At 45.1% G+C, this 71,504-nt stretch overlaps 1 protein-coding gene and 1 non-coding gene across 2 annotated transcripts; both read left to right on the top strand.

Moving 5' to 3' along the window:
- Positions 1–4,696: 4,696 nt before the first annotated feature.
- Positions 4,697–4,799, top strand: LOC129545850 (U6 spliceosomal RNA). The gene has a single exon (XR_008683779.1). It is a non-coding gene; the product is annotated as a U6 spliceosomal RNA (small nuclear RNA).
- Positions 4,800–31,813: 27,014 nt separating this feature from the next.
- On the top strand, positions 31,814–58,078 carry HAPSTR1 (HUWE1 associated protein modifying stress responses). Its single transcript, XM_055409471.2, has 4 exons — positions 31,814–32,470; positions 33,158–33,238; positions 43,602–43,877; positions 55,671–58,078. The coding sequence occupies exons 1-4, from the start codon at positions 32,245–32,247 to the stop codon at positions 55,913–55,915; spliced, it is 828 nt and encodes a 275-aa protein (XP_055265446.1). The 5' UTR covers positions 31,814–32,244; the 3' UTR covers positions 55,916–58,078.
- Positions 58,079–71,504: the final 13,426 nt, after the last annotated feature.

The raw sequence follows: 71,504 nt of genomic DNA, 5'->3' as shown, positions 1-71,504 counted from the left end.
TCATCTCTCCTTGCTGTTCTTTGGAACTCTGCATTCAGATGGGTACATCTTTCCCTTTCTCCTTTGCCTTTTGCTTCTCATCTTTCTCAGCTATTTGTAAGGCCTCCGTAAACAACCAGCTTGTGTTTTTGTGTTTCTTTTTCTTGAGGATTGTCTTGATCACTGCCTCCTGTGCAATGTCATGAACCTCTGTCCATAGAGCTTCAGGCACTCGGTCTTTCAGATATAATCCCTTGAATCTGTTTGTCACTTCCACTGTATAATCATAAGGGATTTGATTTAGGTCACATCTGAATGGCCTAGTGGTTTTCCCTACTTTCTTTAAGTCTGAATTTGGCAATAAGGAGTTCATGATCTGAGCTACAGTCAGTTCCTGGTCTTGTTTTTGCTGACTGTATAGAGCTTCTCCATCTTCGGTGGCAAAGAATATAATCAATCTGATTTCCATGTGTATTGTCCATGTGTAGAGTCTTCTCTTGTGTTGTTGGAAGAAGGTGTTTGCTATGACCAGTGCGTTCTCTTGGCAAAACTCTTGTTAGCCTTTGCCCTGCTTCATTCTGTACTCCAAGGCCAAATTTGCCTGTTACTTCAGGTATCTCTTGACTTCCTACTTTTGCATTCCAGATACTTTAAAACATCTAATTAAAAACTAAGAAAACCTGGAGTATATGTTGATATGATACAGTTTTTTATATATTGGCTTAGATAAAATACAAATGCTAATTTCACCTCTTTTTTTTTCCTTCACTTTTAAAAAATATGGGTGGGGGGACTTCTTCCCTGGCGGTCCAGTGGCTAAGACTTCTTGCTCTCAAATGCAGAGGGCCCAGGTTCGATCCTGGCCAAGGAACTAGATCCCACATGTTGCAATTAAGAGTTTGCACGCCACAACTAAGACCCATCGCAGCCAAATAAATAAATTATTTTTTAAAAAAAGGAAGGAAGAATTGATGGGAGACTGGTGTTTCCGGAGTCCCTACCTCCCCGCCCCCACTGCCAGCCCGCCAGTTCCTCCAAGGAACTGATTCAGCAGAGGAAGTAAGGCTTGTTTCAGAGCTTCCTTGGGAATAATTTGTAGCTCTGGAAGGGCATCACAGAGTAATGTCCTACCACCATTGATGGGGGTGGTGATGATGACAAAAAATCCTTGGTGTGTTTCGCTGAGAGGCCTGCGGGCAGCCGCAGAGAGCGGACCTACTTCCTGTGGAGACCGACTCCCTCTCCCCAGACAGGCTGACCCGAGGAGGGCGGCGGTGCCCACAGTTCCTTGGCGTGGCCATACTGTAAAGTGCATTTATCAAAGCCAAACAAGGAGCTGGGGTGGTGAACAGCGCCTGTGTATGAAGCGGAGTCTCAAAGTCAGGCGGGGGGTTGGGGATGGGAGTGTGGTGTGCAGGTCAAGGGGCATTCACGGGCACCCCAAGAGCCGATGGGTTGCCATGAAGGAGCATCCAAGGAGGGGTCAGATACGCATTTGCTTGGAGTGGTGTATAATTTATTATAGAAAAAAATTAAACTCAGAGACTAAAGGACTGCATATGAAGTATTACATAGAAGTAAAGAGCCAAGAAATTCAATAAATGAATATTACACATTCGAGAAACAAAGGACAGATAAGGAGACAAATATTTATAGCAATAATTGGGGAATCATTTTTCTTATCTGAAAAAGACCCCTTTATTTCTATAAGCCAAACTCAATAGTCGAGGCATCTATGAAACATTTCTTACTGAATTATTTTAATTTCAGGATTAATAAATCCTGGGGACCTCCCTGGTGGTCGAGTGTCTAAGGGTCCACGCTGCTGACGAGGGTTCGATCCCGGATCTGGGAACTAGATTCCATATGCTGCAATTAAACATCCCTCTTGCCACAACAAGGACCCGGTGCAGTCATATAAATAAATAAAATAATAAATAAATAAATCCTACAAGTGCCAATAATAAGGAAAGAGGAATACAGGAAAACAAAGCAACAGCTCACTTATTAGAGGAGGCTGTCTGCAGTATGGAAAGCAGACAGCAGGGGGCGAGAGAGAGACGCCCGAGGCCCTGTCTGGGCAGTAAACCGGCAAGCCCGGGGGACCCCTGGACAAATGCCTGCTCTAGATGCTTCCATAGATAGAAAGACAGCACAAGATGTGGCTGTGGCTGTCTGGGACATTACAGCCACGTCCCGCCGGCCAGGAGACACAAGTTTACTGTTCCACCGTGGCTGTACGGAGGTGAGTGAGTTTTAGCAGCAGCTCCTTGTGAAGCTGCTTGTGAACGTCCTTCAGTCTTGTCCGACTCTTCTCCAGGCCAGAATACGGGAGTGGATAGCTGTTCCCTTCTCCAGGGGATCTTCCCAACCCGGGGACTGAACCCATGTCTCCCACATTGCAGGCGGATTCTTTACTAGTTGAGCCGTCAGGGCAGCTCCTTATTACAGCATGAATAAATAAAGAGCCCAACTGCAAGGCACACTCTCTCTCAGCATGTACCTTAACCCCCAAGGCCAGTTAGCTGAATGTCCTACCGGGCCACAGGCCTTTGCCATCCGAATACCACATCTAGAGGTTTTCCCTGTGCATTTGTAAGATCATTACTATTCACTCCTGTCAATTTGTCTTTCTGAGCTTCAGTTTCTTCATCTGTAAAACAGGATCCTTAAGATTCTCCATCAGAGTGTGGTGAAGAGGATTAACTGAGATAATGCAAGTGACATGCTTAGCAGAGGGTGCTCAGTGGGATGTTCATAATCACTGTTGTTGTTCATGATCACTGCTGTTCAGTCACCGAGTGTCCGACTCTTTGTGACCCCATGGACTGCAGCACACCAGGCTCCCCGTCCTTTATTATCTCCTGGAGTTTGCTCAGATGCTTGTGCATTGAGTCGGTGATGATTTGTAACTGTCTTTCCTCTGCTGCCCCCTTCTCCTCCTGCCCTCAATCTTTCCCAGCATCAGGGTGATTTCCCTTGAATCAGTTCTTTGCATCAGGTGGCCAAAGTAGTGGAGCTTCAGTTTCAGCATCAGTCCTTCCAATGAATATTCAGGACTGATCTCCTTTAGGATTGACTGGTTGGATCTCCTTGCAGTCCAAGGGACTCTCAAGAGTCTTCTCCAACACCAAAATTTGAAAGCATCAATTCTCGGCACTCAGCCTTCTTTATGGCCCAACTTTCATATTTGTACATGACTACTGAAAAACCATAGCTTTGACTATATACTAAAAAAATAAAGATGCATTCAATAGCCTTTAGATAAACCATACCACAACTCATCTACAATCAGTCAAACCCAACAGCAATTCATTCTTTCACAAACCATGTGTCAGGACAAAACTCCCTTCAACTTACAGTAAGATCCTACTCAAGTCTTGTGGGCAGAGTTTGGGGCATTACATCTGTATTTTCTTGTAATGTCATTATTATGCTATTATGGTGGCTCTGATAGTAATGAGGGCAGGAGGAGAAGGGGATGACAGAGGATGAGATGGTTGGATGGCATCACCGACTCAATGGACATGGGTTTGGGTGGACTCTGGGAGTTGATGATGGACCAGGGAGGCCTGGTGTGCTGCAGTTCATGGGGTCACAAAGAGTTGGACATGACTGAGCGACTGAACTGACTGACTGATGGTAAAGAATCTGCCTGCAGTGCAGGAGACCTGGGTTCCATCCGTGGGTCGGGAAGATCCCCTGGATAAGGGAATAGCAACCCACTCCAGTATTTTTGTCTGGAGAATTCCATAGACAGAGGAGCCTGGAGGCCTACAGTCCATGCAGTTGCAAAAAGTCAGACACGACTGAGCAACTAACACTTTTCACATTCCACCACAAAGCTGACCCTCCTACAAGACTGTGAATTCCCTGAGGACAATGTCTATGTCTTAGTCATTTTTGCGTTGACCATAAACCTAAACACTTACTACCAGGGTTGGAGGGGCGCGCTGTGCCCCTGTCCACAGTGCTGAAGTTGCACAGACTGGGTATTCCTCGTGATGCTTCCTTTCCAGCCCATTCACGCTGCCCTCTGTAGAGATGCCCTCTGGAGTTGCTCTGACGTCAGCCCTCATCTGATCGCCCAGATACATTAGCTGAATACGGCAGGTAGTAAAAGGGGTCCTATCACATGAACTCACTGCTGAAAAACACACCCTGTACATGCATGCATTCATTTTTGTAGAGCATATATTGTAGTGGTGGCATTCGGTCGCTCAGTTGTGACCCGGTGGACTGCAGCATGTCAGGTTTCCCCGTCCTTCACTATCTCCCCAAGTTTGCTCAAATTCATGTCCATCGAATCAGTGATGCCATCCAACCATCTCATCCTCTGCCATCCCCTTCTCCTCCTGCCTTTAATCTTTCCTGGCATTAGGGTCCTTTCCAATGAGTCAGTTCTTTGTATCAGGTCGCCAAAGTATTGAAGCTTCAGTTTCAGCATCAGTCCTTCCAATGAATATTCAGGACTTATTTACTTTAGGATTGACTGGTTTGATCTCCTTGCAGCTGTCAAGGGACTTCTCAGTATGTAGAAGGATATATACCAAACTGTTAATTGTCTTTATCACCTTACAGTGGGACTGGTCACTACAAGGGGATTGTTCTTTTTTGACTTATACTCTTTCATATTTTTGTTTGTTTTAACAATAACCCATACTTTATTTCTGTCAAATACATCTGAAAATAATGTTTAACCAAAAAACACGGTTAGGTGCTTGCTTCAGCACATATACTAAGATTAGAACTATGCAGAGAAGAGTAACATGGCTCCAGCACAAGTTATCATGAAAATTCATGAAGTATTCCATATTTTTCAGACTTACAGTTATGGAAAATGAAATTATGGTTATCAAAGGGAAACATGGAGAGGGATAAATCAGGAGCATGGGATGAACATACACATGCTACCACATGTAAGATAGATAACCGACAAGAACCTACTGTATAGCACAAGGAGATCTATCAATATTCTGTGATAACCTGTATGAGAAAGAATGTGGAAAAAGAATGTGCGTGCTAAGTCACTTCAGTCGTGTCCGACTCTTGGTGACCCCATGGACTGTAGCCCACCAGTCTCCTCTGTCCATGGGATTCTCCAGGCAAGGATACTGCAGTGGGTTGCCATGCCCTCCTCCAGGGGATCTTCCTGACCCAGGGATCAAACCCTCCTTTCCCATATCTCCTGCATCGGCAGGCAGATTCTTCACCAGGGAGCCACCCAAGACACCCCTAGCTGATGTGTTCTGCCAGGCATCTGCAAACCCAATAGATGGTTGCTTCATGGCACTGAGTTTGGGGGGTACTTTGTGTCACTGTCATAGCAACTGGAGCAGCTGGTAAGAGAGGGAGTCAGTCTGACCTTGGGAGTCCCACGCCTTCTCCCCTCTCCCTCCCCTGTCACTATCTGGCGACCCGCCCGCGTTATCAGCAGCCAGCAGCCTCCTCTCTCCCAGCCTGGGGACCTCTGGCTAATCTCAAGAGCAGTCCATTTTATTTGGAAAATAAAAACTAGGATTCAAAGACAATTGTTCACTGAATGCGTGAAAGCCTCTCTCGGTAACAGCTGTGGTTCTTTCCATAAAGGAGAGCCCCTAGCCCCCAGCCCATGCAAGAAAACCGCAGAGACAAACGTAAAGTAATGAGTCCGTCTGTTCACTCCTGCCACCCAGGCTTTTGCTCAGATCACAAAAGCTCTTCCTCCTTCGCTTTTTCTTTCTTTCTTTTTTATTTTTTTAATAAAGTCTCCAAGAATCTGAGGGCCACGCATTGTCTTTTCTGTGCCTACCTGCTTCCCTCCAAAACAGGGAGGCTTATGCTTTCCACATCATTTAGCATTAGAAAAAAAAAGATGTACTTAACTCCTTCTAGGCAGGTCTAGCAGCATATCTATGAGCCTTCAGGCTGGAGAGCCAAATTTGGCTGAATATATTTCTGTGTTTTCTTCCTTCTGGGCATGGGGATCAATTAAAACTCACTACAAGGCTTTCCTGGTGGCTCAGAGGTTAAAGCGTAGTATGCCTGCAGTGTGGGAGACCTGGGTTCAACCCCTGGGTCAGGAAGATCCCCTGGAGGAGGTCATGGCAACCCACTCCAGTATCCTTGCCTGGAGAATCCCATGGACAGAGGAGACTGTCGGGCTACAATCCACAGGGTCGCAAAGAATTGGACACAACTGAGTGACTTCGCTTTCACTTTCACAAGGGGACAAATGAAGAAACTCAAAAGCAAAAACCCAACAATCTCAACCTAAGTTGTTAAAAAATAAATAATCATTAAAATAATAATATTATATAATAATAGTGGGCTTTCCTGGTGGCTCCTATGGTAAAGAAGCTGCTTGCAATGCAGGAGACATGGGTTTGATCCCTGGGTTTGGAAGATCCCTCCCTGGAGAAAGGAATGGCAACTCACTCCAGTATTATTGCTGGGAGAATCCCATGGACAGAGGAGCCTTGTGGGCTACAGTCCGTGGGTGGCAAAGAGTCAGACACGACTAAGTGACTTTAACTGCTACTAAGAAAAAGAAGAAGAAATTCATTCCCTTCCATCATGGGGAATTTCAGGCATGGTTTGACTTTGGATGAGGCTGGATCCAGAGACTCAGGTAATAATATCATCCAGACTCAGAACCTCTGCCATCCTTTGTTTTGCCTTATCTGTGGCCACTTCAGTTTACGGCTTGTCTTGGGATTCCATGGCAACTTCACATGCCCAGTATTGCTGAACCAAATGCAGAGGGAGACAGAGTTTCTCTGCCCAAAAGCTGGAAAAGAAGTCAAGGAAGGTTGGAGCCTTGTTTTCTCTGGCTGGCCCTTCTGGGGTCATGCGCTCTGCCATGAACCAATCACCATGACCCGAGGATGGACCTGTCAGTTCCCCTTGAGTCAAAGGCTGTGAATTTGCCCGTGCAGGAGTTTGGGGACCACAGAGACCGTTACCACAGGGAAAAGAGAGGATTTGGATGGCCAGGACATAAACGGCCACCGTAGGGCAGAGTTAGAGTGTGCTGAGAAAGCAGCGTGAAATATCCACAGCGCTATCAACATTCTCAAGGCATTCACAGGAGGTAATACAGAAATGGCCATTATACACCTTTGAGAAGATGCTGAAAACAAGGTCCTACTATATAGCACAGGGAACTATATCCAAGCCTCTGGGATAAACCATATGGAAAAGTATATATATATATATGTTGAAAGTGTGCCAAGTCACTTCAGTCGTGTCTGACTGTTTGCGACCCTGTGGACTGTAGCCCATCAGGCTTCTCTATTCATGGGATTCTCCAGGCAAGAAACTGGAGTGGGTTGCCATTCCCTCCTCCAGGGGATTTTCCCAACCCAGGGATCCAACCTATATCTCTTCTACCTCCTGCACTGGGAGGCGGGTCCTTTACCAGTAGCGCCACCTGGGAAGCCCACATATATATCAAAAAAGAATGTATATATGTTTATAACTGAGTCACTTCGCTGTACAGCAGAAATTAGCACAACATTGTAAGTCAACTATATTTTGATCAAAAAAAAGGAAAGAAAGGACTTTCCTCGTGGCTCAGTGGATAAGAGTCCACCTGCCAAGGCAGGGGACGTGGATTCGAACCCTGGTCCAGGAAGACTCCACATGCCTCGGAACAACTAAGCCCATATGCCACAACCACTGAGTCCTTTCCCTGGAGCCCTTCAACTGCAACTACTGGAGCCTGAGCGCCCTAGAGCCCGTGCTCTGCAACAAGAGAAGTCACCGCAATGAGAAGCCCATGCACCGCAACTAGAGAGTAGCCCCCGCTCGCCACAACTAGAAAAAGCCCTCTCGCAGAAGGAAAACCCAGCGCAGCCATAAATAAATAAATAATTTTTTTCCCAAAGTCCTGTTTCATCCTCTTGCCCACACTTGGAAACAGATAATGTTATTATCTCACTTTCCAGATAAGAAAATAGAACTGAGTGGTCAAGTAAGGAACCCCAGGTCACACAGTTAATAAAAGGCAGATCAGGGCCTTCAAGCCCATCTCTCTCTGAGGTCGAGGCTTTTTTTTCTCTTTTAAACATTAGACTAAAGGAGTGTTTTAGGTAAGTCAGGTATGGATGGGGTTGCAGCTGCTGTCCCATTCAAGAAAACCTCAGAGCAGGAATGTCTTCAAGGTCTCACCGCTGCCAGAATTTAGAGCTTGCCAAAGGTGTGTGGTGGGCTTCCCAGGTGGCGCTAGTGGTAAAGGACCTGCCCACCAATACAGGAGACACAAAAGACACGGGTTCGATCCTTGAGTCCAGAAGATCCCCTGGAGGAGGAAATGGCAACCCACTCCAGTATTCTTGCCTGAAGAATCCCATGGACAGGGGAGCCTGGCAGAATACAGTCCATAGGATCACAAAGAGTCGGACAAGGCTGAAGCAACTTAGCACGCACGCACAGCTGTATGGGGACTGCTGGTCTGGGCCCACGCCTGTGACTTCACCTGGGTCAGACAGTCCCGGCCAGGAAGGCAGAGGCAGGATGAGAATGGAGGTCCAAACTGTGTGGAGCCCCTGGCCTCCTCCCCTCAAAGAGCTCAGGGAGGCCAAGAACTGGAGGTGTGAGCAAGTCAGCACAGAGCAAAGCGGAAACGGTGACTCAGCCCTGGTCAGGATTCCCGGCTCCTTGGCCTGAGGGATGAGTCATCACCTTGACGCCTTCAGTTTTCACACTTCTAACTCACCCCAGCCTTGCCTAGGACGCCGACAAAGGAAAGCTCCAGGCCCCCGGACTGTGCCCCCAGACGACCTTGAGTTCAAATTCAGTCTTTGGTACTTACCAGTCAAGGGACTTTGAAAGGACTTCCCTGGTGGTCCAGTGGTTAAGAATCCATCTGCCAACGCAGGGGACACGGTTTCAATCCCTGGTCGGGGAACTAAGGTTCCACATTGTTGTTCAGTCACCAAGTCGTGTCACACTCTTCGCGACCCCATGGACTGCAGCACGCCGGGTTTCCCTGTCCCTCACCAACTCCCGGAGTTTGCTCAAGTTCATGTCCACACACCTTGGGGCAACTAAGTCTGAGAGCCACAACTACCGAAGCCCGGAAGCCCTAGGGCCCCTGCTCCACAAGAGAAGCCGGCACGCCGCAACTAGGGGAAGCCTGTGCTTAGACACGAGGGCCCAGGGCAGTCAAAAGAAAAGCAAAAGAAAACAAAATTCAGGCTCTGCTATTCGTCAGTTAAGGGGCGCTCGCTCAGTCGTGTCCGACTCTTTGCCACCCTATGGACTGTATTTCGCCAGGCTCCTCTGTCCATGGGATTCTCCAGACGCGAATACTGGAGTCGGTTGCCATTTCCTCCTCCAGGGGAGTCTCCTGACCCAGGGATCAAACTCTTTATCAGTTTAAGTGCATCCTTACGTTTTACACTCTAGACTCATCGAGTGCCCCATCCCAGCCCTGAGAACTGATTCCAGGAAGCGCTAAGAGGACAGAAAGTGAGGCGAGGGACGGAGAAGAATGAGTGCAGGGTGCGTTAGTGGGCAGGGTCCCATGCTGGACCATGGGGACTCTTTCCCTGGTGTTCCCCTGAGAGACTGTGGGGTGGGCAACCAAGCCCGTTTGCCACAACCACTGAGCCACCGGAGTGAGAAGCCTGCGCACTGCAATGAAGAGTGGCCCCTGGTCGCTGCAGCAAGAGAAAGCCTTCGTGCAGCAACTAACATCCAGAGCAGTCAAAAAATAAACACATAAATCTTAAAAAAGTGTGCCTCCTGCTGCTATCTGTGGCAGAACTCTATTAGCTTTCCTCATAGCACTTGACAGTTTTTGATTACTTTATTTGTTGCTCCACTGATCTATCATCTGTCTCGACCACTAGACTCTCAGCTGCATGAGGACAGGGGTTCCTCTTTCTTGTTCACTACTGCACTCTTCGTTCCTACTTCAGGGCTTGGCTCAGAATAGGAGCTTAATAAATATTAAGTACCCCTGGAGCATAGCTGAGTAATTAAATAAATGAACCCACCATACAAAACATACTGATGTCATATTTCTACAGTCCCAACGTATACAAATTACACTGTTTCCAAATATTAATTAACAAAGCCTTTGGAATTTCCCTGAGGGGTTGGCCGAGGGTGCTTCCAAGTGGATGATCCAAGACGCAAATAGAGTGAAATGATTTCTTCTGGGTCACTGATGACTCAATGTCTGGGAATAGAAACATACTCCAAAACCTTTGCTCTAATTAGTCAAAGTAATTATTAGGCACGATAATGAGGCCCGAGTGTCACCAGCCAGGCTGTTTTGTAACCTCTTGAATGTAAGACCTGCACTGATTTTGCTCTAACGAGAGGATCCATTGTGGTTTGCCACCCCCAAACTAGTTTTGCTTTTTCTGGGTGATCAAAATGTTTCTCTCAAAATACAGTCTTTTCAATAATAGATGCTTTGACTCACTCACTGTCACATTCTGGGGTCGTCCCTCAAATTATTTCCCTCTGATACCGTTTTTGTTTTTCTGGGTTTCTTTTTACTTTTGGTGTTGGGGTTTTGACATTTTTTTCTTATGAATTTTCAATAGTTTTAATGTATTTGTGGCTGCGCTGGATCTTCGTTGCTAAGGGCTTTCTCTAGTTGTGGGGTGAGAGCTCATTTTGGTGGCTTCTCTTGTTGCAGAGCAGGTGCTGTAGAGTGAGCCCTCAGCAGTTGTGGCTCTCGGGCTTAGTTGCCCCAAGGCATGTGGAATCTTCCCAGACTAGGGCTTGAACCTCTCTCCCCTGCAACGGAAGGCAGATTCTTAACTGCTGGATCACCAGGGAAGTCCTAAAAATTTTTTTTAAATTAAAATGTAGTTTATTTGTCATGTTTCGGGTGTACAGCAACGTGATTCAATTAAACACATATATTTTTTTCAGATTATTCTTCACTGTAAGTTATTACAAGATATTGAACATAGTGCCATTTTGGGAAGGTTCTTTTTAGAGGTCAGTTCTGATCTCCTTACAAACTCTTCTGGCTCATTTATTGATTTAATCAGTATTTATGGCGCCCCCTACCAGGAGCTTCCCAGGTGGCGCTAGTGGTAAAGGAACGGCCTGCCAATGTAGGAGACAAGAGACACAGGTTCCATCCCTGGCTGGGAAAGATCCCCTGGAGGAGGGCATAGCAACTCACTCCAATATTCTAGCCTGGAGAATCCCATGGACAGAGGAGTCTAGTGGGCTACAGTTCATGGGGTCGCAAAGAGTCGGACACGACCAAGACGCCTTAGCACTACCAGGAACAGGGCTCTGTGACCACATCTGGGATGATTGGGAAAGGAAACTCAGTTCCCACCCCAAAAGAAAAGCCTTCGTATTTCCGTCAGTGTGAGGAGGGACTGCAGCATTTAACTTATTCCTTTATCTTCCTTGTGACCTGTTCTCATCGCCAGAGGTCTTATTCTCTGTGAAGTACAGCCTTGGCATTGCTCAATTAACCCTCAAAACAGACTTCTGAGGAAAGTACTATCAGTGGGACTATTTTTTATCATCCCTATTTTACAGATGAGGAAACTGAGGCATAGGGCTTCAGTAACTGGTCCCAGATCACAGTTCTGGAGGGTAAGTGGCGGTTGCCAGATCTGAACCCAGGGAGCTGATATCAGAACCTGTGCTCTCAACGCACCACCAGACTCAGTGTACTAGAATTTTCGATTGTCCAGAAAAACTTTCAAGTTCTCTGACATTGCATGTTCTGCATATTCACTCAATAAACATTTGCCAGTGACTCTCTGTTGGCAAGGTCCGACGGAGGCGATGAGCAGGGTGTCGAGATGAACCGGGGCAAGTTCTTGCCCAAGAAGCAGGGTGGTCTGGGGGAAGGATCAGGATTTTGGAGCAAGATCCTGGACTCAAATCCCGGCTTGGTCAGCAATTAAGGTTGCCAGATTTAGCAAATAAAAATATAGGTCACCCAGTTAAATTTCAGATAAACAGTGAATAAATTTTTTAGTGTCACTATGTTACATGCCAGGTTTTGTTATATTTTATTTGGCAACTTTACGGGTGATTGCTGTGTGACCATGGGTACATGACTCAACCTCTCTGATCTCAGATTGCCTGTGTTCGAAATGAAAATACTGATCCCTATTTCACACAGTGGCTTGGAGGAGTAAAAGTACATGTTTATATAAAGTACGCAGAATACTTCAGCTTCTCATAACTGGTCCATTTTCACAGACAGCCCACTCCAAACTGCTCCACGCAGTAGCTGGGGTCAAAGGACTTTTAAAATCGTCTCAGGCCAAGGCCTATTGAAGACCCTTTGAGGTTCCCATGGTGCCTAGACTAAAGCCCACAGGCATCTGGATGTTTCTAAAGTCTGTAGATAGTGTTCAGAGCAAAGACCCTTCTCAGGAACCCACCCTAGAGATTAACCCCATCCATATTGTTTTTCTTGAAACTCATCTTCTCTTCCCAAAGTCTAGTGCCCAGGACAGTAAGCTCTCGACGTGAAGGAGGAGGGAAAATGCCTTGGATTTAGGGTATGAGATGCTGCAGTAATCCAGTGCAATCCCGCCAGATATATTTTGAATCCAAATGCCTCTCTCCAGCCTCTTCCCTCGTTTCCATAAAGGCGCCCCTAGTCTAAGCACCATCACCTCTTCCCTGAACAATCTAAATAAATTTCTTTATAAATTTTAATTTAATTAAAAAATTTTTTTTTGGCTGTGCCACACAGCATATGGGATCTTAGTTCCCAGACCAGGGATTGAACCCATGCCCTCTGCAGTGGAAGCTGCTGCTGCTGCTAAGTTGCTTCAGTCATGTCCGACTCCTAGCGACCCCATGGACTGCAGCCCACCAGGCTCCTCCATCCATGGGATTTTCCAGGCAAGAGTACTGGAGTGGGGTGCCATTGCCTCCTCCATGCAGTGGAAGCACCCAGTCTTAACTGCTGGACTGCCAGGGAAGTCTTTTCTCTTTTTCATTTTTAATTAATTGATTTTTTTGTCTTAAAATTTTTTACATTTTGGAGTACAGTTGATTAACAGTGTTGTGTTAGATTCAAGTGTTTCAATAAACTTCTTACTGGTCTCCCTACTTCCACACTAAAAAGTCACAAGAGCAAAATTTTTACTACAAAATGTTTTTTTAAATAGGCAAAAGTAGAGGAAAAAAAATGAACACAATTTCAACAACAATCGGCTCATCAGCTCATGACCAATCTAGTTTTATCCACTCCCCAGACCTCTGGGATTTTTAATTTCTCCTCCCCATGATTTTTTTTTTTTTAAATTTCAGCCTCAAGGAGAGGAAAATGTGAGTTTTCATTAGTTCCCTTGCAAATGGATTGCTTATTATGGCATCAACTTTATTCCAAAATTTCTTCAGGGATTTGCTTTTGAATCCAAAGTTTTGATACTCAACACCAAAGTTCAGAGATCTTTTTTTAAAAAAAGTCTCTCTTCTGCAAATCTTGCAAATCAAAATACTTGGCTTTCAAAATTATTGTCTCCACCATGAATTTCAAAAGCCTGCTTAGGAACTCATAAAAGCCAAGAATTTGGCTCTTTGGAGCTTTCTTTTTTAAAAAATTGGTTTGGGTCAAGCTTCTCCTCCGAGGAATGTATCCAGGATGATTCAGGACTCAGCCTCAATACTTGGTTTTGTGGAGAGTCACAGGATTGCTTTTAAAAAAGGAACAGACATAGCTTTGCTGTCTGTGCAGAAAATGTTACCCGGGGCTATTTTTATTGTCGTTAAAATAATGATTTCAGTGAATTTAAATGATTTCTCAGAATACTCACGGATGTGAGGCCCATTACCCTGTTTTTCCAAATAGTTAAGCTTTTCAAGTACCGTGTCTCCTACTAAAAACTTTCACAAGACCCTAAATTCCAAGCTTGGGGTGGTCATTTTCTTTTTAATACATCAATATCCTGGGTGTTTCTACAAGACAAGCTTGCTTCTCAGGACTGCACCAGTGCCCCCTCGAAAACCAGTGTTCCGGATATCGTCTAGTATCCCTTGTCTTTTGAAAATTCTGTTTAGCTTTGTGTCATCTGATTTCCTTGGTCATAAGCACTGGCATTAATATTGAAGTTAAGTCATATGTTTACACACACACACACACACACACAGAGTCAGAGTTTTCTTTTTAGGCAAATCTACCGAAGTCTCCCAATATTTTTCAAGCCCCAAACTGCCCAGAATCAGATCTTACCCTGAAAGGATAATTCAGGCCGGGACATGATACAGACAAACCAAAGGGGACGGAAGAAGGGTTAGTGGTGAAAACCACTGACTGGGAATAGAATCCTGGGTGTTTATCCTGAGCTCAGCCAACAGCTTCCCTGGTGACCTGATGTGTCAGTGCTAGGTTCAGTTACCAAGTGGGCAGTTTTCCTAAAGACAAAATCAGAATGCACTGAGTCCTTAAAGCCAGAGGCAAGAACACTTGTGTTTTCTTAAAGTGGACCAAATTATCACCATTGGGTATGCCTTGATCGTTTTTTTCTTAATAAATTTTTTTAAACTTCTTATTTTATATTGGGGTATAGCCCATTAATGATGTTGTATAGTTTCAGGTGAACAGTGAAGGGATTCAGCCATATATAGACATGTATCCATTCTCTCCTCTCATCTAGTCCGTCGCATAACACTGAGCAGAGTCTCACGTGCTTTGTTGGTTATGCATTTTAAACACAGCAGTGTGTACATGTCCATTCCCAAACTCCCCAACTTTTACTTTTGCAACTCTTAGATTTACAGCAAAGTTGCAAAGATAGTATAGATTCCCCATCTGCCCCCCACCCACTTCCCCCCATGGTTTTCCTGCATTATAAACATCTCACAATGTTCCCATATATACGTGACAATGAATAAACCAACAGTGACACATTTTTCGCTAGCGGCTGTACTGTGTTCAGATTTCCTTCAGTTCAGTTCAGTTCAGTCGCTCAGTCTTGTCTGACTCTTTGCGACCCCGTGAACCACAGCACGCCAGGCCTCCCTGTCCATCATCAACTCCCAGAGTTCACTCAAACTCATGTCCATCGAGTCGGTGATGCCATCCAGCCATCTCATTCTCTGTCGTCCCCTTCTCCTCCCACCCCCAATCCCTCCTAGCATCAGAATCTTTTCCAGTGAGTCAACTCGTCGCATGAGGTGGCCAAAGGATTGGAGTTTCAGGTTTAGCATCAGTTCTTACCAAATGCACTTTTCCGGGCCCAGAATCCCGTCCAGGACACCACATGACCACCTGGACTCACCATGACTCCCCGCACACCTCTTGGGTGTGACAGTTTCTCAGATTTCCTTGTTTTTTTTTTTTTCCAATAGAGTTGCAATTCACATACTACAATATCCATTCTTTCAAAGTGTACACTTCAGTTTTAACATATTCAAAAACTGTGCAGTCATCCCTACTAATTCCTGAATGTTTTCTTCACCTCTGGAAGAAACCACACACTCAGGGGACTTCCCTGATGGCCCAGTGGTTAAGACTCTGCATTTCCACCACAGAGGTTGCAGGTTAAATCCCTGGTCATGGAACTAAGATCCTACAAGCTGCACTGCATGGCCAAAATAATAATAATAATAATAACAATGAGTAAATGAGGCTGTATTGTGAAAAAAAATTGTGAAGAAAAAAAGGTACTATATTTAAAAAAGAAACCACACACCCACGTAGCACTCACTCCCCACAACCGCAACCCCCAGCTCCTAGCAACTGCTAATCTACTTTCTGTCTTTATGGTTTTGCCTGTTCCTGGAAGTTTTGTATAAATGGAATCATAAAACAGGTGGCCTTTTGTGTCTGACTTTTTTCACTAAGTGCAGTGTCTCCAAGGTTTAACCATGTTGTAGCAGGCCATCAGCCCTTTGTTCCTTCTTCATGACTGAATACTATTCCACTGAGTGGATATAGCTTATTTTGTTTATCCATTTATCAGTGATGGACATACTCACCTATGGCTACTATGACTTACCTTAATCATTTTAAGGAGTACTGCTTAGGTATTTTGTAGAATGTCCATGTGTTCCTCATGAGGATGCTACAGTTATGAGGAGGAAAATCATGAAGGAAAAGTACCTTCTCAAGGCCCACATTGAAGATATATGCTACCAGTAGGATTTTTCACTCATTAAAAACATTTTTTTTTTAAATTTTTTGTTGCCCAGCTCAGCCTGTGGGGTGGTAGTTTCCTGACCAGGAATCAAACCCATGTCCCCTGCAGTGGAATCCCAGAGTCTTAACCACTAGACTGCCAGGGAAGTCCCTATAATTTTTCACTCCTGATGTAAACCTGCTCATCTGGTGATGGTGACTGTCAGATTTCCACACTGTCAAGTGCTCTAATTTTAATAGACTGTTGCATTGATTTCCTCTTCATTCTGGCTGTGTGATTGTAATTCTAACATTAATTTTTGCTGCATAGATCTATTCAAAGAAAGGCTAGTTTTAATTTATTTGATTTAAATTCGTGCTTTAAAGACAGACGTTTTATTTTTCAGATTGAAGACATTGAATTACATTAAAACATTACACTGAAAAAATATAGATCACATTGAAGTGATTTGCAGCGATTTTCAAGCAAATATTTAATATCTAGTGTTGCAGGGGATGTAGAGAAGTAGACATTTCATAGGCTGTCCAGAGTAAAAGCAGAAATGTGGAAGAAATTTGGCACTTCATACCCGAAGAATTAAAACGTGCCTCCTGAATACATCAGTTCTATGTTTAGAAATTTACATGAAGAAAGTAAATATATATGCAAAGATTTGACCAGCATAAACAAAAAATAAACTAAACTCAACTCAGTATGGTATTATTTAGAGGAACCAAAAATTGAAAACAACCTAAGTGCCCCAGATAGGAAAGTGAAAGTCGCTCTTTGTGACCCCATGGACTATATAGTCCAGGGAATTCCCCAGGCCAGAATACTGGAGTGGGTAGCCTTTCCCTTCTCCAGGAGATCTTTCCAACCCAGAGATAAAACCCAGGTCTCTTGCATTGCAGGCGGGTTCTTTACCAGCTGAGCCACCAGGGAAGCCCAAGAACACTGGAGTGGGTAGCCTATCCCTTCTCCAGAGGATCTTCCTGACCCAGGAATCGAACTGGGGTCTCCTGAATTGCAGGCAGATTCTGGAAATTAGTTTTAAAACCAATGATGTAATGCCACAATCCAACACCAACCAAACATTTAAAAGGATATAGGGACTTCTCTGGTGGTCCAGTGGTTAAAACTGTAAGCTTTCACTGCAAGAGACATGGGTTCAGTCCCTGGTCAGGAAACTAAGATCCCACACACTGAATAGTGTGGCTAAAATAAATAAATACATATATGCTTAAAAATTTTAAAAAGGATGTAACAGTGTGAGAAGTTAATTACAATTTATGTTGAATGGATGAAAATAGGAAAATTCTAATTTTGTAAAACCAATGTATATATGTCTATGCATAGAAAAAATAATGAAAAGATATATATGAAGATGTTACATTTATTTTTTGAGTTGTGGGCCAAGAGTATGATTTCTTTCCATTTATTTGTATTTTTATATCTCCCTACAATGAATATGTTTCATTTTTTTATAATAGAAATTAGTTTAATTTTAAAAGTTATTTTTTATTTACTCCATTAAACGATGTAATTTCTGTGTATTTAGTCTTTAAAGCACGGCTTCCTTCATAGCTCAGTGGTAAAGAATCTGCCTGCAATGCAGGAGACACAGAAGACGTGGGTTCAATCCCTGGGTCGGGAAGACCCCCTGGAGAAGGAAATATCAACCTGCTCCAGTATTCTTGCGTGAGAAATCCTATGGACAGAAGGAACCTGGCAGGCTAGACTCTATGGGGTCGGAAAGAGTCAGACAAGACTGAGCAACTAAGCACGAGCACGAGAGAGCCATTCAAGTGAACTTTAGGAAGACATCCGATACATAATCGTATCATCACACCAGACCAATCCCAGGCTACTGCTTATTTTCTGTATCAGCCACGGTCCCTGCACCAGACAAGTGACCTCTCAAATTGGATAATTTGAGGAGAGAGCAGCACAGGGGATCGGGTACTCTGGGGCCAAGGACAGCTAAGCTCTCTCTCCTGTGCTGGAAAAGGCGAGCAGAGGGAGTGGTTACCAGCAGTCAGACTGGGTAGCCCTAGGGAGAAAGCTTGGGTCCAGGCAGGCCTGCAATCACAGGCTGCTGCAACCCCCCAGGTAAGGAACTGGGAGACTAAGTGCCGGGGCTCGTGTCCCGCCCTCTGCTCTCTTCTTGGGTTCCCATTGGCTAAACTGTTGGAGAGGCGCGGCACGCATCAATGTGTGCACAAGTCCTCAACTTGTCAAACTTCCAGGGGCTGGGAGCTGAGAGAAGCGGCAGAGTGGACCTGGAGGGGTGGCCAGAGGACAGCTACATGAGTTTGGATGAGTTGTTTAGCCTCTACAGAATGACACGAAAATATCTGGTCTTCATCGCTGCTTCCAAGCACAGAGCTTCTAAAACCCTTGGAATTTCCTGAGTGAAGGGGTGGAGGGGGCGGTCTTCTGCTATTCACAAGAAAGTGTTAGTTGCTCAGTCGCGTCCAGCTTTTTGTGACCCTATGCACTGGATAGCCCTTCAGGCTCCTCTGTCCATGAGATTTTCCAAGCAAGAATACTGGAGTGGGTTGTCATCCCCTCCTCCAGGGCATCTTCTCCACCCAGGGATTGAACCTGCCTCTCCTGTATTGCAGGCGGATTCTTTACCTTCTGAGCCAGGGAATTCACAAGAAGCCCCTTTCAGTCACACCTGAGTTTAAGAGCAGCATAAAGCGTTGCTTTAGTGTGGGCCCCCCTGGACAACCTCGGTATAGGGCTGGTCACCAGAAGATCACGTGACAGGAGGGTTAGCTCTCAGCTTCAACCAATGACCTCTAAAAAGGGGTGGGGGGAGGGGACTGAAGACTTCAGCTCTATCAAAAGTCTTGAATGGTACCCTCTTTCCCTCCCTCTGCTGAAAGAAACCAGCTGCCAGGATGCGAGCCACCCCACGGATTGGAGGGGGTAAGGTAATTAACATAATTATCACCCAAACTGCTTCCTTTCCCAAAGGGGATTACAGTGGGATACTCTTTGTAGTTCCCCCCTTCGTATCCCTCCCCACCCTCCCCCACATTCCCAGCAACCTTTGATCTGTTTTCTATGACTATAGATTAGCTTGCTTTTTTTTATAACTTTATGTCAAGGAAATGAATCATAAAACACACACTCTTTGTGTCTGGTTTCTTTCACTCAAAGCAATTATTCTGAGATTCATCTGCGTCATATTTTACAACAACAGTCCACCCTTATCGCAGTGGACCACTGGGCCCACGGTATGCATGTATCCCAGTCCGTGTATCTTTCACCTGTTGATGGACATTCAGGTTGCCTCCAATTTTTGTCTGTTACACATAGACCTGGTATGAACTTTCGTGTATAAATGTGCACGTAGGCTTTCTTTTCTGATAAATATGTGGGAGTACAGTGGCTGAGTCTTAATTCTAAGCATATGCTGAATTTTAGAGGAAACTCTAGAATTGTTTTTTAAAGGGATTGCACCGGTTTACATCCCCGTGCATGACAAGTCGCTTCAGTCATGTCAGACTCTTTGCGACCCCATGGACTGTAGCCCTCCCGGCTCCTCTGTCCATGGGATGTCCCAGGCAAGAATACTGGACTAGGTCGCCAGGCTCTCCTCGGTTTACAGCCCCGTGAGCACTCTAACAGGATGGTTAACAACCAGCACACAGGAATACACTCAACGCCAAAGGTCCCTATCATTGTGATAACGCTGCCACCAGCCCCCTTTACAAATGCCCCCTGGGATGGGGCAGCAGTGTCACCACTGAAACTCACTGGACCAGAGGCTCTTTGGTTCCAGGGGAAAGCAAGGATCTGTCACCATTTAGGAGCCAAGAAAGGGAAGTCGTGAACCCCCATACTTCTGAGCTGCACTCATGGTAGCTGAGGTCCAAGATGATAACAAGAGGGAGAGGTAATTGCCAGCAGCACATCTTGGCTTGGCCTCGCCTTCTGTGGTTCTTCAGTATCTGAAAAAGACCGAGATGCTCTTTGTTTAAAGAACTGAGGTTGACACGCAGTGGAGAAGCCCAAGTGGTGATTAGAGCCTAAAGTCAGCTGACCCATTTGTTTTCTATTCTTAAATTTTGTCTTTGGCCCTTGAGCCTCTCAGAGCCTCCCTGGGGTAAAAATAAATGGTGTTTGGTAATCCTGAGCTGAAAGGTGGTATTTAAGTCAAAAGCACACCAAAACTCAGCTAATTTGCCCTAATCGCCTGCATCAGCCACAGATCAGCCAGAGGGGAAAAACATCAGATGATGCAACCACAAACACTATTTTCATTTCTGAAACCTTCACCTCCAGGCCAATACCACACTGGAGAGGGCCTCAGAATCCCCTGAAGGCTCATTAAGACATAGATTGGCCTGGTCCAACCCCTTGTAGGTCTGATTTCTTATGTCTGAAGAGGTGCCTGAGAGTTTTCATTTCTGACAAGTTCCCAGGTAGTAATGCTGCTGCTGCAGGGGTCACGTTCTGAGATCTACCTCTGGACTGAAACCCTTTTTTTGTCGATGGGAAGTCCAGCCATAGCAGTGATTTTCAACCAGAGTGATTTCCTCCCCGCCCCAGGAGACAAAATCCAGAGAGTTTTGGTTGTCATAACTAACTGGGGTGCAGGGGGAGGGGTGGGGGTGGCACTGCTTGACATCTATCCTATAATGTATTGCGCAGCCCTAAATTATTAGAAATCAATTACAAATAATGATTTGACCCCCAATGTTAATAGTGCCAAGGCTGAGAAACCCTGAACTGTATAGGAGAATGCGCAAATAAATTAGAAAATACCCACAAGGGGATAAATACTATGCAGCCATTGAGAATCCTTCTACTAAGCCTCCGTGTGCCGCAACTACGGAATGTACTTGTGTGCTTGGTCGCTCAGTCGTGTCTGACCCTGCAAACCCATGAACTCCTCTGGACAGCTTCTCCAGGTAAGAATACTGGAAGAGTTGCTGTGCCTCCTCCAGGGGAACTTACCAACCCAGTCATCGAACTTACTTAGAGCTGCTAAAAGAAAGTCATCTGAGGGCACAGTGGTTAAGACTCCACGCTTCCACTTCAGGGGGCATGGGTCCAATCCCTAGTCAGGGAACTAAGATCCTACATGCCATGTGGTGGCCACAGAGGTGCACCCCCCAAAAAAACCTAATTTAACATGAGACACTCAATAGAATTGAGATACTCAATAGAATTGAAATGATACGTTCACACAAAAACTTGTACGCAAATATTCATAGCAGCAGCCTTATTCATAATAACCCAAAAGTGGAAACAATCCAAATGTCCTCCAATGGATGAAGGGATAAATAAAATGTGGTCTCTTCAGACATTGGAATATTATTCAGCCATAAAAATTTGAAGTAGTGATACATGTTATAACACGGATGAACCTTGGAAACATTGTGTGCTAAGTCAATTGTTGTGTGATTCTTTGTGACCCCATGCACTGCAGCCCGCCAGGCTCCTCTGTCCATGGGATTCTCCAGGCAAGAATACTGGAGTGAGTTGCCATGCCCTTCCCCAGGGCATCTTTCCAACCCAGGGATCAAACCCCAGTCTCTCGTGTCTCCTGCATTGGCAGGCGGGTTCTTTACCACGAGCACCACCTGGGGAGCCACTGGAAACATTAAGGTAAAGAAAGAAACCAGACACAAAAGGTCACATATTGTATGATGATCCTTTTTCTATGAAATGTCCAGAATAGGCAAATCCAGAGACAGAAAGTAGATTGGTGGTTGCCGGGGGCTCGGGGGCTCAGGAGTGAATTGGAAGTGAGCTCATGATCATTGGGTTTCTTATGAGGGTCATGAAAATGTTCTGGAATTAGACAGTGGTGATGGTTGTACAATACAGTGAGTATAGAACCACTGAACTGTACACTTTATTTTATTTTATTTTTTTTGAATTATTTATTTATTTTTGGCTGCGCTGGGTCTTTGCAGTCATGCTCAGGCTTTCTCTAGTTGTGGCAAGTGGGGGCTCCTCTCTAGTTACAATGTACAGGCTTCGCATTGTGATGGCTTCTCTCATTGTGGAGCAGAGCTCTAGGGCGTGCGAGCTTCGGTGGTTGTGGCTCATGGGCTTAGTTGCCCTGGGCCATATATGGAGTCTTCCCGGACCAGGGATGGAACCAGTGACCCCTGCATTGGCAGGTGGACTCTTAACCACTGGACCACCAGGAAGTCCCCTGAACTGTACACTTTAAAATGGTGGATTTAATGGTCCGTGAATTAGATCACAATAAACAATTAATTTTCAGAAGTTGCCTTTTGTCCTAGTGTGCCTATAGGCTGGAAATGTATGGGCTGGCTGAGGTCTGCAAAACAAGCCTTGTAGGGTTTCATCTTGGTGACCTGGAGTTGGGGTGGGAGGCAGGTGGTTCCCGGAAAAGACCAGAAGTTTCCATACAGGGTACACACTCGGAGTGGCAGACCCCACTGGCACCTGCCTCTATCTCCTTGACTTACACTTTGCCTGAGACATCATCTCTCTGCTAGGACCCTGAGTCTCTGGTAAGCCCTTGTTCTTGTGTAAGTGGGCTTGACCCGTTGGATGATATGACTGCTACCCACTCAACTTCAACCAACATCAGGGACCCCAGCTTCCTCACTCCTGGAGGTCCCCAAGGGACTCACAGCAGTAACCCATTCATTAATGCACCCCAAATTGGCTCCCCCGTATCTCTGCCTTCCTTTCCCATTCTGGGCTCACCTCCCAGATCAACAGCTTGCTCTCTCATCCTCATGTCAGTTTCTGCTTCTGGGAGAACCCAACGAAGTAATTCTCTTCTAGTTGAAAAAACATTTTTCTAGAAGACAATATTTTCCTCACCAGAAAAAAAAAGCATTTTAAAATTAATGTTTAATAAGTAAAGCATATTTTAAAGTCAGCAGCAGCATCATCTGGGAGCTTGTTAGAAAGGCAGACTTGGACTTCCCTTGTGGTACAGCGGATGAGAATCCCCCTGCCAGCCTAGAGGACACAGGTTCATTCCCTGGTCCAGGAAGACACCACTTGCCGCGGAGCAATTAAGTCTGGTGCCACAACTGCTGAAGCCCTTGCACCCTAGAGTCTGTGTTCCATAAGAAGAGAAGCCACTGTAATGAGAAGCTCAACCACCGAAATGAAGAGTAGCCCCTGATCGCTGCAACTAGAGAAGGCCCGAGGGCAGCAACAAAGACCCAGCGCAACTGAAAATAAAAATACATTAAAAAAAGAGAAAAGAAAGAAATGATGCAGATTCTCGGTGCCCCCCTCCACCTCCCTGCCCCCTAGTCCAGCTGCCCAGAGCGGAACTCTGCATTTGAATGCGATTGCCAGGTGATGTGTGTGGGGTGGTGGATTGTATAAGAGGATGTTTCAGGATGCAAACTGTGGTCAGACAGCGTGCCTGATGTGTGAACATCTTGTCTCAGTGAGAAGCTGGTTCTCTGGTGAGACCCACATTGGCAAAGGGACTTAAGCCTTTGTTTCTGTTTTTAGAGAACAGTGTCACAGTTTTCGGGGCAATCAAGGAATCATTTAGCAGTCAGAAGCAAGAGAGACCTTATCTGAGAAACAGTCTATTAGGAGGCACCTTATAAGGTATTACTCCGGGAGTTGGTGATGGACAGGGAGGCCTGGCGTGCTGTGATTCATGGGGTCGCGGAGAGTCGGACACGACTGAGCGACTGAACTGAACTGAACTGAACTGTGCTGAAGCGCGCCTCCAATGCAGGCCTGGGTACTGCCTGCAAAGTTGTGGCTAGCTGGGAAGGCCACAGGCTGACTTTCTGAAAATTCGTTTAATTGCCTGTGACGCTCCCCTCGGATAGCAGTCAGAAGGAGGGATCACATTCTTAACCTGACTACTTACTATCTCATAACTTGCAGCAACTTGCAGCTACACATCTAGGCTGAAAAGTGAAGTTGCTCACTCCTGTCCGACTCTTTGCGACCCCATGGACTGTAGCCCACCAGGCTCCTCCATCCATGGAATTTTCTAGGCAAGAGTACTGGAGTGGGTTGCCATTTCCTTCTCCAGGGGATCTTCCCAACCCAGGGATCTAACCTGGGTCTCCTGCATTTCAGCAGAGGATTTACCGTCTGAGCCACCAGGGAACCTAGGCTGAGGATTAGCCATGTTAGAGGAAGCACACTGATGGAAACCGCCCACCCTGGCCAGGCAACATAGTAACCATTTGCATGAGCTGTTTTATGACAGGAGATCCTGGTAAGGAACACGGAACTAATAAGCCATCACCAACCGGAAAAGTTCAGGAAAGGTCAAAAGGAGACATCACATGTCCGACCACCTCCCAGAATCCTTCTCTCTGGCATCCATCTTGGCTGAACAAGGCATGCATCACCAGGAAGGACTCTGAGTCAGAATAATTGGCTAAAGACAACCCAGAAACTAATCCCATCACCATGAAACCCGAGACTGTGAGCCACGTGGTGGAGGAGTCCTCCTGGGTTCCCTGACCCTCCTGCTCTCCACCCAGGGTGCCTCTTCCCAGTAAAATCTCTTGCTTTGTCAGCACATGTGTCTCTTCAGACAATTCATTTCTGAGTGTTCGACAAGAGCCCAGTTTCAGGCTCTGGAAGGGGTCCCCCTTCCTGCAACAGCCATAGAAGGGACATGCTCCTGTAATGGGGAAAAGGGGCATAAACAGTGGCTAAAAGGAAAGCGAAGCAAAAACATCCTCAAATACCATTTGTTTAGCACTGTGCAAATTACCATGAGCTTCACATACTGTAATGAGTTACGTTTTTTTTTGTTTGTTTGTTTTTATTTTGTAATGAGTTACGGATTCTGTTTAGCTATTAGTATAGAGACCTGACTACAGTTGCTTATACCAACTACAGTGTTGTTGTTGTTTTTACTTAGATAAAAAGTCTAGTGGTAGCCCAGGGAAGTCCACAAATTAATCAGTGACTTCCTCCTTTCTGCTCTACCATCTTTGGCATATAGCTTTCTTCCTTGAGATTACCTCATGGTCAAAGATGGCTGCTGCACTCTTGCAATCTGTTTGTGTTCCAAATAGAAGGAAGGAGGAAGTGGCAAGAGGGCAAGCTAAGTCAGTTCCCTCTAAATAGCTTTCCTGGAAGCCCCACCCAATGACTTCCTCTTATTTCATCATCCTCTTAGTTGCAAGGGATGCTGGGAAATGTAGTTCTTAAGATGGGCACATTGAGTTCCCAAAGCTGCCAACCTTACTTTTCCTCAAGGCCAAGTGGGCACCTTCTGTTTCCCACTGGTATGATCATTTGGAGCCATCTTTTTTCCCTCCATTGGCCTGGAGGACATGATAGTCCTTGCTAAATTCACCCAAAAAGGCACAGTGATGGGCAATAAAGCCTGTTCTTGAACATGATTTGTCTCTAATTAAAAAAGCTCTCCTCCAAAATAAAATGGCCTTCAACATTGTTGTGCCTCAAAAGAAGCCATTTGAATCATTATCCCAATAAAATGTTGTGTGTTCATATCTAAGGAAAAAAAAGACACCTTGCCCACTTGAATAAAATTTAGGCTCTGTTAGCAAAGAATAACTGTGAAATGGTAATTGGGAAGAGAGCTAGCAGACTGTGTTATGTATGCTTTATCTCATTCTATATTCAGTTTTGAGAGATCCTTAGTAAAACCCATCAGTTTGCCCATGAGGTCTGACAATGGTCCTAAACTTTATTCTGTATTAAAAGACATAAAATCATTGCTTTTATTTAAATGTGCTAGCTGATTTGTAAGCTGTTCAATGTTAAATAAAAGATACTTTATTTTATCTTGATATTAGTATTCCCTTTTTGTGCTTAGAATATTATTTGACTTTTCTTATGTCTTTTGACGCATGTCCTCGAGTCTCACTTTGACCTTTCTGGCAGTAATTAATCCATGAGACCACTTTTGCTGCTCACTGTGATGAATGCAGGCATTATATAGTGTAAGAAGCTATTAGTATCCTTTATTCTCTTGACATTTCTGATTGTTCGGTAGTCAAAACAGGTGAGGAAAAAGATGGACTGCTGTTGCAGTTTTAATTCAACCATGTTAACAACCTTGGAATGTAGAAAGCCTTATGCAAAACACAGACACTTTATTCTATTTTTAATTTTTTTGGCCATGCAGTGAGGCTTTGCGATCTTAGTTTCCCAACCAGGGATTGAACCCAAGTCCTTAGCGGTGAAAGCACAGAGTCCTAACTGCCACGGAATTCCCAAAACTCAGAAGATTTAAAAGATTTGCCTATTTAAAAATATTTGCAACACATGAGAAGTAGAAAAGCATAGACAAAAAACAAACAAACAAAAAAAGCCACTAACAAACTGGGAAACTGGGCTAATCAAAGTACAAAGGGACACCCTTTTTTCACTTATTTGATGAGCAAAGTGAAACGTCTTTTATAATGCTCTAGCTAGTACTAGCTGTAATACTATAGATAGTACCATAGAAACGCAGCACACATATAGTATGGAAGGCAGTGCCAACTACTCTGCTTTCTCAAAGGGCATTTTTGAAGTTTCTTATTAAGTTTTTAATTCACACACTTTTGACCCCAAACTCAGCAGTGGCCACAGGACTGGAAAAGGTCAGTCTTCATTCCAATCCCAAAGAAAGGCAATGCCAAAGAATGCTCAAACTACTGCACAATTGCACTCATCTCACACGTGAGTAAAGTCATGCTCAAAATTCTCCAAGCCGGGCTTCAGCAATATGTGAACCGTGAACTTCCAGATGTTCAAGCAGGTTTTAGAAAAGGCAGAGGCACCAGAGATCAAATTGTCAACATCTGCTGGATCATGGAGAAAGCAAGAGAGTTCCAGAAAAACATCTATTTCTGCTTCATTGACTATGCCAAAGCCTTTGACTGTGTGGATGACAATAAACTGTGGAAAATTCTGAAAGAGCTGGGAATACCAGACCACCTGACCTGCCTCTTGAGAAACCTGTATGCAGGTCAGGAAGCAATAGTTAGAACTGGACATGGAACAACAGACTGGTTCCAAATAGGAAAAGGAGTACGTCAAGGCTCCATATTGTCACCCTGCTTATTTAACTTATATGCAGAGTACATCATGAGGAACGCTGGGCTGGAAGAAGCACAAGCTGGAATCAAGATTGCCGGGAGAAATATCAATAACCTCGGATATGCAGATGACACCACCCTTATGGCAGAAAGTGAAGAGGAACTCAAAAGCCCCTTGATGAAAGTGAAAGAGGAGAGTGAAAAGATTGGCTTGAAGCTCAACATTTAGAAAACAAAGAACGTGGCATCTGGTCCCATCACTTCATGGGAGATAGATGGGGAAACAGTGTAAACAGTGTCAGACTTTATTTTTTTGGGCTCCAAAACCACTGTGGCTGCTGATTGCAGCCATGAAATTAAAAGACGCTTACTCCTTTTAAGGAAAGTTATGACCAACCTAGATAGTATATTAAAAAGCAGAGACATTACTTTGCCAACCAAGGTCCGTCTAGTCAAGGCTATGGTTTTTCCCGTGGTCATGTATGGATGTGAGAGTTGGACTGTGAAGAAAGCTGATCACCGAAGAATTGATGCTTTTGAACTGTGGTGCTGGAGAAGACTCTTGAGAGTCCCTTGGACTGCAAGGAGATCCAACCAGTCCATTCTAAAGGAGATCAATCCTGGGTGTTCGTTGGAAGGACTGATGCTAAAGCTGAAACTCCAATCCTTTGGCCACCTCATGCGACGAGTTGACTCACTGGAAAACACTCTGATGCTGGGAGGGATTGGGGGTGGGAGGAGAAGGGGACGACAGAGAATGAGATGGCTGGATGGCATCACCAACTCGATGGACATGAGTTTGAGTGAACTCCGGGAGTTGGTGATGGACAGGGAGGCCTGGCGTGCTGTGATTCATGGGGTCGCAAAGTCGGACACGACTGAGTGACTGAACTGAACTTGACCCCAAAATGATATTTCTGAAGATATATATTTACACATACATATGTATACACACAAGGATGTCTCCTGCAGCATTGTTTACAGTAGCTAAAGACTGTCACAACCTCACTCTCCAACATTACGAAACCTGTTAAGAACTGTAATAACAAAATCAGTGAATACGGAAAAATACGCTGCTTTCACCAAGTGATTTTATTTTAGAAAATTTATACGAATAAAGTAATTGAATGAGTGTGCTGAGTAAATGTTACTGTTTGAAAACACCGAAAACTTGTATGTCCTCTGCAGAGAACTGTTACATGTGATGCTATGGGAATGTCAATAAGCAGAATGAGGTGACTGTATTGAGAACAGGCCCAAGATACAAAATGGGAAACAAAAGATAGGTTTCACAAGCTGCAAAATATAACTTTTATATCAAAGTTTCTATACACATACGTCAAAGTCTGGTTGTTAAAAATGAAAGTATACATTAATCCACATTTTCTTGAGCCATCCAGTTCTAAATACTTCTTTTTTTTTTTTTTTTTGGTCCTTGCCATGTGCCTTGTGGATCTTAGTTCCCCTAAGAAGGGATGGAACCCAGGGCCCTGGCAGTGAAAGCACCAAGTCTTAACTACTGTAGCACCAGGGAATTCCTTGTAGGTATTAGTTCATTAAATTATATGTGAAGTTACCGGATCTTAGTTTAGAGATGTCACATTCTTTGTGGCTCATACAACCTCCTAATACCAAGGATTGAGGCTAATCCACGAGCATTCTTCTAGGCCCCTTGAGTGCTAGTTTTTGTTGAGTAATTTCGTGTGTTGGGATCATGGACTCAGTACTTTCTCCACTTATTATCCTTTAATCCTGAGTCTTTCTTACCTAACCCTTTTTTCTTAACCCTACGACTTTCTGAGATCATCGCCATTTATCATGCTCAAAGAGACTTAATTCTCCCAAGGATACTCAGCTAGGAAGTGCCTGTACAATTATTTAGAAAGTCAAATGAGATGGCACCATCTCACCATCATCAGACAGAGAAAATGATTCAAGTTAAACCAGATCATTCCTGTTTCCTGGAGCTCTTTCCACCTCTGTGCCTCTGATTCTATGGGTGCAACCCCCAACTCCGAGGGGCCTTTCCCTTCCAAGCCTTGCCTGTGCTACATGGCTTAGCTAAAAATGCTCCACCCATCCCTCCCACCCCAACCCCAGGAAGCCCTCCCTGATTCTCATCATTGGCAAACAGCATTTGGCACATGCTGTTTTTCACAGTGGCTGCTTCTGAGCCTCGCCCTACAGCTTTTGCAGATTGACTAGGAGCACCCACCAAGTAGTGTGAGCATGCTCAGTTGGGTCTGACTCTTCAACTCCACGGAACATAGCCTGCCAGACTCCTCTGTCCATGTGATCATCCAGGCAAGAATACTGGAAAAGTTAGCCACACAGTCGTGTCCAACTCTTTGGGATCCCATGGACTGTAGCCCGCCAGGCTCCTCTGTCCAAGGAATTCCCCAGGCAAGAGTACTGGAGTGAGCTGCCTTTTCCTTCTCCAGCGTACTTCCCGACCCAGGGATTGAACCCTCGTCTCCTGCATTGCAGGCAGATTCTTGTCCAACAGAGCTACTCTGGAAGACTGGAATGGATTGCCATTTCCTGCTCCAGGGGATCTTCCCTACCCAGGGATCTCACCAATCTTACCAAGTCTCTTGCATCCGCAGGCAGATTCTTTACCACTGAGCCACCAGGTGTTGATGCATAATTATGTTGCTTAGGTTTTTAAAAAGACAGTTTAGACCGAAAAGAATCATTTGCCAGTAGCCTGGTCTCCAGAGTTAGATACACCTAAGATCTTGATAGGTCCCAGAAAAATCTCAATTATCACAGAAAACACTACAGTGCATTCAGAAGATGATAAAGACAATGATGATTTGCTGTAGATATAATAGAAAATTCTTCCTATTGCATTAAAATTTTTTTTAATACGATAGAATCAATAAATTGTAGTGCTTGTACAAAACAGACCCTAGGTTGTGTGCCTCTAATACTGAGCAGGCAAAGTGCCCTAGCTGCTGTTCCCTCCCCTTCTGGCTGACCTAAAGAAACCTGGGATTCCTCTATAATCCTTACTTTTGCAGGGCACGTCCTTCCCGCCCTGACCTCCACCCCTCCCTCTTTCTGAACACTACTTATCTTTTAAGATTCAATCAGGTACAAGACTGCCAAGATCCCTGCCCTCTAAGAACTTACTCTTCGGTGAAAAGAGACACGTACATAAGTCATTTCAGATACTGATACAGATTATGAAAAAACAAAACCAGGCAACAGGGAGAGTGAAGAGGATGGTACTTAAACGAGGCCGGTCTGTCGAGGGCTCTCTGCTTCCAGGCCATTTGAAAGGTGCCTTGAGGAACGACGACCAGGAGGAAGAGATTCCAGAGAGACAGGGAACTGCGAGGGCAAAGGCAGTTTCCGAGGAAACGGAAGGACGGTCAGTGTGGCTGGGCGGCCCAAGCCAAGCGAAGAGCGCGATGAACAGAGAGGAGGAGGCGGGGCCCGATCCTGCAGGGACTTGCAGCCCACAGTGAGGAGGTCAGGTTTTATTCCCAAGGTGATGGCTTTACAGCCAAATTTGCTTTGTAGAAGGGCGCTCTGGCCGCTCGTGGGACTTCTCCAAGCCCCGGTGGCTCATGCTCCCGCGCCGCCAGCGTGTGACGGCCAGCTTTGCCTCTGTGCCGTCATCGCCCCTTGATAGCGTCAGAGCCCCGAAATCCTGAGCCCCCCGGGGACGCCCCCCACCCCCGGTCCGGTGACCGCAGCGCGCAGCCTGGCTCGGCGGAGGGTTCCTGGGGCGATGGCACACGACTGAACCAGATGTATGCGCAGAACTTTCACCCTGGAAGCCGGGCCTCCCACTCGGCGCGGCCACGCGGATTCCGGCCGCGGGCGGCGGGGGGACTGGCGCGTGACGCAGGCGGCCGCACGTGGCCCAGGAGTGTGCAGCTTGGGGCAGGTGCGGGGGCCGCCAGCTCGGTACCCAGGCTCCCGCCCGGGGTTCTTCTCGGCTTCGCGGCCGCTGCGGTCTGGTCTTGGGACAGTGTCCCCGGGGGTGGGGTGGGGGCTGGCGCCTTCGGGGAAGGGGACACGCCTTGGTTGGGGGCGGCCCGGAGGGTCCCCCAGGCGCTACGCAGAGCGAGCCGCAGGCCTCCTGGGCGCTCGGCAGGCTGGTGGGAGGGCCCGCGGGCCTCGCCACTCGGGAAGTTTCTTTTTTCTGACGCTGAGGCTCAGCTTGTCTATCTAAGAAATGGGAGTTTGAAATAAACAGCTGGCAGAGCACTTTGCAAATCTGGCCTCGAGCAGGGCGTCTAATTGACGTTCATTTCCCTCCTCCGTCTGGAAGCCCAAGGGGCTGGAGTAGCGGGCCACCACCCCACCACACCCCTCCATCCCCGCGGCGCGATCACTAGACTAGATTTTGCGTCCCCTGGGGCCTGGAAGCGCCGGAAAAGCCCCCGCGGGGTGCGGTCGCGGTGCCGGGTCACGTGACTCCTATCTGCTGGCTCCTGGCTGCAGGCCTGTGCGCATGCGCACTTATCCCCCCCTTTTTCTTTTTTTGGTAGGCTCGGACGCAACCACTGTCAGCTCCTCCCCCTCCTTCATCCTTCCTGACATTCTCTCCCTTCCCCCCGCCCTTTGGTTACGTCAGGCGGACAGGCCGAATAGCCAATCACGGCGCTGCAATCATAGGCTGGCACGCGGAACCGGTCGGATCGGACCAATGGGGGCCCTTGGAGCGGGCGCGCCCCAAGGGGGCCGGGGAGTCGGGGGCCCAGTGGGCGGTGCTTCCCCAGTCGGCATGTGGGCGGGGGAGGGCGGAGACCAGCAGCCGCAGAGGCGTCGACGGCGGCGGCGACGACGACGTTCCTCAGTCTTCTGGGTGGGCTCGGCGGCGCAAGCCGGGCTGCGCGCAGGGCTAGGCGGCTTTCGGCGGCATCGGCCCTAGGGAGGCCGCGGCGCCATGGCGGGGCGGTAGACGAGCTCGGGCCGGCGAGGCAAGGGGGAGCGGCGTCGATCCGGTCCGCGGCGACCTTCGGCAGGGCGCGGGGGTGGGGAGCCCCGGGGCGGGGGTCGTCCGGGGCAGCGCGGGGCCGCGGGGCGGGGCTCGAAGGCCGTCGGGGTGCAGGAGGCCTGGGCCGCCGCGAGGAGCCGTCGCCGCCGCCGGTCGCTGGGCCCCGCCGCCGGGCCGCTCGACGACGACGCTCCCGCGGGGGCCCCGCCTGAGGAGGACGCCGCCGCGGCGGCGGCGAGGCCGCGGGAGGCCGCGGAGGATGGAGGAGCGGAAGGAGGAGGGCGAGGCCGAGATTCAGGAGCACGGGCCCGAGCACTGGTTCTCCAAGTGGGAGCGGCAGTGCCTGGCCGAGGCCGAGCAGGACGAGCAGCTGCCCCCGGAGTTGCAGGAGGAGGCGGCGGCCGCCGCGCAGCCCGAGCACAAGCAACAGAAGCTGTGGCACCTCTTCCAGAACTCGGCCACCGCCGTGGCCCAGCTCTACAAAGGTGAGGGCCGCCGCCGCCGCCATCTTGCGCCCCCGCCCCCGCGGGGCTGCCGGCCGCCGGCTCAGGGACAGCCCCAGGGTCGGGGGCTCCGGCCGTCGCGCCGCGGCCCCGCCGCCCGCTCCCCGCAAGATGGCGCCGCGGGAGGCGGGCCCTCGGGCGGGGCTCGGGGTGGGGGGCGGCCGGGGCCCGGGGCGGGGTTGGGGGGCGCCCGGCTTGGGGACCGCGCCTCCGGCGGGGCTCGGGGAAGGGGGTCCCCTGCCCGCTGCTGAGGCCGGGTCGCCGGCGCCTCCGCGCCCCCGGGGCCGGGCAGGGCGAGGGAGGAGCCCCCGGTCACAAAATGGCGAAGGGAGGAGGCCCCGGGGCCCTATTGTGCCGCAGCCGGCCTCGGGGCGGGGACTGCGAGGGGCCGCCTCCCTCCGCCGCGCCTCGGCCCCTGGCTGCGCCCCCTTGCCCTCCGCCCCGAGCTCCGGCGGCTTCCCCGGCCGCCCCGCCGCCGACCCCCCCTTCTCGTCGGGCCAACCACCCCGCGCGGGATCCCGAAACTTGAACAAAATGGCGAAACCTAATATGGCCGTTCCCGAGTGATTGACGCCCAAGTTTCATCGCTTGTTCTCTTTTTCTTTCTCTTTGTGTGTTTCTGTGTGTCTCTCTTTTTTTGCCCCCCCTCTTCTTTTCGTCGTTTTTCAGACCGGGTGTGTCAGCAGCCAGGACTTTCTCTGTGGGTTCCCTTCCAAAACGCAGCCACCGCCGTCACGAACCTCTACAAAGGTAAGGAGAACCTGCCTCCTTGCCGCTGGCTCGGGGGTGGCGGGAGGAGGGCAGCCTGCGTCCGGGTTTCAGTCGGGTGTTCTGAGTGCAAGGGCCGCCTCGATCTCGATTGCCGGAGTGTTTACTGCCCCGGAATCCAGCCACTTAAGTCTCAGTAGCTTGCAGCTGGAGGATTCCGCTGGTGTGATGTTCCCTCCGGATAACGGGGTTTCATGTGGGGTCGTTTGGCCCCCTCGCCCACGTTTGGTGGTGTCTGGTACTTTAGGGGGCTTCCCCGATGGTTCAGTGGTTAGATGCCGGAGACATAGGAGACTCGGCTTCAATCCCTGGGTCAGGAGGATCTGGAGAAGGAAATGGCAAGCCACTCCAGTATTCTTGCCTGGAAAATCCTCATGCATAGAAGACCCTGGCAGGAGCCATAGAGCCGCAGAGAGTCGGACACGATTGAGCACGCCTGCAAGGGGCACGCTAATGTCATCACTGACAGGAGGCTTGCTGTGCGTGAGACCGCCTACCAATCCCTACCCCAGGTCCCAGATGGCAGTAGTGCCCAAGTTGAGAGGCCCAGCACTCCGGCCGTCCAGTCGTGCTGTTTGGGCATCCGGGGAAGAAGAGTTTGTCTCAAGGACAGAGATGGGAGGGACACTTGTTTTTGGAAAAGGATCTCGTGGAAGGCAGTTTCCTGTAGGCCCTGCATTTAGGTGCATTGGAAACTAGCTAGTTGGAATAATCTCTGCTCACGTGAACATGCAGTTATTCCCTAGCAATTGCGTCAAATATTTGCTTTCAGAGCTACCTTCTATTTGATATCTCGTTGTAGGTAGGAAATCTGATCAGTTTGAGTTGGTTTCTGTTTTTTTGGTAGTGCCTTTATGCAGTTAAAACTGCCCCCCCATACGTGTCTGAATATTCTTGCCGATTTCACTCTCAGTAACAATGGGTTTAGATTTTGTGTGTTACTCGATTTTTGAAAATTTGGAAATTTGGGTTTGATCTTTGGCAAGGTTTTTGTGGAAAAAGGAATTTGAGTGCTAATCTTAGAAATGTAATTAAATACTTTTAAACGGCTAGAAACTGCTGATAATTGCAATAGAGCTTTGTGCATTTCAGAATTATCAAAATAGGTTGAAACGCTGTGGAGCAGACTTGATTCTCAGATTTTCATTTTGTGTAAGCATGAGCAAATTAAGATAGTACTCTTATTCAGGGGAAAACGTCCTTTATTTTGGATTTCCTGGGTTGATCTTGCAGTTTTTTGGGATGGTAATTTGAGAATGTAAGATTAAACTGGTGAATGGAATGTTAATTTCAGGGAATGAGGAACTAATAATCCAGGCTTACTGAGAAAAGGGAAATGATTAAATGGTGTCCCAGTGGTCAACTTTGATTTATGTAGCTGATTTGCTTACATTTTGACATTTAGCATCCATTACTATTTGAGAGTTTTGTATGTTCTCTGGAATTGCTCTAGGTTTCACCCAAACAGGAAATTTTGAAATAATACTTGGAGCTCATTTCTTGGAAAATTCCAGTTTCTGGGAAAATTCCGGTTTCTGGGAATATAATTTACATACAGTAAAGATCATTCTTTTAAGATGTGTAAGTTGAATTTGACAAACACTTTGTTAGTAAATAGATATATTTATTCCCTTACTTTGTCCCTGGCAAGTACTGATTTGATTGTTGTATGTATGGTTTTTGTGTTTCTTTAATTTAGCAAATAGAACCATATAGTGTGGAGCCTTCTGTGACTGGCTTCTTCCACTTTCCATAATGTTTCTGAGATGCTTCATTGAGTTTACATTGCTGGTATTAACAGTTCAGTGCTTTCCACCCCCCCTACCCCCCCACCCCCGTTCCTGACTAGTGTTCTGTTGTGTGGAGGTGTCACAGTGTATCCCCTCAGTTTTAGCAGTTATTTAGTTTAAGTCCTTTTTATGTGCTTGGTATGGCTCTTTGACTAGGCCATACACAGATATGAATGTTCTAGGATATTGGTGCTGTTGGTGTGCTAGTGGAATGTATCTCATTAGGACTATAGCTGGCAGTTTTCTTTAGTGTTAATTCTTCATATAAAAAAATGGACTCAGAAGCTGAACTCTGAAATAATCCCTAATTTACTTGATTTGAAAATGCTTCTTATAGTGTACTAGTTTTTCTTTGTTCAGAAAACTTGATGAAAGACGTTGAATTCCTTTGTAAACAGACTTGAAATTCTTGCATTACTGCAGATGATAGATTGTCAGTTGAGCCTTAGTTTTATTTTTTATCCTATTTCTGTAAAATGAAATACATCCCCTTTTACCATCCTCTTTTACCTGAGGAGTGGTTAATTGTGGTTTGTAGAAATTGGTTGTGTAGCAGCAGCATTCTTTGTTTAGCTGATTCAAGGAAAGTGTGGATGAGCTCTGCAGATCCTCACATTCTTCCTCGTTTTCAGGGTGTGGTCTTCAGAGAACAAGAATGCAGCTGTATTAATAATTGAGCACTTTAAATAGAATCAATAAAATTAGCAAGGTAGTGTCACAGTACATGCAGCTGTAGTAGTGGTAAATTTAGTCACAGTTCTGATTCAGTATCTGAATGTAATTTCCAGGAGGGGGGTGGGTGGGGAGATGGTTTTGAGGGATACCTGTAAATGGACAGTGCTCTTGAACTTTGTATGATTAAGCACTTATCTTACAAGCTAAAAATGGCTCATTTTGCTTCACTCAGCCTGGGGAGGGGTTGGCACTTTTACTAGCTTCTTGATAATAGCTACAGTGAGTGCTTAGGAAAGTCAGAATGAGGTAAAAGTCTAGCAGAGGGCCCCTTTTGATTGCCTGTGGCGTTTTGAAACATGGAACGTTCAGTTGGTTTGGTTACATGTGGCTGGAGACTTGGAGGAGAGTGAGTTGGGGTGTCCTCAGGTGTGGACAGAACTCAGCAAAATGGAGTGCATGCTTCCTCCCACTTGACATACTAAGTTGGGTCAGACATGGGTATCCTTGGAAGGATGAAAAGGGAAGAACATTCTGATGACTGGTGGTTGGTTTTACTTTGACTTGGTAAATTTAAAGCAAGTGCTGTTTGTTAAATATTCAGTGGGGTTGTGTCCCTGGCTTAGTACATTTTTTTTGATATCTACAACTAAAAGGGAGTGAAGTTACTAAGGTTTTTAACTTAGTCCAAGTTGATGCTTACCTGAGAACTGCTTGGTCAAGCCTGTTTGCCTCTTAAATCCACCTCCTGTGTCCTTGGCTGACTGGTTTCGATCTCTCTCCTGATTCATTCATTCGAAATGGCCTCTACTGTCAGTAGAGGCTGACGCTAGTGGCCATCTCCTCGAGGACAGAGCTGTCCTGTGGAGCCTCCTGGTCATTGGAGGTGGGCACTGGGCTGCGTTGGCTGTGCAGCTGCTGCCTGGGAGCCAGTGCTTGCCTGCACCGCTTCTCACCTTTCTCTGTTATTGCTCTCAGCTTTGTCATGTCTTTCCTGATTTTTATCTTATGTTAAGTTGTCCACATTTTAAAACTGTCTGAAACTTGAGTTGCATACTGATTTCTGCCATATATGTTGACTTTTTATGATATTGTTTATACTAAAGACGTTTGTGGTTTTCTCCTTGCACAGCTTTTGTTCTCAAGGTGTGAATCTAGCGGTACTTGCAGAAGGCCAGGAGCTTCATTATCATGGAGTCTTCTCCATGATGGTTCTAGTTCAGATTTTAGACTGTTATTTCTGCTTAGTTGTATGACCCTGGAGACAGATGCTACTGCTGCTTAGTCGCTTCAGTGGTGTTCAGCAGCTCTGTGCGACGGCATAGATGGCAGCCCACCAGGCTCCCCCATCCCTGGGATTCTCCAGGCAAGAACACTGGAGTGGGTTGCCATTTCCTTCTCCAATCTGGAGACAGGTAATGGAACAAAAACTATTTCACTATAACGTGCCTTCATTTTCTCAACTGTAAATAGGTTTAAGTACCCACAGCTTAGCAAACAGGCTCTTCGTATGGCAGATAGTGAGTCTTCAAGCGAGGACTGTGTTGGTGGTCACAGACTGTGTGTTGGTCCTGTTTTTCAGATGATATTTCTGGCTGTGGGCTGTGCTTGACATGAAGGGAAGAAATTTCCTTTTGTTGGACTAGCTTTTGTGGTGTGTCTTCCTGTTTCCCTGAAAAGGCTGAATGTGAATAGGATTGACAGGGGAGGAAACCGGTAGGATGCCCTTTAAGTCCTTGGTTTTGGGATGTCTTGATGCCAGAGCCTCTATAACATGTTGTTCTCACTTCATTATGACCCTCTCGGGTTTGTATGTGAACTAAAGTGAACAGAATGTATGAAAAATTTGTGAATGAGTTTAAATAACTGATCAGAGAAAGTATAATCTACCTGCAGGCAAATACTGATGTTTGAGCTTATGTTTTGACTTTGAAATTGGTTTGTAACTCCTGCTACAAAAAACCATGGAGTTTTGAGGCTGTTGGGGCTTCCCTGGTGGCTCAGATGGTAAAGAGTGCCTGCAATGCGGGAGACCTGGGTTCAATTCCTGGGTCAGGAGGATCCCCTGGAGAAGGGAATGGAAACCCACTCCAATATTCTGGCCTGGAAAATCCCGTTGATGGAGGAGCCTGCCAGACTATAGTCCATGGGATTGCAAAGATTCCGACAGGACTGAGTGACTTCACTTTTACTTTGAGAGTGTTCAAAACATCTTACTGTGGATTAAGATTGAACACCCAGAGTCTTGTTAAGCAGCAGCCTCGGTCGTTACCATTATTGTTTATCTGTGAAGTTTTACAGAAGACAAGTCAGTTTCTTATGTGTAACTTCTCTGTAAAAGAACGTTTTAGTCAGGCTGGACACCGATTGGCTGCTGTCTAGCTTGAAGCCTGAGGGTGGGATTGACTGAACCTAGTGGCTCAGGCCTCCCTCTTCTGCAGTGCTCTCTTCCCATGCGTGAGCCTGACCCTCTGGGCTTTGTCATTGGGCTAGTTTCAGTATGTTAGCCCCTGGAGAAGGAAACTAACCCACTCCAGTATTCTGGCCTAAAAAACCACACGGGAGAATAGCCACAGTTTTGGGGTTGTAAAGGTTTGAGATTAAAGCAAACGTTTCATCATTTGAGCAGATGTGGGGAAGCTTTCTCCAGAACTAGCCAGACAGACTTGGAATATCTTTAGGAGAGGGAGGACCCAGACTGGACGGCAGGTGGTGGGGTCACTCTCCTGAGTCCTGCCATTCTCGCTAGGTGAGGATTTAAGTCTGGATGTAAGTTATCTAGAAGTTGGTGTTTATTTTGGATACTATGTTATGGAATGTATAGAAATTCCTTAAAACAATTGAAAAACAGGTTTTTTTTTTTACATGACTCATAAATTACTTCTATGAAACATGTAATACGTATATATTTTCCTAGAGCAGAGTAGTTAGTGCAGATTTAATTCTAAGTTCAAATGTTTTGTAGTTGTTAGTATTCCTTGGAAATGTGTTTTGGTCTGTCTGTGATTTTTCTGGTTTGTAGGTCCCCTAGAGAAATGGAAGATGGCTTCTGTGTTGTTGAGGAAGAAATCTATTGTAGAAAGAACTTTCGCTGTCTAACTTTGGGCAAGGCTCTTTGATTCTCAATTCCAGTTCCTTATGTATGAAATTGGGATATCTGCTTTGGGTAACTCATACATGAAATCTGATTCTGTCTGTTTCATGTAACAAATTTTGCATTTGGTCTTCATCTCAGAAATCATGGATCCTTTGCCTGCTATCCCTTGCCAGTGGTGGAAAAATGAGACTAATAAAAGTTCTTTGAGTTCAATGTCAGCTACTTACATTGTTCTGTCGGTAAGTCGTGTCCGACTCTTGCCAGCCCCATGGATGGTAGCATGCCAGGCTTCTCTATCTTCCACTATCACTTTAGCTATTACTTCAGCTACTTAATATAAAAACTTTTTTTTCTTTTTTTTTTTAAACTTTTTTTTTCAATACGAAGCAGAGATGTCTGTTTTTTGTATGAATCAGTTTGCTTCTTGAATAAGGAATTGAATGTTGTGATTAAAAGTTAGATTGACATTTTGATGCCCTTGGGCTTTTCCTAACCTTCACGCTTATGGCTGTTTTCTGCAGTGGCTTTGGCATCAGTAAAATAGTGTTGGACTCAGACTGTTTCACAGCTTTCTGTGCTCTGCACTTCTAGAACTTGGTGGTCTAGTTGACAAAGTTCAGATGTATCCAAAGCAGTCTTTGGCCGAGAGCTTTCTGGAGGCCATCTTTGAGTGTTTATTATCCTGCTGCTGCTAAGTCACTTCAGTCGTGTCCAACTCTGTGTGACCCCATAGACGGAAGCCCACCAGGCTCCCCCGTCCCTGGGATTCTCCAGGCAAGAACACTGGAGTGGGTTGCCATTTCCTTCTCCAATGTGTGAAAGTGAAAAGTGAAAGTGAAGTCGCTCAGTCGTGTCCGACCCTTAGCGACCCCACAGACTACAGCCAACCAGGCTCCTCCATCCATGGGATTTTCTAGGCAATAGTACTGGTGTGGCTTGCCATTGCCTTCTCCGGTTTATTATCCTACTAGACCCTAAAGGAACCTGTGATTAAAAATCTACTCTAGTTATTCCTAAGATTCTCCAATAGGCATTTTATCTTTTCTGCTTAGTTCACAATGTGATAGGAGGCTTTCATTTTCAACCAAGTAACTCTTCAAAATTCTTCAACATTTGTTCAGTTGCTGAGTCGTGTCTGACTGTTCCATCCCATGGACTGCAGCAATCCAGGCTCGTCTCTCCCACTATTCTGAAGTTTGCGCAGATTCATGTCCATTGAGTCAGTGATGCCATCCAGCTATCTCATCTCTGCTGTCCTCTTCTCACCTTTTGCCTTCAATCTTTCCCAGCATCGGGGTCTTTTCCAGTGAGTTGGCTCTTCGCATTAGGTGACCAAAGTATTGGAGCCTCAACATCAGTCCTTCCAATGAATACTCAGGGTTGATTTCCTTTAGGATTGACTGGTTGGATCTCCTTGCAGTCCACGGGACTCTCAAGTGTCCTCTCTAGCACCACAGTTCGAATTCTTTAGCGCTCAGCCTTCTTTATGGTGTTAAAGAACTGTAATGTCAACATGATATTCATGGTTTAAGGAAATGACTGAGATTGGATTAATTTACGTGGCAGTGTTTGGCTTTGGCTTTCAGGATATGCTGTAATGGTATAAGACCAAATTTATGCCCAGACAGTGCAAAAACATGTACCTGAAGACATTAATGTTCAGTCTGCTCTTCTCTTCCTGTTGGAGAAGGCAATGGCAAGCCACTCCAGTACTCTTGCCTAGAAGATTGCATGGACAGAGGAGCCTGGTGGGCTGCAGTCCATGGGGTCGCTACTAGTTGGACACTGAGCGACTCACTTTCACTTTTCACTTTCACACATTGGGGAAGGAAATGGCAACCCACTCCAGTGTTCTTGCCTGGAGAATCCCAGGGACGGCGGAGCCTGGTCAGCTGCCGTCTGTGGGGTCTCACAGAGTTGGACACAACTGCAGCGACTTAGCAGCAGCAGCAGCTCTTCTCCTCCTGTACCTCTTAGTCTGTAAGTCTGTTTACAAAGTGCTTAGTGTGTTCTTGGTTGGTTCTGATGTTGAGACTTGTGCAGAACTTTTGAAGATGAAATGATTGGTCAGTATTTTAAGAGGTTCACAGCTTGTTACATAACTGCTTTTAAAACTATGAATATTGAGTTTTCCATTTGTGTTCAGCTCTGTGCTTAAAGCATCAGCCCTTTGCAGATCTGACTTTTGGGATTTCCTCACGTGTTCAATCAAAACAAATCACAGCTTGTTATTCCCAGGATTGTCAGGTTTTTGTTTTCTTTTTTTAAACCACCTCACGTGGTTCCCTCCTTTGGCTCTTGAGTTTTGTATCAAGTTCAGCCTTTCTTATTTGCTGTCTGTTTTGTCAGGTGTACGTTTACATGCCTGGTTCATCTTACTTTGTACTGTCTGTGCTTGCTTCAGACTTGTTTCTTGTACCCCTTTCATGCTTTCAACTTTTTCCCTCTGTACTTCCAGTTCTGGGCTTACCCCCATTTGGTACTCGAAAAATAAAATTTCTTGGGTCATTCTTTGTGGAAACAAACTTCTGTGGTTAAGAGCTTGATTACAACGATGCTCTTAGGTAGGGCAGGTTTGTAGAAACCTGGTTTCTTATAGATGCATCACACTGGACAGCTACCCTCATTTTTGTGGTCGCATAGGGTGGGGTTAGTTTACTCCATAACTTAATTTCTCTTAAAAGTGCTTCCAGCTCTTTCAGAATCACTTAGGGTTCACATGCAGCGTTACAAGGTCATCTTAGAGATTATCCACCCTTTATCTAAGGTTGGCTTCATCTGCGTCTTTAAGAGATGGGAAGGCACTTATCCTCTTAAATGCTATTCACTTTTTAAATGGGGTTCATGCTTTGTTTTGTTGATGATAAAATGAGAAATCAGAATGCATTGATTGACACTGTAACTTGGGCATACTAGTAGACACTGGAGAAATCATTCAGGAATAGCATTTATATCTGTAAAATTAGTGAGTTGTGATGGAATCTATTATTTTCTAGAGTACTCGCATGACCACCTTGTTTCGTTTTTCTTTTTAGCAACAGAACTGATCATCTGCTAAAGAGTAGGCCTTATTATAAAGCTCTTTTTGTGCTACCTGTTGCTTTTTTAATTTTTTAATATTATTTGGCTGTGCAGGGTCTTAATTGGGGCATGTGGGATTTATCTAGTTCTCCAATCAGGGATTGAACTCCAGGCTCCTTGAATTGGGAACCCAGAGGATTAACCCCCTGGACCACCAGGGAAGTCCCCATCTTTTTTAATAATGCAAATTCAAGCAGCTTGGGAGCCTCTGTGATGTTTGAATTGTTACCTTTCTGGGACACAGGTCTTTATTCACTGGTTTGCTTATCCTTTCAGCATCTACTTTAGATGTAGCAGATAGAATTAAAATCAAAGCTAGGAAAAGTAATAGAGGAATGATTCTGTGTGTTAAATGAGAATTCGTACTTGGGGAAAGGAACCACTTCTTTAATGTCGTTAAAGATAAATTAGTGGTCTTCTTGCTAATATAACAGCTCAAATAAAATAAATTGCAGTAACTTAAATTCCCTTACAGCCACTAAAGGGCAGGCATCATGTTTTTTTTTTTTTTGTCTAGGGACAGGCCTCATCTTACTAAAAATTTGGGTTTAGTGTGTACAGGGGGCAGTATCTATCTACAGGGAGGTGAGGAGACCAGTCTGCGAGGCTTGAGGACAGGGTCTTTGGGGAACGGTGAGAAGTCACAGAACTGTGGGGAACTGGAAGCAGAGTGGGAACATTCTCGGAAAGTGAGTGTGGCTTTTTGTTTCCACGGTGCTGTTTGGTTTGGTGACTCGTCAGTCAGTATTGGTTTTCCCTTAAATTTTTAAAATACTTGCTACGGCGTGTGTGTGTGTGTGTGTTCAGTCATGTTCGGCTCTTTGTGACCCCTGTCCTTTGTCACGTGGGATTTCCTCGGGCTCCATCCATGGGGTTTCCCAGGCAAGAATGCTAGAGCGGGTTACCATTCCCTCCTCCAGGGCATCTTCTGACTCAGGGATTGAACCCACGTCTTTTGCATCTCCTGCATTGGCAGGTAGATTCTTGACCACTGCGCCACCTGGAAGCCCTGCTCCTGCTTTTAGTGTTTCCAGTTCTTGATGCTGAACCTGTCAGTAGAGCACAGCCTGAGTGATTTGTGGCCGTGTTCAGTTATCTGTTGAAGGATGTGAACGCTCCTGTGTAGAATTGCTGAGAGTTCGTTTTTCTGAGGGACGACAGTATAGCTTACTTAGTAGTTAAGACCGTAGGCTCTGGACCACGAATCCCAGCTCTTGAATTCTGTGGTCGTCGCCCCGTGCCTGTCTCCTCAGTTGCCGTGAGGAGACAGTAGTACACGGCATTCGTGTACCTTTTTTCTCAGGTGAAGCTGGGCAAAGTACCAATAAACGGTTAGTGATTTACCCGTTGTTAGCATTGTTAAATAAGCTAGGTTGCTTAGTTTAAGTAAGCTTTTTAAGGAAACAGTAAAATGGTAATAATTTGGCTAATAATTAGTCCCTCTTTTTATCTGATTTTTTTTTTTAAAGAACAAGATAGAAGTTCCAGGATTGTGTGATGTGTTTACTGAATTTAGGCCTTTGTGATCAGGTGTCATGTATAACATTTAAACATGAATGAAGTTCAGTGGAATAGATTACTGATAGACTTAAAGAGCCCCCTACTTAATGACACTCATCTTGGTGAATTTGTAAAATGGTTTTCTGTAGGAGGGAAGGTGCCTTGGCTCTACTGATGATCATGTATCTTCTTTTTTTTCTAACAGAAAGCGTGGATACTCATCAGCGAAGTTTTGATATTGGAATTCAGATTGGCTATCAGCGACGCAATAAGGATGTGTTGGCTTGGGTTAAAAAGCGCAGAAGAACTATTCGTAGAGAAGATTTGATCAGCTTCCTGTGTGGAAAGGTTCCTCCACCACGAAATTCTAGAGCTCCCCCAAGACTGACTGTAGTGTCCCCTAACCGAGCTACTTCAACGGAAACTAGCTCATCTGTAGAGACTGATTTGCAACCCTTCCGGGAAGCCATAGCTCTGCATGGTAAAGCCGTTTAAACATATTTCTTTGGAAAAATGGTTAAGAGTGTGTCTGTGGACCCAATTTCACATTTAGATTTAGATCCAGATATACTGTTTGTTTTTTGTCTATAATAGTAACTACTTGCTCTAGAAATGTTTAAATAGAATGTAAGCTAAGAACTTACATGGGCAGTTTTTGAATGTTAGCCAGCCTATCCTAAAACTGTTCTTGGAAGTTAGTTTGAGCTGATTGGTGTTATAACAACTGCATATTTTGCAACATTAATTAGAATTTATTGTTTTACGCTTCTGTTGTACATACTCTCTTACTCTTTGAGGAGGTTCTTGTGTAGAATTCTGTCGCATTTATAATTGCCTGGAGAGCCTAGTCAATGACAGGCAAGTAAGGCAGGTAACTGTCAGGGGAGTTCTCTTGGGAACTCCCTTTATTAGCTTAGGTTTATTGAGTGTGCCTGCAGAGGGTGAGTGTTGATGGGCCCGAGAAGGAGAGGACAGATGTGAGAATAGTAAGGTTGACTTTCCTTACCTCTGTTGTCCGGAGGGCCTTGCTTGATAGTCAGGACTGTCAGAGGCCAAGTCCATCTCCATCTCCCCAGGCCAGACCTGCTGTCAGATTGCCTTCTTGGCTGAAGGGTTTAAGTCCTACTGGAGAATCCTGGGGAATGTAGTCTGTAAGTCTGTTGTTGCTTGTTCTCTAATACAGGCTTCCAGATAGAAGTGGGAGAGGTATTCTATAGGTCATTCAATACTGCTATAAAAATACAACCGCAGAATAACAAGACTTGGTGTTGAAGCCAAGATGAAAACATGGATTGTGCAAGTGATTACGCAGATAGCAGTCATTAGTGAGTTAGGTCATGAGCCTTGTTAAAAGTTAAACATTTCTGGGCCACAGTGGAGGTCATCTAAAATAAAGTAACCTGGTAATAAGAAGTGGGAAATAGACAAAGAGCTTCTGTATCATCGAAGCTTTAATGCTTAAAGGGATTCTTTTTCTCTTTGGCAAGCATTGCTTCTTTATACCTAAAACCCCATTCAGAACATGGACTTTGGAAAAGTGTTGTTATTTTTCCCTGTCCTGATTGTGAGTTTAGGATCAGTTAAAAACACAAAAACATTTTATTGCAAGAAAGTCCTTGATGTATGGATGCAGTACTTAAAACTGCTTGCTGTTCCTAACATCGTGAAATTTTTGAAACTCAGGCAAAATAGAGATTGATCTGTTCTATTGAATTAAGAATTTCACATCTTTTACCGTTAAGTTTGGAAAAAGTTACTAGACATGTACAGTTTGTCAGAGTAATTGTAGTGCATGTTAGTATTTGATGCAGTTGTGTTTCCTTAAGCATTTTGATTTTCTTTGTCATCCAGTGGATTTATGATTCATTCCATATCCTCTTTTAAGAGTCTTTTTTTTCATGTATTATACTCTTATGGAAAACAGTTTTGAGAAACATGAATGCCACTCTTGTGATATAAACCCTTTCCTGCAGTTGTACACATTGTAAACAGGAAAAGCTGGGAGCCCACCCCCCTACATTCTCCAACTCCCATTACGTTTTCTTAAATTGAGTTTGTTAAACTTTGTGATTTATTATTTTACTGAACTTTGGGAGTTTTAGTGATGGTGTAATTTTAGGAAGGTACTATTTATAATTTGATTTGCGTTTAAATTGTGAGGGTTTTGAAAAGTTTAATTTTAAAGCTATCTAAAAATATGACCTTCCACTTTGATAGACTTAGAAGTAGTGCCAATACAGAATATATTGGATTCCTAGGGTTCATGCACTGAATTCACATAGTTAAAACATGAAGTTGCAGTGCAGTAATAGAGCAACTTGTAAAGAGTATACAGAAACAAGTTATGGAGTTTTGTGCTCTTTTGGTTTTAAAGGACATCCATGATTTGAGAAAGATAGTCTGAATTGAGTATTTTGAGTAATTTAAATGATTTCTAATAATAGGGCATTATTAACTCAATGGTAAATTGGATTAATGGCTAACTTTGTAACCTGGTGTCCTCATGATCGATTTATTGAATAGTTTATAAATTGAAGTCAAAACTATTCAGATATTTTGAAATATATTTGGAAATATCCTAATTAGGGTGCATGCTTGTCAGAATTTGGTTTTGCATATAATTTTCATTGCCAGATCTACGAAATGTGAGGTCAGTTCTTGGGGTTCTTTGGAGGGAGAGGCTACATTTATGAAATTTTGGGGTCCCAGGGGGAAGTAGGAAAAGAATTGAGTCTGACTTTTAAGTTTCTGATCAAAGCAAACATTCGTGTAGGAGGTCATGTTTGTTTATTCTTATCCACAGACGACCTCATGTCCTCACAAGAGAGGACAGTTATTCTTTTATTTTTTTTAATCAGCTTCTAAATTTTCATTCCCACCAATGCTCCCATATATGCTTAAAATATGTTCTTTATTTGAAGAGAAATGGCCAAGACATAATTGTAGAGTATTTCATGTTAGACAGTGAGGGTCTAGTGATAAGGTCCTTTGATAAACACCCCTCATGACCTTAGACTTAAATATGCAATTGCAATTAAAAGTATTGGGTTGACCATAGGTTCTTTAAATGAAACTTTTGGTCAACCCAATACATCAGTTAATAGTTATCAAACAATTTTAATCAAAACTGTCAGCTAAAGGTTACTGAAGTTTAAGGAATATAATCTAGTGCTTTATTTTGGCACTTGTTTGCAGCATATGTTGTTCATTTTCTGTGTACATGATATGTCCTCATCTGGATGCTAAACTCATGGAAATCAGAGAAACGCATACGCATTTGCTATGTTGATTTCTCCTTTTCTTAATCATCCTTGTCTTAAAAGAATATTATCTAAAATTTACTGGGAACTGGATTCAAAGCTGGCACCTTGTTTTTATATAAACAGATTGCAGATAGACCAAAGATCATCTGGACCATTTTGTGGTTCCCTACCTGTCTTCTGATTAGCTCTCTCTTAGCCATCCTTTCTCTTCTAGAAGTTTTCCTTTTCTCGTCTTCTCATTAGGCTACTTTGATCTCCGACCTTTCAGAGACTTAGGGGAATAGGTTACATTCCCCTGGATTTAGCTGTTAGCTACCTCCTACAGTCCCTTTAAGGGATTTTTAGTCTTAATTTCTAAAATTTGTCCTTAGAATTTAGATCCTCTCTCCAGACTGATTAAATATGTTTTCCCTGTTGTGCCCTGGCCTACATCTCCACCAGGTATCCCCAGCTACAGCAAAAACATGTTATTTCCCTCATTTCTGCACTCAGCAGTTGTGTATGTGGCAGACACTGTGTAGTCTCTAGGGAATATACGATTGAATAGGGTGCTTCCTTTTCTGTTGAGGCCAGTGCACACTTGGATAATTCATTTTAATGTCATATGTAAGGTGTTCTGGGGTCAGAAAACAATGTTCCACAGTGTGGCGTAGCGATAAGTTCAGAGAAAGCTTTTCTGGAGGAGGGGAGCCCTGGGCTCTTGGAATCATCTCCTGCCTGTTCTTGCTTCCCAGTCCTGAGTTGACCCATTCTCCAGTCCATCTTTCCTGGGACCACTGGAGTCATCTCTGATCTTGTTGCTTCACTGAAAAATAATGTTCGTTTCCCTGTGGTCTGTAGGATGAAGTTAGAACTCAGCATGACATTGTAAGGCCCTTGTCAGTTGACCTGACCTTGGGTCAGGTTTCTTAGCCGTATTGTGTCATCATCTGAATACCTTCATGGTTTTTTCTAAGCTTTCTCTTCTGCCTGTTGATTGCTTCAGACTGGTGGAACGGCTCCTCCGGGATGAAGCTTGCCTTCAGTCACCCTGTTCTCTGGTCTTCCCTGAGCGGGGCATCTGTTCTCCTTGTCCATAGACTGGGAGTGTGGTGGGGCAGGGCTGTGTCTCAGAGCTGCTGGCTGTGACAGAACCTGGGCTAGATGTGTTCTGAGCCTAACACAGGGTTCAGAGAACTTTTACAGAGAGTTGAGGCTCACAGGTATCCTGGGTGACTGCAGTGTTAGGGTGAGGAGAATGGAGAACAGAGCAGGTGTATCTTAGGACTGTTGCACAGTCAGCTCTTCACCCTGAACAGCTGAGACTTGGAGCGGGGCCTGAGGGTGATGAGGTTTAGAGCAGTCCTTTCAATGTTAGGTCATGTCAGCGTCCTGCTGGGGGAAGTGAGTGCTGTCCACATTTACCCAGGGTTATTGCCATCTTATTGATGAAGAAAGGCTTATTTGACTAAAATAGACCAGGTTAGTAAATGTTTGAATAAATATTCCAGATCTGTCTGGCTCCCAAATTCAGTTACCTCTATTTGTACACTTAGGGTTCCTCATACCTCCCCCTTCCCTACCCCGCCCGGCAGGTCTCTAAGCTTATTTTTCTTCCCTAAAGACATTAGAATATACATGAGTTTGGTTATTACTTCCTGGGGGTTTTCCCTATAAGTGAATCTGGGTACATAGGCTTGAAGATGAACGGCTTGTGACCTCTATTTCTGGTTCGTTTTAGCAGAAAGAGTGAATTAGGCTTTGTACCTAGGCTGCATTCCCAGTATGACCTTGGGCAGGGTGGCCAACCTCTCCAGGGAAGTCACCTCTGAAAAGGTGATGTGTTTTGTTTGTAAGGCGATACATAGAGTGAGAAGCCAAACACAGCACCTAGCCTTTACACAGGTAAAGTGTTCTTTGCCTTGAGAGGAGAGGACTTCCGGTTAGTTCCAAGTCCTGGGAGCGCCCTGATGGCGATACTCCAAAAATAGGCCTGGAGCTGAGGTGGCCTTTGAGGGTACTTTGCCTCTCCTTTTAGTAAGGGTGGCCTTTTAAATGTGCAGTTAGTCAAAAGGAAGGGATAATTTAAAACTTAGTGTTAACTACCTATTTATATTATTACTTACTAAGATTTTGAGTTTGTTTCATGTTGGTATAAACTGGGGAGGTTGGTGGTGGAAAGATTCTGAGCTGACTTAACTTGCCCAAGCTAATGCTGTGTCTAGAAGGCCTTAGATTGAAGTATAGTCTCCTCAGAGGAGTTCTGTTTGTCATCATGGGGATTCGATGAAAAAGGTCCAGAGGTAGAATGGGGCCCACCCAGGTATGGAAGAGATCTGGATGGGAGAGGATGCTGCAAGTCAGACCTCACTCATTTGCTGACTCTATTAAAAACCTTGCTCTCGCTCAGATCATCTCAGAGGTGGTCTTTGTACGTTTCTAGCCCTGGTTCAGACTGTTCCATAGAAATCTGAGACACTTGGGTTTAGTTCCAAAAATCATTTTGATGACATTCTTAACTGCAGTACAGGGAGCTAATCCCATTGGGCCTGGATTTGACTCTGTGTAAAGTTATTCAGTTCACACAGGGTGTGGTGTTGCAGAGTGGGTAACTGGTGGGGGAACCATTGCGGTCACTGGCATTTGGCTTTAAGATGCCTCCTTGCTCAAGTTCAGGTTCCTTCCATGTTGTTTAAACAACATCAGTTTAAAAGACAGTGGGCTACTACGTTTGTAAGTACTGAAAGGGTCTTAGGCAAGTGCAGGCAATCTGGCCTTTGATATGATACTGGAGAATCCCCCCCTTGCCAAAGGGAAAGGTGTTTTTTTATTTGATGTTTTTTTTTGTGTGTGTTTTGTTTTGAGATAATGTGTTGTGCGTTTAAGAAGAAAACATAGTATTTAGTGAGGGTTGAAGTCAAGCAGTTTTAGTCTGGAAACCTTTGTGTGCGTGTGCATGTGTCTGTGTGTGTGTTTGATGGCTGGCTGTGGTGTTATGCAATTAAAATCCTTTTGTGAAAGGTGTGGTCATTTAAAAATGTATATTGTTATTCTGTAGTCTTTCCTATTGCCCAGCATTTACTGAGCACAGTAAACAGTCAGGCATTCTGATTTTCAGAGGCTAATGATAGGAGCAGATGATACAAAGATGAATCACATAATCTCTCAAGGAGTTTTTAGCCTAATAGAATTGTATTATTAGTCAGTTTGAGGCATGTAATCCCAGGCAATCAGATTGAGGCCCAGTTCAGTCACTTTAGGAGTTAATAGGCTCCATATTTGGCTTCTCTCTTATGTCTAACAAAGTCTTTCCTGGCCTATGTGGTGATCCTTAGTCTCTTAAATCATTAAGGTGCTTGACAAGATTCTTGGATCTGGAGATACTGAGTGTAGGGCCTTAGAAGAAAAAGGCATTCATTTGAAATCGTATTCAGGGATATAAGTTAGGTAGATATCTTTACCTAGAAAAAAATGTAAGGCAGATTCCTAATTTGTCATAAAATGGTTCCCTGCTTCCTCTGGTGTTTTGGAAAGCTGTGATTTTAGGTAGTATGGACCAGTAGGATTTTCTTTCTCCTCTGAGCACAGGTTCTGTTGCTTTTGTTATTTTTATCACAGCATTTGGCCTGTGTCTTCCTGGTAACCTTGAGATTGTACATTTAAGAAGAAATTTGAGTATTGATGCTTGGTTCATGTCTCTCCTTTTCTATCACTTTTTATTTCTTCCATTGATAAAGTTAAATCACACAAATACTTAAGTTCTTTTAAGCTGATGGTACAGTGTGAAAGAAGCTTCTCGGCAGTTTTCAGCTGCAGAGAATAGATCAGAGCTGGCCTGTGGGGGGCTTTATATGCAGTCTTTCAGAGTCCCTTTTCCACCTCTTGCCCACACTCCCAGCACAATGTGTGGCACACAGTAGATTATTCTTATAAACGCTTGTTGAATGCTACATTCAGAACTGTCGATATTTACATCACAGTAAAACTTATTTGCAAAACTTATTTGGGAATTAAGATGTAAGAGATTAATGCACCAAAAGCAAATCTCATCTCTTAATTACTTTAAATTGATTATTTAAAATAATCTTCTTTAATTGAAACTCTTCTGAAGGCTGGAATTTTTAAATTATAACCTTTGTTCAGACCAGCCTCTAAGAAGAAAAGGCATTAAATTTTTGATGAAAAGTTGGCATTTTCTGTTTATTAAGATTTAGATATTAGCTACTGAAGTTTCTTGGAGATAGGACTTAACTAAAGCTGCCAGCATTAATGATACAAAACTTAAGAATTTGCAGTAAAATTTTCTTGGACACTTTTTTCATTGAGGTGAAAAAGGAGTCCATGTAGCCAGGCCTTCAAGCCAGTTTACTCATCTAGTACTTCCTTAATAATCCATTGGTAGTTGTGAAACAGTTTTAACATTTAATTTTTTTCACTAGTTTTCTGATTTAATAATACTGATTTCTTGGAAGATTTGAAAATTTCCAAAAAGTGAAAAATTCAGTATCTTGCTGTCCCACTTTACAGAGATAACTGCAGTTAAATGTTTGGTGCATTTTCTTCCAGTCTTTTTTTTTTTTTTTTCAATGTATAAATATTAAACTTTCATAGCTGAGATCATACTGCATATATGGTACTGTATCTTGCTTTTTTCATTTTAACGTCGTGAGCATTTTTCCCATGGCATTAAAACTGTCTGAAAAATTGAAAGCATTTTGGGCTGTCAGCATAACTGAAAATGTTTTCTTGGTGTGACACATGTATCTTTGTAATTGGTTTGATTTAGTGTGCTTTACTTCAATAAAAGTTCAGAATTACAATTCACAGATTGGGGTGGGGAGTGGTATCTACTTCAAATTACCTAAGTCTTCCTAGTAGAATACACTTTTCCATGCTTGAACTTCTCCCCTCCCCCGCACTTAAAGCACGACATTTACACACATTGCTTACCTGAAACCTCAGAATACAACTTTGTGCAAAGGGAGTTTTTCCATTTGAATAGTGCAAGTCATTTCAAATGCAAGAATGCCAGCTTCTTAGGGCTCCCAGTCAGGATGTTAATCAGTTGGTCCATGTCGTGGGGATTTCACATCCCCCTTCTGCCCATGATGAAAGAGCTGGTGGCGCGCAGACCTGCCCGAGGGTCCTGGAGCTGTGCTGAGTGGATCCGCGGTAAACAGTGAATGGTCGGCCTTGTCTCCTCCAGGGCGAGGCGCGCAGGTGCTGCAGGATGCTGGGCGGCCAGCAGAAAGGGTAGAGGCCGCCTCGAGGCCACTTCCAGGGCTGTGGGTTGGAGAAAGGGAAGCTGGCTGGGTTCTGCGTTTGCTCTTTGTGCCTCTGTGTGACCTAACTATGTGCTGGTAAATTGGAATTACATGTAATTAATTCTGAAAACAGGATTTTCTTATGACCCTGAGCATGATCTTGGTATGAAAATTATAGTTATGTGCTTTTAACAATTTGCCATGTAACCTAAGATTCCTATAACCTGGACTGTAACTTTTGTTTTCGCTCCCGTGGGAGCTTTCAGAATATGATTAAATCCTAATTGTTTTTTTTTTTTTTTTTACCCCCACTCCTGCACTAATCATTTAAAAGGAATGCAGACACTTTTTAAAACAATTAAGTTTATCTTGTATTAAGCAATGGAGACTTTTCTGTCTAATCATACTGCTTGTTCTACTGCTTTTTGTCAATTGATATTCCCATAGCCCTTTTGAAAAAGTGTGTTTTGGTAGAAATTAAGTCGTATGCCCTTGGGCCATACAACTTAGTTTTTAGTTCTGAAGCATGTTTAGATTCTCTGTACTTGTATAGGCCTGTGATTGTTTATGTGGCTTAGCTAAGGTTTCCTAAAGCATCTCCTAGTAGCTGTCATTGGTTTATAAAATAAAATTTGGGTTGTTTAAAATACATATATTTTTGGTTGTTAATCTTAATTTTTTTGTTTGACCCTTGTGATGAAAAGTCTTCTTTTGGGGAAGATTAGCTAAGTTAAACCTTGAAAAGAAGTTTCACTGCTGAGAGTAGAAAATAAAATAGGTAATGTTGCACATTGTGACTTCAGCTTTAGCTGTCAAAGTAAGCCCAGGGTCATACACCCAACAGAAAAAAGATTGTGGTTTTCTGGAAGTTACTGGGGGAATTTTCAAAAGGACCGAATTGATGTTTTAAAATCTCTCTTCTTTTTTCATGGAGGATAGCAGTTGAAGCATTTGTTTGAGGTGACTCCTCACTTCTGATGGAGCATTTTATGAGCCTTGAATGTTAAACATACAGCCACGTGGCTCCTACATTAACAGGAAAGTCATTGGAGTGGAGTTTGTTCTTTTTGGGGTCTCAAATGCTCAGGGGATCCCGAGTTTAATTACTGAAATAGCCCAGTTTATTGCCGAGGGCCTATGTTTTGCAGCTTAATTACCTTAGAACCTCCTGCGTTATGAAACAGGTATGAAAAGCTTGTCTCAGGTATGTGGACACTTTTCAGTAATACGTTACAGGATGCGAGATTAGGAGAAAAGAAGGCACAGCTGCCCCCCTCAAGGGGTTAAGTCTTGATGGAGAACTTAAAAACAGAAAGACAAAAGACCAAACCCAGCAAGTTGGAAATAATTGAGTGTTATTTTCATGACAAAGACATATAAGAGAGCCACGTGGGTGTGTTTCCTGACATTGGAGAGGTGAATAAACATCAACAGCTTTGGATTTCAGAGTGAGGGGTAAGGTCTTGAAGCATTCTGTTATGTGCCAGACACTGTGTTACGTTCACGAGATAACAGATGAAAAGACAGTGTCTATGGGAAGAGATGAGCAGTGGTGCTGTGCTGTGTGACATCAGCCCAGGGTGTTCCTTTCCTGTTATACTTTATTTTAATAAAGTTGTGTGAGCTAGGGAAGAAGCAGTGTGGGTTTTTTCCCCGAAGGTTTGAGAGGGCCAACAGGCAGTTAGAAATACGGTTGGGCCCTTGAGCTTAGGAGAAAGGTCTGTTCCTGTGGCACTGATGTGGAAAATGACCGTGTAGGTAAGCTTCAGGGGCTAAGGCTCTTCCCTGGCTGACGTCAGCCAGACGGACGGAAGAGGCGGCCACTGAGGAGGGAGTGGGCAGGCTGAGAACAGGCAAGAGGGGAGTTTCAGAGGAGGTAGGAGAAGCGGGCAAGTTGCCCAGGGTGGGAGGCAGAGGTGAGAGGGACCTGGTTTCACACAGTGGGGAGCAGACATCGCAAGGCAGGTGCAGACCAGGCCGCTGTTAGGAACCACAGATGAGTTGATGCTGGGAGTGAAGGATTGAGTGTTAGGATGGGATTGAAGAGAGCAGAAGCAAGAGGAGCCAGAGACAGACTATGAGGTAGGCTGGGACCCTAAGTTTCTGAGGCTACTTCGGTCCTCAAAGAATTGAGACTTGAAGAGGTGGCTAGAGTTAGGAATTTAGATTCTGCTTGCGTCTTGGGTCCCGGCTCTTGCTTGCTAGCTGTGTGACCTCGAGTGGCTTACTTATTAACCTTTTAACCTTGGTTTTTCATCTGCAAAAGGGAAAGGATACAGATCTCATAGGGTTATTCCAAGGATGAAACGAAAAAGTGCTCAATACAGTGCTTGACCCAGGAAGTACGCCAGTATTAGTGCATTTATTTATTTTTAATGGGCACTGGCCTTGGAAAGGCTTAGAGCCGATGAGAGATGAGGTCAGATTTCCCCTGGCCACCAGCAGAAGGGCAAGAGGGTGCTGCTTCTGCCCAGAGGCCAGTGAGAGGACTGGCTGGTTCCTGCAGAAGGGGGTTAAGAGCAGTTTAGAAGGGAGGTATGGGCTGCAAAGAGTACCTGGGAGTTGGTTGGGGCCTACCGAAGATTGGCGGATGTTCACGGGCTATTTGTAGAGCGAGAACGGTGTCAAAGGGAATTTAAACGTTTTGGTATGGTAAGTGGAAAAAGGATCCTCTGCTCCCTAATGATCAGATTTAAAGTACATTTACAAAGTAAATTAGAGTGGGTCCCTAGGAAATCAACCTCTAAGATAGGAGTCCTGTTCTTTGTGAATGTTGATTATACTAAATCATATCCGTTCAGTCAAGCAAGGAAGAAATGCATTTTGAGACTCAAGATAGCCCAAGGGGAAGTTCATAAGAAGGGAAATCCAGTGAAATCAGGTTATTTAATTCAGTGCTGTGGCGTCTCTTCTGGCCCCTCTCACAGGTGTATCCCGAGCATTTAGAAGCAGAACATACATTTGCCTCCTTTAACTGTTCAGGGGTCTAAGGAATGAGTGTCCAACCACACGTGCTGGAATGCTCTGGATTTAGTAACTCTTAACCTTGAGGGCAAGGCAGCAGGAATTTTTATACCACCATTGCTCTCCCCCGTTCTCTGAAGGATTAGAGATGATGTTGAGTTAGACTGTCCCGAGTACAATCCAGACCTTGGGGTGAGCATGTAGGTTGATTTGTCCAGGGCAGAATCACTTTGTATCTGATGTCCAAGGATCATTCTTAATAGTTAGGGACCGCTTTTAAGGCTCAATAGTGTATCGTTTTAGATGCTAAATTATAAAGTCACTTTATAGAGATGTCAGAGTTGAGTCCGCTCAGGCCTGGAAATGACTGCAGGCTGCCATGTGCGCGCGCACAGCACAGGGATCTGCTGGCACGGAGAGAGGGCAAGGAAAACGTTCTGTTTACAGCCAGCACCTCCTTCCTCAGCTCTTAAGTTACAGATGGCGCTTAGCTCGTAGAGTAGGTGGCAGGATTTCCTGATGGATTTGTCCACCTAGCAGGGTGCCTGCCATATATCATAAGCTTCCAATAATTGGTAGTTACCTGGATTGTCAATATTGGTTAGTATTACCAATGAACATCTCCTGTGTCAGAGCCAGACGATTCGTTCCTCCAGGAAGAAAAACGCTCCCCCGGTGAACCCCTTTGCGAGGAAAATAGGCAGACCTCCTTTGACGTGCTGACGACGTTGAAAGTAAAAGTGGGTTGCTTTCAAGAGGGTGGAATAATCGAGCAACTCTTAAAACCTTTTTTCTTCTTCCTAGGTCTTAGTGGTGCAATGGCTAGTATAAGCGTGCGTTCGAGTACCCCAGGCTCTCCTACACATGTAAGCAGTGGATCGAATGCTAGTCGAAGGAGAAATGGACTCCATGATGTCGATTTGAACACTTTCATATCAGAAGAAATGGCACTCCACTTGGACAATGGTGGAACTAGAAAGCGTACCTCAGCCCAGTGTGGCGATGTCATTACAGACTCACCAACCCATAAACGCAACAGAATGATCTAAACTGCAGACATTTTCCACACCCACCATGCTGCTTGAAAGCCACTTGATCCTCAACATATTACTATTATTGCAAAGGAAACATATGAGGCCATCTTCCATTGTTCACTGTTTAAGACAAGTGAATCCTATAGTGGTTGCCATAAAAAGAAAGTTCTAGGTATTTATAGTAGATGCCTCTTGTAACTATGGCTTTCTTAAAACTATAATCCTAGCAGAGGACATCAGATACCGTGTAGTAGGATCCTCATAGGCAAACATATCCGTTTCAAGGCTAAAAGTGACCTTAACTGTATTTATTCTCAAAGGGAAAGGAAATATCAGATGTTTATTTGGTTATAGAATGGTTTTTTGGGGTGGGGGGAGGGTCCATTTCCTGCTGTGTTGAGTATTTTGCTTCAACAGTATTGCCAGGTTCCTAAAGTTGTCTAAAACACATGATTTGGCTTCCTCGTCAAGTCTCCAGGCTTCCATTTTTGCAGCAGCACTGTACCACGCACCTGGTTTCTCTTTAGAACAGCGTGCAACTCTGAATTATTATTGAACTGTGCCCTATTTTTCAGTTTTTGAAGCAGTCTATACTTCTGGTGATTGTGTGATGTGAAGAGGTGCTATCTATGATGGTCATGCAGTTAATGCTGAATACTGAATCAATACACAGAACTTTACCGGATTCACTTTGTGTGTGTTAGTGCTCTAAAAGTAGCAATATTATTAAATTGCCCCCCTCCCCCAATTAATCCTATAGGCTTAAAATAATTCATTTTTAAGACAAGTACTACTTCCCAAGCAGGGTACTATCCTTATGGTAAATGTAAACGTGTTGACTGCATTCGTGGTGACCTGAAGTAGAGAGGTCACAAACTCTTGAGAACGGGCTTCCTTTTTGGTTCAGTATTAGGAAGAGGGAGATGGGTGGTGGGGGAGGCTCAGCATTGTAGTCTTTAATATTCTGTTTTACGTATTTCCTGAATGTTCTGCTTTGTGCAGTTTGCATTGGAATGGGTGAAAGAGAAAGGTCTTTTGTCTGCTAATAATGTGATCCCAATTTAAATAGCAAAACCCAACTCTCCAAATCCCTCTCCTGCAAAGTGCAGTTTGGAATCTCATTCTGGGAAAAGATGGAATCGCATGGAAGTCCTCTAGATGTTAGGTTAGACCTAAATAAAAGTTCTCAGTAGATTCCTCTTTTGAGTAAATATAAGACCTCTTGTAGCTACAATGTTTTAGAGCATGTTTCATCTTCATTTTTAATATCTTGAACTGAGTGGTAGTCTTTCTTTAGATGAAGAACTGATGTCAGCCTGCCAGGTACTGTAATTTATTCTACCATATTATTATATATATATATATATATCAAGTAGGACAGTGAAAATGTTTCCTTGCAAACTTATAGTTCAGTATCAGTTACTTCCTGTTTTTTATCCTTTAAAGACTATTGCAAATCAGTGTAAGGGTTTTTCCAGTAATTACTCACAGCACTTTGTTAACGTTTGCAATTTTCTCCGGCCATTTAATAATCTTTGAAGAAATTTTGCTAAGTTCACCATAATATTCATTGACGGGTGGGATGTGAATGGAAATGTGTGAACTGGAGTTCTGTATTCACTATAGATACAACCCTTATTTAAAGAAAGTCAATTCCATGCTAAACCCAGGAATGAAAGTGAGGCATTTGAATTTTTGCAAAAGTGGATTTTTTTTTTAATATGATGGGAAGAATTATAACAGTTTATCATTATACCAGAAATGGGCAAGCTTATGTATTCTCAATACTTTACACTTCCCTTTGGAATATACCAAGAAATGCATTTGGAGTTACCTTTGTTTTTCTTTATAAATTTAGATTCTGGAATTGGGTTTGACGGTGTGAAGCATTGCTCACAAGAGGTCAGAACTCCTTCCGAAAGGTTTTTGAGGCTGAGGAACACATATTTAATCTCCCGTTTATGCCTTGGTTGTAGTTCCTCTCCAAGTTAGTAACAGAAATTTTTTTTGGTGGTTTTTGTTTTAGTTGGTGCTCTGAATCTCAGTACCCTTTACTCTGGATTGTCAAATTTTGGTAAAACGTGCCATTTTCTTTGGTAAGAGAAAGCAGGTCTTCACGTCTGCCAGAACACAATTTATATATTGGCTCCATTAAACTTTTGAAAAACTTTAACATTTGTTACTTTTTTCCATTGCATTCAATTCTAAATGCGCTTTGTCACCCGATCGGTTAACTCCTTCCAAATCTTCATCCCATTGCCGAAGACCCAGGAGGTTGAAAGGGAGGTAATTTCTCTTAGGAAAATTTAGTTCTGAATGCTAGATTTTTTGCAGCCTTTCTTTGTGCCATTTCAGATGCAAAACAAATCATGGAAGATTGCATATTTGTGTGATAACTTTTTTAATAACGTTGAATTTTTTTCTTTTTATTTTCTTCAGTCTCTTTGAGAACATTTTAGGCAGAATTTTAAAACTTAACAGTTTATGTTGGGGGAACAGAACTTCTTTACATCTTAAGCTAGATTCTCGGATTCTTTTAGACATCACAGCTCATGAGTTCTGTTCCTGTCACATTAACTTGGCATGAGTGGGTTGAGTTATCCTTCTGCAGTGTTCCGAGCATGGCTGAAGCATTAAAAACTTATATATAATGTTTAGTATTTTATAGAGCAAAGTTAATGGAAAGCATTTGGCTGAACCTAAAGACCTGCAGTCAAATTCTTCAATGTGGTTTACCCAACTGGAGTAGTGGTACACACCTTAAATCATTCAATGAATAAATAATTAAAAAAAAAAAACAAAAAACCACGGGGCTTGTCTGCAGTTTTGTTTTTGGTCATCACATCTGAGTAACTGACAAATGGAAGTTCAGACTTACAAAATAAGTAGCTGAAATATTTTTCCTAGGGGCTCTCGGCACTCATTAAACTTGGGTCACTTTGGCTTTGGGCCTTAAAAGATTGCCATGCAACATTGAAAGCTGGGCTAAGTTCCCAATCTTGTTGAATATTAAGGAGGTCACCAAGACCCAGACAAGAGGACGAGCCAGCCTCGATGCGGTGAAGGTGCAAGGCACCATTACTTACTACCAGAATGTTCTGAGAGGTGTAGCAGATGAATCTCATTGCCTGCCGCTTCATCCACTAGATTATCTGGGTGTATTTCAAAGTGAAAAGAAACTTAAGATTTCTTATGGTTAGTTAAGTTTAGGAGGTTATTCTGAGCAGATGTTTTTGTGGTCCCTGCACCCTCCTTGAAAGCCGTTACAACTTTTGATCAGTTCAGGTGACCTTACACTGCTTTTGTCTAGCTTTCAAACCCCGCACTGGAGTGTTGGGGAGGTATGTGGTGGTTTAGTGGGGGTCGCTCTGTGTGTTGTATTATTGCATTTGACAGGGTTTTACTTCCTGTGATGGGACCTGCATGTTCTTTGTGGAGTCCAGCACACACCAGCCCATGATGCAAGAGGGTTTTGGGAGTCAAACACAAATTTTGTGACCCTCAGTAAAATGGGCTTTTTGCTCATTTTACTCCAAATTTCTGATGGCCTCTCATTTTATTTGTATTGTTAATGCTTAATTTTTTAAAAAAGCTGCAAAAATCCAGCCATACAGTAGCATATAGTGTATTCAGATCTTTCTGCATAAGATTATATATATGTGGTGATATTTTATGACTAAACAGAATTCCTTACACATCTGGGACTTTATGGGGAGCCCATGTTTTATCATAGTTAACAGTGAACAGTCTATAGTTTTTTTTTTTTTTAGGTTCCTCTGGGATAAATTTCTGCAGGTAAAATTGCTGGTTCAAAGGAATTCATACTTAAAATGTTGATAAATCCTACCAAAGTAGGAACGGTTAATAACTTCCATCAACATGGTTGTAAGAGTGCCTTTTCCCTTACATCTTAGCTGCTGGATATTTGTACTACTTGCAGACGGAAATGATCTCACAATTTTCATTTGCCTTTTGCCCCCTTGTATGAAGGAAGAATCTTTGCTTGAAATCACATGGATTTGAAAGCCAACATCGCCACTTACTAGGTGTAGGAGCCTGGTAAGTTCGCCAACTCATCGTTTGTGACATGGGATGAAAAAAAAATGATGCGAAACTTAGTGACTTGAATTCCGTGGATACCATTTACATCTACACTTATAATCTGCCTCCTATCAGTGGAGTCCTTAACTCTGGAATGTGGCTGTTTTTTTTTTTTTTTTTTTAATGTGCATTTTTGTAAAGAAAATTGAAATGTCAGACAGCGTAAAGGCCCTTTCAACTTACCTTCTCCTTCATGCTTCAAAGGTAAAAACAACTGTTTTGGAGAGTAACCTGCCACATGATTTTCTGTAGGTTTCTGAGTCCCTTCATGTGTGTGGCCACTAACTATGCTGCCTGACTGGTGGCGGTATAGCAGTAAGTATTGAGCCATACACAAGTCATACACTTGAGGGATGTGAGAGACTGGAACTTGGAAACTCCAGGCTTGAAGATGGGTCTCATTGTATCCTGGATAGTCTGAAACCAGAGGCATAGGCACCCAGAACAGGGTGAAGCCTGCGGTCTGTGAAGTAACAGTTTTAGGGCAAAAGCTAATCCACGTGTTTGTGAGGGTCTTATTTTCCAGACGGAAGTAGAATGCCTGCTAGGATGCCACAGTCCTGCAAGTCCAAGTGACCTTCCTTTATGAGTTCTTAATCCTTGGGTTGGGGAGCCAGGCTTTTGGAACCCGGGGGAGGGGTGCTGGTGGGCGTGAGGTCTGCGTGTTCAGGTGTAGGCCTTGGTGCCAGCGCCGCACTCGGGAGAACTGAGACAGTCCTGCTGCTAGTGTGGTGGGTGCGTGCTCAGAGGTGCCGTGGAAAACTCGACAGCCCTGGACTTTGCCTGCAGCTGTGAGGCAGGCTCAGCAGGTGTGCAGCCTGGCTGGGAAGAGGAGTTTGGGGGCGCTGGGGCCACTTGCCACCACTGCATTGTCTGGACTGCTCTCATCGCCTTTTGGGGCCTGGTGGACTTAGGATCCAGATATCCTCCGTAAGTCCACCAAGGTAGGTGCTTCTGTATCTTTGGCATTTGAGGAAAGAGTCTTGGACCATTGGTTTTTATTTAGGGGAGGCAGTGGTGCTGGGCTGAAATTTCTGGGGCGGGGGGAACGTTTACCAAACCACGGAGGTTGATGGCTTTTCTCGTCTGTGTCTCCCTTCGGTGAGCCTCACGGCCCCAAAAGCAGTGTTGGATTTCCAGGTGTATCTAAACATTTGTAACTACCCTGAAGTTCTGAGGGGCTGTTTGGGGCTTCTTCTCACATGTTTCTCAAGCATTTTGGACTGTGGTCAATGGTAAGAAATAACCTTTCCCGTCGAGACCTTGTGTGGACACACACGTGTATTTCCCTAAACAGGATGCTGTATGTGAACTACCACGTTGATTTCACAGCCAGTTTGAAAACCCGGGCTGTCTGGATGTCAGTGCCTGGCACAAAGTGTAGAAACTTGGACATGTTCTTGAATGAATGAGTAAATAAAAGGTGACTTGAAGTTTTCCAGGTTTTCATGGAAAGTCCCTCTTTCACGATGGGCCTTCCCAGTCTGACGGAAACCAGTGTGCCGTGGTTAAGAGGATGGCTTGGTCAGGGAGCGGAGCCCTGCCTCAGGTGCAGGGTGAGGTGAAGAGGCCCGGACCACAGCTGGCACGCGGGCAGCGACCCAAGTGCTGTTCAGTGTGAGTCGACATGGCTGGATAAAAATCCCCTTGAAGCGTGGGAGGAGGAGCGCTTCCTGGGCTCTACAGTGGTTCCAGCTCCTCGCACTGTTTCTTCTCCCTCCAGTCCCATGGTTCTCACCCAGCCTGCACGTTAGAAGCAGCATGTTTGGGCGTACCCCAGACAGACCAGATGGGACTACTTGCGTTGGGACCTAGGCACGGGCATTTTTGAAGCTCCTCAAGTGAGAAGCACCCCCGGTGTGTTCTGAGGAGATTGCAGAGGGGTATGGCTTGGGCCTTTTCCAGATAATTAAGCCAGTGGCACTGGGCTTCTCAGCTCTGAGGCTGAGGTCAGCTGGTGCTGTCAGAGGACCCTGCCCCTCCCCGTGGCTGCTTGCCCAGCCACCTTCGGTCATGAGCTTTCAGGAAGTCTGGGCATGAGTGCCTTCTTCTGGGGCAGGCTGTTTCACTGGGCTTGGCAGAAGGAAGTTTATACCCACAAGGTCCCAGGGCCCTGTGAATCAGCTCACCAGAAGCCCTGCCCCAGGAGCCAGCCCTCCTGGCAGGGCTGTGTCACCTTGGGAGAGGTTTAAAAATACAAATTCCTGGATTCCCCACCCGTATAAATTGATTCTAAAGGTCTGGGGAGGGGACAGAGTTTCTACCTTTAAAAGGTAAAAAACCTGAGTCCTACTACCTATTACCCCTGTTTATTTTTAAAATTTTTTATTGATAATACATGCACATCGGAAAATGTTAGGCTCAGGTGACAAGCCCTTGTGAGCTGTTTCATCTTGGATGTTGTCCTGTGTGGAGTTGAGCCTGGGGTTCTGTGGCTTCTTGCAACTCTGAGGGAAGATGGGCCAAGATGGGCTGATGGACACAACAGGAACCGAAGGACCTTGGTCCCGGGGCATATCATCCATTGTGATCACTCAGCTTGGAATCCTGTTACAAGGAGCAGGAGATAAGGCTGGGGTGGTACATTTGTTGTTCAATTGCTATAGTGTCCGACTCTGTGACCCCATGGACTGCAGCACACCAGGCTTCCCTGTCCTTGACTATCTCCTGGAGTTTGCCCAAAACTCGTGTCCATTGAGTCGGTGATGCCACCCAACCATCTCATCCTCTGTCACCCCCTTCTCCTGCCTTCAGTCTTTGCCAGCATCAGGGTCTTTTCCAATGAGTCAACTCTTCGAATCAGGTGGCCAAAGGATTGGAACTTCAGCATCAAGTCTTTCTAATAAATATTCAGGGTTGATTTCCTCAAGAACTGAACTGGTTTGATCTTGATAAATGTATTCCTGAAAAACTATACAAAAAATGTTACATAATATTCTCAACTGCACTATTTTCAGATAAAACAATGGAACTCTTCCCTTGCCAGGCTGTCCAGATGTGTACCTTGTATTTAGTAGTGAACATTGTCATGAAGAGGGTGAGAATACCTGCAAGCTCGTGGGGCAGGTCTGTCAGCTCTATTGATGAGAGTGAGGCTTGGGTATATGACTTTGTGATCACGCGCTGCTGCGCTCAGAGGGCGTGGAGTCCTGTGGGGACAGTCTGCCACCCACCTGGCAAGCGTTGGCCACCCTGCCTCCTTCTCCCCGTCTGTAAAGAAGGGTGTTCGTGAGGAGGTGATGTCTCCCACGGAAGGGTACCCGCCTCCGGGTGTACACCGAGTTCTTTATCCTGGCCCTGGGGCTGCAGGAAATACTGGATCCAGAGGAGAGGAGGCTGCCGTCCTGAGGGTGAAGTGGTGAAAGGGGGTACTGAGGCCTCCCAGGCCGCAGGAGGGCGCTCTGGGGGAGCAGCGGTCGGCGGCGAGCGGCACCAGGACCAGGGGTCCGCCCGGGGGCTCGTGCCCTAGGCTTCAGACCACGAGGGGCACAGAGCGCGGCTGGTGGGCCCAGCGGGGCCGCCGGAGACCCCCCTTGTCGTGGGACCCCGAGGTCGGAAGACAAAGCCGCTCAATGAAACCCAGTTTTAATCGGCTCGCCTGGCGGCTGCCAGTAACCCCACACCATGGACTCCCAAATGTCCTGGCTCTGGTAGGCGGCCAGCGGGGTCAGCGCGGGCACAGGCTCAGGCCAGCGCGGGTCGGGGGTCTTGGAGGCCGTTAGAGTTACTTCCACACCCTGTGTGCGGGGCTGGTCCTAACAGGCTGGGGAGGACCAGGGCCTGGGGCTGGTGTCCACCCCTGACCATGCTGGGTTCTCAGCAAGTGCCAGTGCTGAGGGGTTCGCGCCCTCTTTGAGAAAGCTTTCCCGTTGTTCTTTCCGGGGCTTGCCTTCCATGTCCTCTCATGGACCTCCCCCTTCCCTAGTCCCGCTCTCTGGTCCTTGCGTCTCATCCTATCGTGATTTTATTTACGGCTTTACTTTTGCATGGGAAACTCCTGCGTTTCCTGGAGGCCACTTGTCTTCACGCTCCTTGGGCCTGTCACTGAGTGGACATTGGGTAAACACATACTGAAGGGATGTCCATTTTACAGATGAGAAGACAGAGGCACTGAAAGATTAAGGGGGTTCCCAAACCAGGATCTGAACACGTATCTGTCTGCCTCTGCCCTGTCTAGAAGATACTATGCTTGTGAGCATTCCCTGTCGAGCTAGAGCTTGGGTTCAAATTCGAGGGAATTGGGAGCTTGGACAGGTTTCTTTGACTTGAGCCTCAGTTTCCTCATGCAAAGTAGGGGTGACACTGGTTAACTACCTCCTAGGGTTGGGGGCCTGGCCGGGGACTGAAAGATGCCACTGTGACCTGAATGACCTGGTCAGCTGGCTGAACTTGGATTGGGTTTGAGAACTGCCCTCAGGCGCGCAGCACTCACTGATGCAAGCAGATGCTGAAACCGTGTTCCTGCACCCTGAAGCCAGGCACCCTGCAAAGGCCTGACCTGCACGGGGTGGGGTGGGACCTCGGCTGCCTTGAGTATCCCGCTAAGGCTAGGCACCCTCATTCTCCTGCAGGGACTCACTTCCTTTCTGGGCCTGGAGTGGGGAAGACTTGGAAACAGCCTAGACTCAGCTGCATGGAAACAGCTGGGCGCGTCCACCAGAGCCTTAAAAGGGACAGTCCTTCTAGAGCAGGGCTTGTTCAGGTGATTCCTGGTGCTGAGTGGGTGCTTGATGAACGGGCCCAGCGACCCTGGTGTCAGGCTTTGAGTCCACGGAGTCTGTCGCCAGATGCCACAGTCCTTTTCCATTCCCCTAAGGACCTCTCTTGAGAGTCCCTTGGACTGCAAGGAAATCCAACCAGTCCATTCTAAAGGAGATCGGTCCTGGGTGTTCATTGGAAGGACTGATGCTAAAACTGAAACTCCAATATTTTGGCCACCTCATGTGAAGAACTGACTCATTTGAAAAGACCCTGATGCTGGGAGGGATTGGGGGCAGGAGGAGAAGGGGACGACAGAAGATGAGATGGCTGGATGGCATCACCGACTCGATGGACATGAGTTTGAGTGAACTCCGGGAGTTGGTGATGGACAGGGAGGCCTGGCGTGCTGTGATTCATGGGGTCGCAAAGAGTCGGTCACGACTGAGCGACTGGACTGAACTGAAGGAACTCTCTATGCCCTCCCACCCTGCACCACCTCCCAGGGCCCAACCCCATTGCTGGACCATTCTGGACCTCACGCCCTAAATAATTCTGTGGAGTTTGCTGCTTGGTCTAGGCCTTCATTGTCAAACTGGATAACAGGAACCTAAACTAACTGAAAATTCCATGAAGTCCTATTTGTTGGGGGTGGTCCATTCAGATCAGATCCATGAGTGATGCCGACCTCCCCAGGGTGAAGGTGAGCTGTAGAGGGCACAACTGGTTAAGGAAGCTTAAGTTCAACACACGCTGTTGGCCCAACTGAGCACCTTCTGTGGATGGGGCTGGCTTTGGCCTCCCTTGAGTCAGGGCCTCTGGGAGGAGGAGTGGATGTTTTTCCAGGCTCCTTCAGGTACTGCCATCCAGCCTACTGGGCCTCACCTTGTGTGTGAAAGTCACTCAGTCATGTCTCTTTGCAACCCCATGGACTGTGAAGTGAAGTCGCTCAGTCGTGTCCAACTCTTTGCCACCCCATGGACTGTAGCCCACCAGGCTCCTCTGTCCATGGGATTTTCCAGGCATGAATACTGGAGTGGGTTGCCATTTCCTTCTCCAGGGAATCTTCCTGACCCAGGGATTGAACCCAGGTCTCCTGCATTGCAGGTAGACACTTTACCGTCTGAGCTACCAGGGAAGACTATATAGTCTATGGACTTCTCTAGGCCAGAATACTGGAGTGGGTAGCCTTTCCCTTCTCCAGAGGATCTTCCCAACCCAGGGATTGAACCCAGGTCTCCCACATTGCAGGCAGATTCTTTACCAGCTGAGCCATAAGGGAAGCCCAAGAATACTGGGGTGGGTAGCCTATTTCTTAACCAGCGGATCGTCCCAACCCAGGAATTGAACCGGGGTCTCCTTCATTGCAGTCGGCTTCTTTACCAACTGAGCTATCAGGGAAGCCTGGGCCTCACCTTGCCCACCTCTAAAATGGGCCTTCTCACTGGTCCTGGCTTGGGATACTCAGGAATCTATGAACCGTAACTTGCAGTTAGTTATTCTCAGGGTTTAGTTCCTGTTCCCGGATCCCCAAAGACCCCCAAACTCACTCCCATCCCCAGGCTGCACCAGGGTACTGAAGGTGCCTCGGGTCTGCCCTCCAGGGCTTTGCCTCTGAAGTCCTTCCTAGACTCCAGTTGTGGCTGTAATCCTTCCATTAGCCTTTGGCAGGAGACAGACCCGTAGCTGTGGGCAGAGCAGGCTTGGGCTTCTCGGCCTGTGGGAGGATGTGCCAAAACAAACAGGAAGTCCACCAATCCTGCAGGAATTTGTGCTATGCCCTCAGGGAGATGGACGGTCAGTGGTGCTGATAACCCTGTTTCTCTTCTGTCTCTTGGGTACTCTCAGTTCAGTTCAGTTCGGTTCAGTGGCTCAGTTGTGTCTGACTCTTTGTGACCCCATGGACTGCAGCATGCCAGGCTTCCCTGTCCATCACCAACTCCCAGAGCTTGCTCAAACTCATGTCCATCGAGTCGGTGATGCCATCTTGGGTACTTTACATGCACATATTCCATTGTAAGTTTACTGCAACCCCTGAGGCATGCCTATGTGCCTGTTGAACGGTGGGGAAGCTGCTGCTCAGAAAGGCTGAGTGACTTGTCTGAGGATCCCCAGCTGGGACTCAAACGTGGAATTTCATCTCTCTAAAATCCAGACTCTCTCTCTGTATGACTTAACTGGATCAAATCCTCGTTTCGTTGAAACTTGTGATCCAGTCGGGAGTGTGTCATTTGGTATCATTTTAAGTGTTTAATTTTGCTTTTTATTCACTCCAGTTAAATGATGGTGTTTCACGGTCTCAGCATAAAGAGAGAGAATAGCTTCTATCCCCCTCAATCATGCCTTTTCTTTAGCATAAAAATGGAATTCTTTATTAGAATGGCTGGCACACTATTTAAAGAAACAGAACAACACAGCAGGACAAAAAGAAATGCTGATGTGCAATCTCTGGACACAGGCTGCCTGGATTCGAATAACCTGGCTTCGTCACTGATGAGCTGTGTGACCTTGAGCAAACCCACTCAGCTGTTCTGTGCCTCAGTTGATATTGATAATAATGTGGATGAGTTGCTGTGTGGATGAGTTGCTGTTACTAAGCTTAAGTAAATTTAGTGACAACACATTATTGACCAGAGGCATATTAATATGTCTTTTGTTGTGTGTGTGTGTGCTCAGTCACTAAATTGTGTCCGACTCTTTGCAGCCTCATGGACTGCAGCCCTCCAGGCTCTTCTACCCATGGGATTCTCCAGGCAAGAATACTGGAGCGGGTTGCCATTTCCTACTCCAGAGGATCTTCCCTCCTCCAGGGTATCTTCCAGGAATGTAACCTGAGTCTTCTACAATGGCAGGTGGATATTTTATCGCTGAGCCTTGTTACCTGAACATTATTAACAATATCATTTACAGAACAAATCGCCAGTCACAGGTGTTAGTTTCTGCAATCATAAAGTTCTTATAATAGCATTTGCCATTTAGTTTAATATGATAGTGTGGATAAATATAATATGGAAGGGTCCTTGCCCATAATAGGGCTAATAGACCCCTTGATCCCTCAAACCCCAGGGCAGGATTTGTCCCGGGGATTCCTGATGCTGAGTAGGTGCTGATGAATGGGCCCAGCAACCTTGGAGTCAGGATTTGGGCCTGGGGAATCCGCTGTCAGATCTCACAATCCTCCTCTTTTCCCCTAAGAATTCCCCTCCACCTCCTCCCACTTTTACCAAAGAAGCAAAAATTTTTAACATCATTTTGGTACCTATGTTTCTGAACCACGAGTCAGCAAACCACAGCCTAGAATCTGAGGGCCAAATTCTGTCCCCTGCCTGGTTTTGTGAATAAAGTTTTATTTGCACTCGTTTGTTTACATACATACATTTCAGTCTAGGGATACATTTGCAGAGTTAAATAGTTGTGACCTTGTGGTTCACAAAGCCCAAAATGTTTACTGTCTAGTGCTTGACAGAAGGCTGACCCCTGCTCTAGACTATTTCCTATCATTATGTATTTTTATATATTTATATTATTATAAAAAATAATGGAATTCTGTAGGCATTTGTTTCAGTTCAGTCGCTCAGTCGTGTCCGACTCTTTGTGACCCCATGAATCACAGCATACCAGGTCCATCACCAACTCCCAGAGTCCACTCAAAATTCATGTCCATCGAGTTGGTGATGCCATCCAGCCATCTCATTCTCTGTCGTCCCCTTCTCCTCCCGCCCCCAATCCCTCCCAGCATCAGAGTCTTTTCCAGTGAGTCAACTCTTTGCATGAGGTGGCCAAAGTATTGGAGTTTCAGGTTTAGCATCAGTCCTTCCAATGAACACCCAGGACTGATCTCCTTTAGAATGGACTGGTTGGCATTTGTTTAGCAGTTTGCTTTTCTTCTCTTCACGTTAAATCAAGAACCTCCTTCCCTGTATATGCAGACCAGCCTGCTGCTAGTAGTATTTCAGAGTTTGGCCATCCCATAATTTATTAACCAATCTCTATGATATCATTTAGTTTATCTCCTGTAGTCTTGCAGAAAGTGCTGCAATGAACGTTTTGTGCATATGTGTGAAATTTCTAGATACCAAGACATAGACGGTCTGGGTCAAAGCGCAGATATTTTAAGAGTTTGATAAAGAAAGAAGGTGAAGTCACTCAGTCGTGTCCGACTCTTTGTGACCCCTTGGACTGTAGCCCACCAGGCTCCTCCGTCCATGGGATTCTCCAGGCAAGAATACTGGAGTGGGGTGCCATTTGGGAGACACTCAAATCCTCTTTCTGAAGACCAGTTTATACTGCCTCCAGCAGTGTCTGCAAGCACCCGTTTCCCCATTTTGTCTTCACAGTTGAGTGTTGAATCTTTCCAAGTTAACTTCTTTTTTTTTTTTTTTGACATGTGAGATCCCAGTTCCCAGAGATTGAACGTGGGTCAGAGCAGTGAATGCCCCAAATCCTAATCATTAGGCCATCAGGGAACTCCTTCCAAATTAATTTTGAATTTACCATTCAAAGTTGAATTTATAGTTCTATTAAAAGTCCAGAGGGATTTTTGGAAACGGATCAGAAGTATTTTAGTTCAGCTGAAAGAATTCCCAGCTGAGATTAGCTAAGGAAATTTGGAAATAAAAGACTTTAAAATGTATAAAATGGTAATAATTAAAAGTTAGGTGTTGGTATGAACAATGAAACAGGATAGATACTCCAGAAAATATACATGATATTCTATCAGAAAATAGTACAATGATGGAAGGGATGGGTTAGTCAACAAGTGGTATGGGGAAAGCTGAATATTTTGGGGAAAAATTGTTAGCACATCATTTCATGCTCCCAGGTATATTGAGATACTAAAAAGTTAAGTGTAGAAACTTCCCTGGTGGTCCAGTGGCTAAGACTCTGAGCTCCCAATGAAGGGGCCCAGGTTTGATCCCTGGTCAGGGTCTAGTAGTCCAGTAGTCATGTATGGATGTGAGAAAAGTGAAAGTGAAAGCCGCTCAGTCGTGTCCGACTCTTTGTGACCCCACGGACTATACAGTCCATGGAACTCTCCAGGCCAGAATACTAGAGTGGCTAGCCTTTCCCTTCTCCAGGGAATCTTCCCAACCCAGGGATCAAACCCAGGTCTCTGGCATAGAAGGTGGATTCTTTACCAGCTGAGCCACAAAGGAAGCCCATGGATATGAGAGTTGGATCATAAAGAAAGCTGAGTGCCAAAGAATTGATCCTTGTGAACTGTGGTGTTGGAGAAGACTCTGAGAATCCCTTGGACGGCAAGGAGATCAAACTAATCAATCCTAAAGGAAATCAATCCTGAATATTCATTGGAAGGACTGATGCTGAAGCTGAAGCTCCAATACTTTGGCCAGCTGATACGAAGAGCTGACTCATTAGAAAAGACCCTGATGCTGGGAAAGATTGAAGGCAGGAGGAGAAGAAGACAACAGAGGATGAGATGGCTGGATGGCATCACTGACTCAATGGATTTGAGTTTGAGTAAGCTTCAGGAGTTGGTGATGGACAGGGAAGCCTGGCATGCTGCAGTCCCTGGGGTCGCAAAATGTCACAACAACGACAGCGAACTAGATCCACATGCCACAACTAAAGGTCCTACATGCTGCAACTAAGACCCAGTGCAGCCAAATAAATAAAAGTCACGATAAGTATTAAAAACATTTGAGGGACTTCCTTGGTGCTCCAGTGGCTAAGACTCCATGTTCCCAATGCAGAGGGCCCACGTTCTTTCCCTGGTCAGGAAACTAGATCCCACATGCTGCAACTAAGACCTGGTACAGTCAAGTAAATAAATATTAAAAAAATAAAAATATTTGAACAAGTAGTTAATATTTAATAAGTTTAGAAAGTTAAATGTAAAACATAAACAAGGAAAATATTTGTGAATATTTAACCATATGAAAATGGGCAATATTTTTATTAAAAATAAAAGATTCATTGTAGCATAAATTTAAACTTTTGTTCATCACCAATATAAAAATTGACAGGAAAATGGGACTGTGACAAGTAATAAACCAGAAAGGAAAAATGAAAAGATATGAACAGAGAATTCAGAGGCAGAAATACAAATGACCAATCAGTATATGAATAGGAAGTTCAACCTTACTTTGTGAAATTCACGTTTTAAAAAGAGATTGTGTTTTGGGTACAGTTTTTTTCCCCTTGTCCCCAGCTGTGCTGTTTGGCTTGTGGAATTTTAGTTCCCTGACCAGGGATCAAACCCAGACCCTTAGCAGTGAGACCATGGAGTCCTAACCACTGGACTGGCAGGGAATTTCCTTGGATACAGTTTTGGAAAGATAAGTGGATACTACTAAGTGCTGGGAAATCCAGGCTGATGTATGTTCATACATGCTGCTCCTGAGGGCAAACTTCCACTATTCCAAAAAATAAGTTTGCCATATATATCAAGATCTTTACAAATGGCCCTAGCTCTTGATCCTGTAATTCCACTTCTAAACATTTACCCCAAGAGGGAAATAATCAGAATTGTGGCAGCTCCTTCCTAGGCAACAGTATCAAGTATAGTATTACTTGGAATAGAAGACACAAAGAAATAACATAAAAACTTGGTGATAGGGCACTGATTAAATGCATCTTATTAGTTAAATTAGGTAGAAAATTATGAAGCCTTTATAAAGCATGCTTTTGAACACTATTTCAAGAAATGAGGAAATGCTCATAATATAATGGGAAATACACACAGCATGATGTTGATTTGGCTAGAACAGTGCCTGGCAGCTGATGTGAGCTACTATCATTATTGATGATGTCAACCCCCCAAATGAGCATTCATTCCTGCCTC

Source organism: Moschus berezovskii, chromosome 27 (assembly GCF_049115385.1).
Source record: "Moschus berezovskii isolate FMDL1 chromosome 27, NW_MosBer_1.0, whole genome shotgun sequence".
In the NCBI taxonomy this organism is placed as follows: domain Eukaryota; kingdom Metazoa; phylum Chordata; class Mammalia; order Artiodactyla; family Moschidae; genus Moschus; species Moschus berezovskii.
Note: the sequence above shows the minus strand (reverse complement) of the source record. Positions and strands in the feature narration are given on the sequence as shown.

Excerpts from the sequence above, each read along its gene's own strand:
- HAPSTR1 (XM_055409471.2), top strand. The coding sequence starts at position 32,245 with ATGGAGGAGCGGAAGGAGGAGGGCGAGGCCGAGATTCAGGAGCACGGG. Across the intron at positions 32,471-33,157 it reads CGTGGCCCAGCTCTACAAAG|ACCGGGTGTGTCAGCAGCCA; the intron begins GTGAGGGCCGCC and ends GTCGTTTTTCAG. Across the intron at positions 43,878-55,670 it reads GGAAGCCATAGCTCTGCATG|GTCTTAGTGGTGCAATGGCT; the intron begins GTAAAGCCGTTT and ends TCTTCTTCCTAG.